This window comes from Crocodylus siamensis, chromosome 6, assembly GCF_052110815.1.
Source record: "Crocodylus siamensis isolate JL-2025a chromosome 6, ASM5211081v1, whole genome shotgun sequence".
Classification (NCBI taxonomy): Eukaryota; Metazoa; Chordata; order Crocodylia; family Crocodylidae; genus Crocodylus; species Crocodylus siamensis.
Window position 1 is genome coordinate 42,625,845 of NC_143400.1, and position 70,139 is coordinate 42,695,983.

The window sequence follows — 70,139 nt, forward strand, 5'->3', positions numbered from 1 at the left end:
TCTTTACACATTCAGGGCTCTGCTTCCATGTGAGCTCTTTTGTCCCTCCTAGGCACTGAATCCCCTGCCAAAGACAAATCCCACTTGGCCCCAGAACACGCGACGTCCATCTCCTCATCCCAGCCCATGGGAGTCAGGACATAACTGAAGTGTCTCTGCTCAGCATGCTCCCTAGGCATGCTGTATCCAGACCACTCGGAGCCACCGTGAGACAAGGCACATGGGGAGAGGTGCAGTCCCCCAGTTCATGGCAGACCCGAGCCTAGCAACAGGTCCCCTGGGAGATCAGCCCTGCCTGGAGAGACGGGATCTCCAGGATCCCCTGCCTTCCTCCTGCGCCTGACTCTCCTTCTGCAGCAGAGAAGTGCCAGAATTCTGGAGATGCTGAGTGAGCGCAGCATCTGCCTGCCTGTCTCATGAAGGGGACGCTGGTCCCATAGGGGATACCACACTCCCAGCTTGGCCCTTCTTGTACCCTCCTGGACACCCGCATGCAAATGTCCCCTCCCAGGCTGCCTACTTAAAGACACACAGGAGTCCCAGAGCCTCAGTCCAGCCCAACCCTCACCCTGCCCCCTCTTTCCTTCTAGGGGATTCATTTCTTAGGAAGCCCAGGATGGAGACTCCCCTGCTGCTCCTTGTCCTCTTCTCAACTCTCACCTGTGAGTGTTGCTGGGGCAGGTGGCAAGAAACACAGCAGGGAAATGGATGTGTTCAGTAGCTAACTCACTCCCTGTCTTTTTTTTTCCCCCAGGTGCCATCTCTGCAGTGACACTGGTGGAGTCTGGCCCAGGGGTGGTGAAGCCTGGACAGACCCTGGCCCTGACCTGTGCTGTCTCTGGTGTCTCCATTTCTGATGGAAACTATGATTGGGACTGGATCCGGCAGCCTCCTGGGAAAGGGCCGGAGTGGGTAGGAGGAATCTATCCTTATTCTGGCGGCACAGCATTCAACCCATCTCTCCAGAGCCGAACCACCATCTCTGCAGACAAATCCAAGAACCAGTTCTCCCTGCAGCTGCGCTCCCTGACAGCCACAGACACCGCCATGTATTACTGTGCCAGGGACACAGTGACACAGAGCAGAGCAGGGGCTGCACAAAAAGGGGAAGCTTTTCTCACACACATGCCCCAGGCCTTTTGAGAGCAGACTTGCCATTAGATCCTGAGAGAAATACTGTCTGTAAAGGAGGCAGAGTTTTGTTTTCTGTACAGAAACAAGGTTTTGGATCAGCCAGGACAGTCTAGTGGGCACCGTGGCTGTGTCCCCCGCGCTCCTCCCCTGAACACGTATGAAACATGGCAAAGTGCCCCACACGTGTACCTCTGAAATAAGGGCCATGCCCAATAGCTCCCTAGTTTTACCTACGTGGTCCTGGGACCTCATGTTGTGGGAGGAAGACGTTCACTGCACGCATCTGTGTGACACGCCGTGTGACTGAAGCCCAGCCCCTTCGACCACAGAGCCCAACAAGGCACGTTCTCTGCACACTCAGGGCCCTGCCCCTACCTTAGAGCTGTTTCTGTCTCTTCGTCCCCAACCAGTCGCTCCCTTCCTGAGCCTGCAGCTCTTCCCAGGCCATCTATTCCCTGTCAGTATAACAGCAGGGTGCTGTGGGCCTTAGTCACGGCTATGGAAACTACTGTGGGATGGCCACAATTTCTCTCTTCTCCCCAGAGCCCTGGAGGTTCTCAAGCTGATAAGCCTTCTCTATACATGCTCAGGTCTCTGTCTTCCATGTGAGCTATGTTGTCCCTCCGGGCCCTGCATCTTCTGCCAAAGATGAGCCCTACATGGCCCCTGAACCCACAGTTCCTGCCTACTCAGACCGGAACATGGGAGTCAGGACACAACTGAATAGTGTTACTGCTCAACAGGTTCCCCGGGCACTGTCTGTAGAGGAGGCAGAGTTCTACATTGGAGTCAGGAGTGGACTGGCCAAGTCCACTGATCACACCAAACTTTGGGGCAAAGCATCCATACCAGAAGATAGGCAGGTGATCCAGGCTGACCTGGACAAGCTCAGCAAATGGGTGGATGAGAACCTGATGGTGTTTAACACCGAAAAATGCAAGGTTCTCTACCTTGGGAGGAAAAACCTGCAGCATCCTTATAGGCTTGGCAGTGCTACTTTGGATAGCACTACAGAAGAAAGAGACTTGGGGGGTCATCATTGACCACAAGATGAACATGAGCCTGCAATGCGATGCTGCGGCTAATAAAGCGACCAAAATGCTGGCTTGCATCCATAGATGCTTCTCGAGCAAATCCCGGGACGTCGTTCTCCCCTTGTACTCGGCCTTGGTGAGGCCGCAGCTGGAGTACTGCGTCCAGTTTTGGGCTCCACAAGTCAAAACGGATGTGGAGAAGCTTGAGAGAGTCCAGAGGAGAGCCACGCGTATGATCAGAGGTCAGGAAAACAGATCTTACGATGATAGGCTGAGAGACATGGGACTCTTTAGCCTGGAAAAGCGTAGGCTCAGGGGTGATCTGACGGCCACCTATAAGTTTATCAGGGGTGACCACCAGGATCTGGGGGAACGTTTGTTCACCAGAGCGCCCCAAGGGATGACTAGGTCGAACGGTCACAAACTCCTGCAAGACCGTTTCAGGCTGGACATAAGGAAGAATATCTTTACTGTCCAAGCCCCCAAGGTCTGGAAGAGTCTGCCATCGGAGGTGGTTCAAGCACCTACATTGAACACCTTCAAGAGTAAATTGGATGCTTATCTTGCTGGGATCCTATGACCCCAGCTGACTTCCTGCCCTTTGGGCAGGGGGCTGGACTCGATGATCTCCCGAGGTCCCTTCCAGCCCTGATGTCTATGAAATCTATGAAATCTCAGGGGAATCAGGAATGATAAATACATTATGTGGCAGGAAGCCACATTTGTTTCTCCCCAAAATCTCTGCTCTGTGAACATTTAATTAGGATGGGCCCAGCAGAGGAGACACAGCTTTACCCTATTTCTTTAGGTAACCTGAGCTGCCTATATTCCTGAGGGAGAGGGAAGACCTGCTCCCTCTGCCTACGGGACTGATACCGGATACCTAGGTGAGGGGCATCTACCTGGGGGGCTAGAGTCTGCCCAGCAACTAGTGATGTATTTCAAATTGGTTGCCCAACAGCCAACAGGTGCTGGCCTCCATTGGACCAGGAGAATGAGGTCACAGGGGCTATATAAGTTAAGACTGCCCAGGAGGAGGGGGCAGTAGCCATGTGGGGGACTCAGAGAGGAACTTTACCATCTGAAACTGGCTCTCTCCTCCATAGCTCATAAGTGAGGAATGGCCTGCCTCCAAAGGGGATTTCCAGCAGCCTCTGGAATATGCTTGTGAGTAAGCTACTCGAGATCTGATTAGGTATCTAGCTGGCAGATATGCAGGGTAACTCAGATGCGTGATCAAAAGGCTACCTCAGCCAGACTGTTTTGCAAAATGGGAATTCTATGATATTGCTCTATCTTGTACCCTATTTGCACCCTACCCCTGTAATCAATAAAGTTCTCCTTTGTGACCGGTGTGGGAGACTTATTGAGGAGCAGGTCTAAATTATGCCTAAGAGGCCCCTTAGGTCTGCGGACTAAGGGAGACTTTCCTTTTTGGCCCCCAACTTGGGGAAGTGCCCCAAGTGCCTGTACTGGATCTAGTACCCATAGGACTATTAGGCCTGTGTTTTCTGAAGGACACAAGGCCAAAACAGTCCCTTCTTTGGGTGGTGGCAGCTTACGTTACCCCCAGGCTAGCAAGTGTGCTCCAGGAAGGGGGTCAGTCAGACGCAACGTGCCCTAGGGAAGAACTCAGAGCCTGGGAGGTGGTCAAGCACAGGGAGGTGGGTGGCTCAACGCAGGAGCACCCCCTACTGGCCCGCCACAGGGGACAATGTTAGCAACCAGCAAAGGCAATGGTTCATTAATCAACTCTCTCCCTTCTCCGTCCCTTTTTTGCAGGTGTCCTCTCTGCAGTGACACTGAGTCTGGCCCAGAGGTGATGAAACCCTCTCCCTGATCCAAGCTGTCTCTGGTTACTCCATCAGCAGTGGCTACAGCTGGCATTGGATCTGGCTGCCTCCTGGGAAAGGACTGGAGTGGATGGGATTTTTTCATGCAGACAACAGTAACATGGACTCAATCACAGCTGTGAAAAGCCAACTCACCATCTCTGCAGATGCTTCCAAGAACCATTTCCCCTCCAGCTGCATTCCCTAGTAGCTGCAGACACCGCCACATATTACTGTGGTAGGGAAGACGCACAGTGACACAGAGCACAGCAGAGATTGCACACAAAGGAGAAGCAGATTGTCCCTGAGAGAGCTGTGCACATCCCAGTCTCCTACCCTGCACTGATGCCCTGCTCAGCAGCAGCGAAGTGAGGGGGCTGAGCCCAGATCATGCCCCAGCCCACAAAGCTCTGACTGCCCCATCAGCACTGCCCAGTTCCCACTCCAAAGTGAACTCCCTAGATGGAAGCTGCTGCCCCTTAGCTCTCTGCAGCTGCCCCTGGCAATGATATGCCCCTTACACTGACACATCAGAGCACATCAGATTTACCCTGTCTCGGGGCAGCCACAAGCCCGGCTCCATCCCCCCAGCAATACCTTAATTGTGCTCCACACACAACAGCAGCCCACCAGGAAGCCATGCAGAAGCCTAGGGAGACTCCTCTCACACCATTGCCCCTCACATGCTGGTGCTGTTGGCCTGCTGAACTGTGTGGCTGGATCTCCACCCCTGATGTGACCCAGGAAAAGCCTGCAGGCATGGGGAGGACTGTGAACTATCCAGCACAGGGCAGGAAACAGGTGGGGTCAGCCCATACTACCCACAGCCCAGGCAGATTCCACTGAGCAGTGCTCAGCAGGGGCAGAGCTGGGTCTGTCAGGTCCGGTGAGCAGGCCTATCTGGGTGGGGGTTAGGGTGGTCACAGGAGCTGGGAAGGTTGAGGCTCCAAATCACAGGGAAACTGGGCTCCCAGAGACTTTGGCCTCCACAGCAATCCCAGCATCAGGACTGTAAGGCAGAGGAAGCCAGGAGCAGAACCCAGTTGACAGCCCAAACTGTGCAGCTTTCACCCAGTAGCCCCTGGTATCTTATCATTTCCTAGACAATATCAGCTGCAGCAATGCTCCTGCCCTGCTGCATGACAACCAAAAGCAGACACCAAAGACAGTGTCAGGGACAGAAGAAGTGCAAGATCTCACACCACTATCATCTTGAGGAACTCATCCAAGTTTGCAGGCAGATAAACAGTGATTATGGAACATTAAACATTTCCCAGGTGACCAAGTTAAGAGTCAGAACAGATCTTTCCTTTCCTTGCCACCCCCCGTCCTCCCCTGCATGGAAGCTCCGAGCCAGCCAAACAGCATTTTCCTCTATGCACCCCTCGTCTCCCAGCCACAGACTGAGACTCTCTGAAGCAGTCCCAGCTTCCTGCTCCAGCCCCAGGATGTCTGGGCTGAGCTTGCTGGAGCAGCTGGAGCTGATGGTCCGTTTAACCTGAGCTGGGGAGGAAACGGCCTCCCATTAACCCTTCCCACCCTACTGTCCTGTGGGGAAAACTGTCTGGGCCTCAGCTCAGTCAGTGGCTGTCACCTTCAGACCCCTCTGGGGAGGATCTAGACCCTGGGTGCAGAGGAGGGTCCAGAGGAGGGGAAAGAGGAACCCAGGGCAGAGATCAGCTGTGCTGGGCCTGCAGCCAGGACCTGGGTGCTGGTTTGGGGCCATTTATGACAGAAGCCAAATTAGTATCAAGGACACCTTCAGGGAAACAAAAGCTGTTACAGCTCACACCATGTACGTCACCTGGGAGACTTGCCCAGGTTGTGACAGACAAAAAGACAAGCTGAGCTTCCCTCCTGGGCTCTTGGCTTCCCTCCTACTTTCTGTTCCCCATGCGAATGCCTAATGAGGCTGTGGGAGGTGGCACTGACAGGGGTAGATATTAGGGTTTGTGGCAGAAACCACCTCGATTTCTCCCCAAAATCTCTGCCCTGTCACAACGTGATTAGATGGGCCAGCACAGAGGATTCACACCTCAGCCTGTCTCTTTAGGTAACCTGAGCTGGCTGCATTCCTGAGGGAGGGGGGAACCTGCTCCCTCTGCCTACGGGACTGGCATCAGTTACCTGGGTGAGGGGCATCTACCTGGGGAGCTGGAATCTGCCCGGTAACAGGTGATGTATTACAAATTGGTTGGCTGACAGCCAACTGGGGCTGACCTCCACTGGACGAGGTGAATGAGGTCACAGGGGCTATATCAGTTAAGGGGGGAAGAAGGGTCTCTCTCTTCAGCCATGAGGTGAAGCAGCAGCCATGCGGGGGACACAGAGGAGCTTTACCATCTAAAGGTGGCTCTCTCCCCCAAACTCATGAGCTAGAAACCGCCCGCTTACAGAGGGGAATTTCACCAGTCTCTGGAAGATGCTTGTGAGTAAGCTACTTGAGATCTGCTTAGATATTTAGCTGGCAGTAACAAAGATGTGTAATCAAAAGGCTACCTCAGCCAGACTGTTTGCTCTTTAGGATTTCTAAGATATTGCTCAATCCTGTACCCTAGTTTACCCTACCCCTGTAATCAATAAAGTTCTCCTTTGTGACCGGTGTGGGAGACTTATTGAGGGGTGGGTCTAAATCATGCCTAAGAGATCCCTTAGGTCTGTGGACTAAGGGAGACTTTGATTTTTGCCCCCTGACTTGGGGAAGTGCCCCAACTGCCTGTACCGGGTCGAGTACCCGTCGGACTCTTAGGCCTGCATTTCCCCGAGGACACAGGGCTGAGACAGCCCCTTCTCGGGGTGGTGGCGGCTATGTTACCCCCAGGCTAGCGAGTGTGCTCTGGGAGAGGGGTCGGCCAAGCATAAGGCACCCCAAGGGAGGCATTCGGAGCCTGGAAGGTGGTCGGGTGCAGGGAGGTGGGTGGCACAACGCAGGAGCGCCCCCTACTGGCCTGCCACAGGGTTGATCCTGACTGATTCTCATTTTTCTAGGCGTCCAGCCCCAGGACTCTGTCCCGGGAGTGGTGAATCCTGTGGAGACCCTCAGCTTAACCTGCACCATCACTCATGACTCCTTCACCAGCAGCTACTGGTGGAACTGGATCCACCACGCCCCTGGCAAAGGGCTGGAGTGGATGGGAAGGCGGGATGGCAGCACAAACTACAATCCAGCTTTCCAGAGCAGAATCACCATCTCTGGGGACTTCTCCAGCAAGACACACCACCGGCGGCTCAGCTCCCTGGCAGCCGCAGACACTGCCACATATTACTGTGCAAGGGGCAGAGGGGCTCTGGTCTACCCTAAAACAGCATCTCTGTGGCTCTTAGGTGAGATCATTGTCACCTTTGTAGCCCTTACACCTGTCACAGATCCTGCATCCTCCCCACTGCTGAGCTACCGCCCAGCCCAGTCCTCCCAAAGACCAGAGCTGGGATCATCTGTTTGCCATGTTCTTCTTCTTTCCCTCAAAGCTGTTTTCTCATATTTTTGGCACATCCAGCCCCTAGTCAGGCAGACACAAAGGGAGCTGCCCCTGCCCAAACCCAGACCCTTGCTTGCAGAGACAAGTGCAGGCCCTAGCGTCTCCCTAGCACCAAGAGACAGGTCCTGGAGGACTGCTGGGTGCTAGCTGTCCTGCTTAATGAGAAGGATATGCAGACTGGCTGCATCCAAGCTCCAACCTTACCCTGCTCCTTCCCGGGGCACTAGCCCCACCCCCCTGCTCCCATCCTATGCCAGGCACTGGCTCATTCTGGACATGAAGGGACAAATCTCCAGAAAGCTGAATGTATCAGTCTCTTGCTCCTTGGATGACACTTACCATGAACATGTGCCTGGTGCCCCAGATGCCATTCCCCCAGGAAGCTCTCCCTATGTGGGCACACTAAGCAGATCCATCCACGTCCCAGGGAGGTTAGCAGCACAATCCAAGGGGACTCCCCCTGAGCAGAGAATGTCACAGCCCCTCACATGGGCTTGGGCCAATTCCATGTCCAGCACTAGCATAACATCCTCACTGTGTCCCAGGACCAGGAGGAACCCAGGTACTGACTACATCAAGCAGCTGCATTAGTATGAGATTAAGCCTGAGTTACTGAGAGTGCAGGGAGGACCCTCATCCCCTTGGGCCTGCTGGTGCCCCTTACCCCCAACCTGCAGCCCCCGGCCCTGCCGGTGCCTCTCACTTCTGGGCCGGGTGGGGCAGCTCACCACCAAACTGCAGCCCCTGGCCCTGCTGGTGCCCCTCACTCCTGACCCACACTTCCACATCCCTGCTAGTGTCCTCACCCCTAGGCCTGCCAGAGCCCCTCATGTCCAACCTGTCCCACAGCCCCCTAGCCACACTGGTGCCCCTCACTTATGACCTACAGGCCCCTGCTCCCTCCAGCCCTGATGAAGTGGGCTGCCAGCTGCCCCATACCACCTGTGCCAGGGCATGGCAACTGTAGTAGCTCTGACTCATGTGGGGGGCAGGAGAGAGAGTCTGGCCCAGTGTGGGCTGAAGGGAGGAGGAGGTGAATCCTTTAGTGCTCCTGGCCTAAGGTCCTGTACTTTGCCAGGCCAGTACAGGACTGAAGAAGAAAATCCATATTTTTCTCCTTTAACTCAGAAAAATCTGTGGGGTTTTTTGTAGCAAAACCCAGATATCTGCCATGAGTAAATACAGCCCTGAAAGCCCAGAGCCCCAGTCTGTGCCCAGCCCCATCCTGCCTGCTGAGAGTTCTCCCTTGTGATAGGACAACAGCAATGAGCTCCTTTTTCCTGCTCCTGTTTAGTCTCACTTCTTCCACATGTAAGTTGGGGGAAGGTTTGTGGAAATCCAGGGCTTAGGGGCTTCCTCCCCAGACCTTATTCTTTACCCACTTTCTCCTGCCTTTAGGTGTCTTCTCTGCTAGTTGAGCCCAGTTTAGGGGTGGTGAAGACTGGAGAGACCCTCACCCTAACCTGTGCTTTCCCAGGTGACTCCATCAGTGGTTTTAATTGCAGCTGGCTCTGGCAGCCTCTACCACAATCACCACAGACATGTACAGAGGCCAAGTACACATGCGAGTCACCAGCCTGCAGCCCAGAGACATGGCCCTGTATCACTGTGCCAGACATGCATTGATTGATCAAGGATACATCCTGGGCCCAAAACAAACACTTCCCTTGATGGCAGGTTGGTTTGGGCAAGAGGTGCAGTGGGCAGCAATTATTTGCAATGGGCACCCCCGTTCCAGGCCACTTACATTTCCTATGGGTTAAATCCTGACTGAGGTTAGTAAGCAAGCAGGGGAGCAGATTCCCCAGGCCGGGGACTCGAAACCAGGAGTCCTGGCTCAGCATCTATTCTTCCCTACTAGTGTTTCTGTCTGGGGGAGTCCAAAGGGAACAAGGACAGGCCCTGCAAGGCCCAGACTGCCTGAGTAGGCAGAGAGGGCAGCAGCTGCAAGGAGTCTGCAGGGTTCAGCCAGGCTCCGCTCCATGCTACAGTCACCGGTTACTGAACCCCTGACCCCACAATAATCACTCTTCTAAAAAGAGAACTCAAGGATATTCTCTATAAGCAACAGTGTGTATTTCCCAGGAATCCAAACCAGGGCTCAGAGGGGCTTGGCCACAAGCAGAAGGGTAGTGAGGAAGTCCCCCGGTGGACACCATCCTCCTCAGGCCACAAGGACCTGCCCCAGAGCCCACTGGAGCCCAGGGCCAAATTTCCAGGCAAAGCCTCTGGCTGGGATCTAGTCTGTTATCTCTCTGAGATCGCAGACAGGGAAGATGAGCTGCAGCAGCTCCGCCACTTCCTGCCAATGTGGGATCTCAGAGGGAAGGGCCCAGCAGGAGATGGATGGTGGTACATCACAGACCAGAGATACATACTCACACATGTGCATGCACATGCACATACACATGCACACGGAACTGCTTTTTTTTACCACTTCCCCCAAGCCAGGCCCTTGTCTCAAGCCATTTACACAAATCCCCCCTGTAACTTCCTCTTCAAGTAACCACTCTGGGGGGCTTGAGACCACTGCACCCAGGAGCTGAGCTTTCCTGCAGCTTCTCTGGCTGATAGCTCTGGGATCTGAAGGGAAAGGCTGGAATTCCTCATTGCACCAGGGCCTGTCCCAGCCTCTGTCAGCGGGAGTCATAAAGAAGCCTGGAGAGTCTCACATGCTGCCGTGTGCCACCAGTGGGTTTGTGCTTAGAAACTATGGGATGAACTGGATCAGGCAGGCACCTGGGAAGGGGCTGGAGTGGCTGGTTTATTATTACATCACCAGCAGCAACCATTATGCCTCTTCCATCAAGGGACGATTCACAGACTCCAAGGGCAGCTCCACCTTCTATCTACAAATGCGCAACATAAAAGCTGAGGACACGGCCATGTATTTCTGTGCAAGGACACAGCAAGGGGAAGTAAGAGGCAGCTCAGACAAAAGCCCCTGGCTGCAGTTCAGACAAAAACAGCCCTGTTGTCCTGAGGGAGCTCCACAGTCACAGACTTCAGGGGACATAGGGCTGGGAGCAGTACAGACAGGAGCAGAAGACAGACCCTTGACACTTTCAAAACCGCCAGCCTGGTCAGAGGGAGATGCATTCACACTTCCTTCAGTGCTGGGGCCTCAGAATCTGGCACAGGAACTTATTCTCATCCCACTGAAATGCTGACACTAAGGTAACCCCTGGAGAGGTTGGTGTGAGTTTCTTTACACAGGGGCACAACACTCCTGGTTCCATATATTTAAAGAACAAAGATGACCCATATAAGAAAGTCCAGCTAGCTGCACTAAGGGTGTGCACAGGGAAACACACATGAAACTGGCTGGAACAAACATGGAGGCAAAACTAAATCAGCTCCCCTGCCAGTCCACTGCAAGTACCCCTCATTCCTGACCTGCAGCCTGTGGCAGAAAGCCACTTTGGTTTCTCCCCAAATTCTCTGCCCTGTGACAATGAGATCAAGATGGGCCCATCACGGAGGATTCACACCTCAGCCTCTCTCTTTAGGTAACTTGAGCTGGCTGCATTCCTGAGGGAGGGGGAAACCTGCTCCCTCTGCCTGTGTGACTGGCATCAGTTACCTGGATGAGGGGTTTCTACCTGGTTGGCTGGAATCTGCCCCGTAACGGGTGATGTATTTCAAATTGGTTGGCGGAGAGCCAACTGGAGCTGACCTCCACTGGACCAGGTGAAAGAGGTCACAGGGGCTATATAAGTTAGGACTGCCCGGGAGGAGGGTGCAGCAGCCATGCGGGGGACACAGAGGAGCATGACCATCTGAAACTGGCTCTCTCTCCTCCAAAACTCATGAGCAAGGAACTGCCTACCTCCAGAGGGGAAACTTCACCAGCCTCTGGAAGATGCTTGTGAATAAGCTACTCAAGATCTGATTAGATATCTAGCTGGCAGTAACTCACAGGCGTGATCAAAAGGCTACCTCAGCCAGACTGTTTGCTCTTTAGGATTTCTAGGATATTGCTCAATCTTGTACCCTATTTTTACCCTACCCCGGTAATCAATAAAGCCTTCCTTTGTGACCAGTGTGGGAGACTTATTGAGGGGTGGGTCTAAATTATGCCTAAGAGACCCCTTAGGTCTGCGGACTAAGGGAGACTTTACTTTTTGCCTCCTGACTTGAGGAAGTGCCCCAAGTGCCTGTACTGGGTCAAGTGCCCGTAGGACATTAGACCTGTGTTTCCCCAAGGAAACACTTGGGGTGGTGGCAGCTACGTTACCCCCAGGCTAGCGAGTGTGCTCCAGGAAGGAGGTCGGCTGGACATAAGGCACCCCTACCGAGGCATTCGGAGCCTGGAAGGTGGTCGGGCGCAGGGAGGTGGGCGGCTCAATGCAGGAGCGCCCCCTACTGGCCCGCCACACAGCGCCTTTAAAAAACCCTATTGGAGCTCCACATGCCACACAAAGCTGTTTGAGGCCCCCTGATGGTGCCAAGCTCCTCACTCCTGACCTGCAGCCCCTTCCTGGCCTCTCACTTTTGACCTGTAGTCCCTGTCCCACACCTCATTCCTAACCTACAACCCCCCTACATCTTTCAACAGTGCTGTTCCCTTCCAGCCACCATTTTGTGGGCTGCAGACACCTGAAACCCAGTTGTCCAGCTCATTGCAGCACCCGCCTCTCTGCTTTTATCACTCGCATTGGCTATGGATGCAAATGTCAGAGAAAGAATCCCCCTTAACCACTTCCTCCCGAGGTCCCCAGCAGACTCTACAGCAGTTGCACCAGTTGATGCTGGGGAAAGGCTCCCATTCAAAGTCCCACCCAGCCACCAGGAATCCTGGCATCCAAGCGGGTGTCTCCCCTGACCAGAGGAGACACTGGGCCTTGTGCCTCCCCATTCATTGGTCCCCTCAGGCTGTGCATTAGGCCTGTGCGAATAGCCAGCTATTCAATTTGACTTCAGATGCCAACAGTCCAATCTGGAGCTCTAAATCGGTTTCTGGCTTCGATTCAGCTGAAGTGGCTCCGAAGCTTTGGAGCCACTTCAGAGATCTAGCCATGGGGTATAATGGGGACTCAATGAAATATCTATAACTTTGTTGGTTTTTGTATGATTTGGATGCAACTTACCAGGATGGTAGCTTCTGCTGAGAGCATGAAGCCTGCAAAGTTTCAACAAGATTGGTGCAGGGGATCAGGGGAAACTACACCCCCAATTCTTGAAAGCAAAACTCATGTCACATGTATGTGTTAAACCACAGGAGGGTGAAAACTGCAGGGTTGGTGGCCCCAGCTGAGGACGAAGCCTGCCAAGTTTCAAGGTGATAGGTGCAGGAGGATTCTGGCTTCTGGGTCCCTGAATCTCTGGCTACTAATAGGCAAAACCTGTGACATGGGTGACACTGTGTGTGTTAAGGAGCAGAGGGTGAAAACTGCAGGCCTGCTATCCCCAGCTGAAGTCACGAAGCCTGCCAGCTATGGAGAAGATTGGTGTAGGGGGGTTCTGGAGCCATGCACCCCGACCTGCTGACAGACAAAATTTGTGACATGGGTGCTTGTACAACTGACTGTCTCTGTCTTGGGGCAGTTGATTGTCTGTATTGATTCTTTCCTCTCCTTAGCCTGTAGTTTTGTAGGTGTTAATCATTGCTAATTAACTTGTTACATTAGCTAGAAACTGTGTACTGAACTGGTACCCTAGTGAATCATGATTGATTGGTAACTGGTAACACAGCAGCTTAACAGCCAGGCCTGCAGTAGTCCCCCTCGCCCCTTCCCTTGATGGCAGGTTGGTTTGGGCAAGAGGTGCAGTGGGCAGCAATCATTTGCAATGGGCACCCCCGTTCCAGGCCACTTACATTTCCTATGGGTTAAATCCTGACTGAGGTTAGTAAGCAAGCAGGGGAGCAGATTCCCCAGGCCGGGGACTCGAAACCAGGAGTCCTGGCTCAGCATCTATTCTTCCCTACTAGTGTTTCTGTCTGGGGGAGTCCAAAGGGAACAAGGACAGGCCCTGCAAGGCCCAGACTGCCTGAGTAGGCAGAGAGGGCAGCAGCTGCAAGGAGTCTGCAGGGTCCAGCCAGGCTCCGCTCCATGCTACAGTCACCGGTTACTGAACCCCTGACCCCACAATAATCACTCTCCTAAAAAGAGAACTCAAGGATATTGTCTATAAGCAACAGTGAGTATTTCCCAGGAATCCAAACCAGGGCTCAGAGGGACTTGGCCACAAGCAGAAGGGTAGTAAGGAAGTTTCCCAGCGGAAACCATCTTCCTCAGGCCACAAGGACCTGCCCCAGAGCCCACTGGAGCCCAGGGCCAAATTTCCAGGCAAAGCCTCTGGCTGAAATCTAGTCTGTATCTCTCTGAGATCAGAGACAGGGAGGGCTGAGCTGCAGCAGCTCTGCCACTTCCTTCCAGTCTGGCAGCCAACTGTGCTCTGGACCAGCAATCAACCACCATGCCCTGGCACTGGACTGTGGCCCAGGGATTGGAAACCGTGGTCCTAGACTATAATTCCTGCTAGACACCTTCCTCTCCACCCTGCAGGGCAGAAACCTGCCCAAAGCAGGAAACACTCTCCAGCTGCAGGACCCCAGGCCTCTTCTAGCAGCTATTTGAGATTATGCTCCCTCTCAAGCCCCACCGCAGAGTACGGGGGTAACGTGTGCCTCCACCACCCTGAGAAGGGACTCTTTCAGCCTTGTGTCCCCAGGGAAACACAGGCCTAATAGTCCTATGGGTACTCAACCCAGTACAGGCACTTGGGGCACTTCCACAAGTTGGGGGCCAAAAAGGAAAATCTCCCTTAGTCCGCAGATCTAACGGGCCTCTTAGGCATAATTTAGACCCACCCCTCAATAAGTCTCCTGCACTGGTCACAAAGGAGGACTTTATTGGTTACAGGGGTAGGGTGCATATAGGGTACAAGATTGAGCAATCTCAGAGAAATCCCATCGAGCAGAACAGTCTGGCTGAGGTAGCCTTTTGATCACGCCTGTGAGTTACTGCCAGCTAGATATCTAACCAGATCTCGAGTAGCTTATTCAAAAGCATCATCCCGAGGCTGTTAGAGAGTCCCTCTGGAGGCAGGCTGTTCCTAGCTCATGAGCTATGGGGGAAAGAGCCAGTTTCACATGGTGAAGCTCCTCTCTAAGTCTGAGTCCCGGGCATAGCTGCTGTCCCCTCCTCCTGGGCGGTCTTAACTTGTATAGCCCCTGTGACCTCATTCACCTGGTCCAGTGGAGGCCAGCACCTGTTGGCTGTCAGCCAACCAATTTGAAATACATCACTAGTTGCCGGGTAGACTCTAGCCCCACAGGTAGAAGCCCCTCACCCAGGTAGGTGATACCAGTCCCTTAGGCAGAGGGAACAGGTTTCCCCCCTCCCTCAGTGATGTAGCCAGCTCAGGTTACCTAACGAGATAGGGTGAGGGTGTTAGAAATGCACAGTAAATGGAGTATTGTTAGAATATGATTAGAAATGGAGTGTTGTTAGAACTGCATAGTTTGCATCTCGTACCTGATAAGCAAAAAGAACACTGCCAAGGACCTTTTTTTTCCCCCTTGGCCAGTTTGCTAGCTTTTCTTATGATAAATCACTCTCTACCCCCACACTCCTACTAGTCTTTCACATGCAGATTACAGAAGCTGGAATTCAACTGACTGTGTCCTTGAAAGGTGGGGGGATTTCAACTCTTGGTGACCTAGAGAGCTTTCTGAGTGTGCGCAATTAGCTGATGCATATTTGCCTATCTGCCCCGCATACTTAAGTAGTTAATTATAATATACATGCGATGGATGAAGTGACGTGATCACATATATGTTTGTATGAACCGGAAATGAGTTGTAAGAGTTCCTGTTTCTGCACACATGCCCAGAAGGGAAGGGATATAATGCCAGCTGCGGATTTCCTCAGGGGGCGGAGTAATTTGATGTCCTCTGACTCTGCTCCGACCCTATTTGCAAATACACCTTTTGTGCTGCTAATAGTGTGTGCCTGAGATTTGTTTGCGAGCCTCCAAAGAAACGAACCACTTTTTGCATCAAGGGTGTGTCTCCTCTGCTGGGCCCATCCTAATCAAATGGTCACAGCACAGAGATTTTGGGGAGAAACAAAGTTGGCTTCCTGCCACAACCTCTATGCCATCTTCCAGGTCATTTATGAAGACATTGAACAAAGCCAGCCCTAGGACCAACCTCTGAGGCACTCCACTTGATACTGGCTGCCAACTAAACATCGAGCCATTGAGTATTACCCATTGGTTCCTTAACTTGTCTGGGAGAATGCTGTGGGAGACCATATCAAAAGTCTTCCTAAAATAAAGGTATATCACATCCACCAGGCTCACCTCATCCACAGAACCAGTCCCCTCATCACAGAAGGTAATCAGGCTGGTCAGGCCTGACTTGGCCTAGGTGAATTCATGCTGACTTTTCCTAAGCACCTTCTTCTCCTCCAGGTGCTTAGAAAGGGTCCTGGAGGATCTCCTCCATGATTTTTCCAGGGATTGAGGTGAGGCTGACAGGACTGTAGTTCCCTGGATACTACTTTTTCCCTTCCTTCAATATGAGCACTATTACATTTACCCTTTTCAATGCTTCAGGGCCTCTCCTGATCTCCATGAGTTTTCAAAGATGACGGACAGTGGCTCTGCAATAACATCAGCCAACTCCCTCAGCACCCTCAGGTGCATCCCGTTAGGCCCCATGCATTCGTACACATCCATCTTTCCAAAATAGTCCCTAGCCTGTTCTTTCACCACTGTGGGCTGCTCACCTTCCCAAACTGCACTGCCGGGTGCAGGTGTCTGGGAGCTGACCTTGCCTGTGAAGACTGGGGCAAAAAGGGAATTGGAACCTCAGCTTTATCTGCATCCTCTGTCACAACATTGCCTCCCCAGTTCAGTAAAGGACCCACGCTTTCCCTGATCCTCCTCTTTGCTACTGATGTACTTGTACAAACCCTTCTCATTACCCTTCATGTCCCTTGCTAGCTGCAACTCCAACTGTGCTTTGGCCTTCCTGACTTCATCCCTGCATGCCTGAGCAATGCTCTTATACTTCCCCCTATTTTTTGTCCAAGTTTCTACTTCCTCTAAGCTGCCTTTGTGATTCAGCTTACTGAAGAGTTCTCTGCTAAGCCAAGCTGCTCCTCTGCCATACTCGCTAGTCTTCCTGCGCATCAGGATGGTTTGTCCCCGTACTCTCCGCAACCCTTTCCTCAAGTACAGCCAGCTCTCCTGGAGCCCTCTCCCCCTACACTGGCTTCCTAGGGGATCCTGACAATGAATTCCCCAAGTGAGTCAAAGTCTGCTTTTCTGAAGTCCAGGGTCCTTACTCTGCTGCTCTCCATCCTTCCCTTCTTCAGGGTCCCTAACTAAATCATCTCGTGGACATTGCTTCCCAAGTTGCCATTCACTACCACATTCCCTGACAATGTTTCCCTGTTTGCTATCAGGAATTCAAAAAGAGCATGGCCCCCAGTTGGCTATTCCAGCACTTGCACCAGGAAGCTCTCCTCAATACCCTCCAAAACCTTCCTGGATTGCCTGCACACTGCTGTATTGCCCTCCTAGCAGATGTCAGGGTGACTGAATTCCCCCATGAGAACCAAGGCCTGTGAGCAGGAAACTTCCTCTACCTGTCTGAAGAAAGCCCCATCCACCACTTCCTCCTGGTCTGGTGGGCTATAGCAGACCCCCAACATGACATCACCCTTGTTGCTCTCCCCTCTGACCCTAACCCAGGAACTGTCAACAGGCCAATCCCCAGCTTCATACCGGGTCTCTGACCAATCATATGGCTCTGTTACATGACGTCTAACACCTCCTCCTCTCTCCCTTCCCTTTCCTGAACAGTTTGTATGAGCAGACCCAAAACCCAAGGGCCCATGGTAACTACAGCTGACAAAAAGCCTCAAGGGAGTTTTGTAAGGGGCAGACCCAGGCCCCACCTCACTACCCAGGGAGACCCCTTGGGTCCAGGAAAACAGGGCAGAGGATGGAGAGTCTCTGGGATCTAAGCTCCTGCCTGCACACAGCCACTGCTGGGACAGCAGAGCAGCCCCAGGGTCATCACATCTGAAACACATGCACACAGGAACATGCCCGGCCATGGACCTGGCACCTGCCAGAGCAGATGCAGCCAGAGTTTCTCTCTCTTTTTTTTAAAATTTAGTTTGTGCTCCACCTTCAAGATCTGGTGAAGCTGTGAAGCTTAATCACCCATAAATCAGTTCCTAATCCTGCAGAGTGAGCAAAGCACAATCATGCAAGTCCATGTGGTGCTACCACCAGCATGTCTCCTCCATGCCAGACTCTTCATCCTGGGGCTTCAGATCCTCCTGCATCCTTGGCAGGCATCTACATGTAGGACCTAAGCCTGCAGGCCTTGGAGTTCAGATGTCCCCTAGTCTCGCTACCCTTAGCCAACAGGCCAAAGGAGGAACCTGGGGAGAAATCCCATTTCCATACAATAGGCATGTAGTCAAGATCCTTCTGTTAGGAGCTTATAAACTGCCTGCAGCACACTGGGCAGTTCGCCGCCCTCTGCTACACAAGGCCATTCAAGATGACCTTGGCCCAGGGAACAGACCACTTCAAACCAAAAGGGTATTAGGCTTGATCTAAGCCCAGCAGTGCATTGGGCAGGAGAGCAGCAGAGCAGGCTCCTTTCCTGGAAACATGGCAACTTCCCTGCTGGCAGCCCACGGCAATGATTTAGCTTAGTCTCGTGAACTAAGTTAAAACTAGCCAGGGCAGGGTAAAGGCAGGGCAGATATGTAGACCCATGGCCTCACCCCATATAAAACTCCTGACACAGAGGGGAGCACAGGCATCTGGCTCTGCCCATCAACCTCTGTGTACCTCCAGAGAGATGACATATTGGGGGAAGCCTGTGTTTCTCCTGGCAGCTCTGTCAGGTAATTCCCCAGCTCCAGCCATGCCCTGGGGTCTTCATAGACCCTAGGGAAGCTCTTCTGCCTGATGCAGAGCAGGCTGTGTTGAGCAGGATGCTTCCCCATGGCTCCTGGGGCTGTGGGACAGGCCTTGCAGGGATGTGATGCTTTCAGAGCTTTTCTCCCCAGGTGTCTGGCCCCAGGAACGGCTGGTGGAGTCCAGAGGGGGAATTCAGAAACCTGGAGGGTCTCTGCATCTGTCCTGCAAAGCCTCGGGATTCATCTTCAGTGCCTAACCCCCCTCAGTCTCTGCAGAGCGAAGGAGCCTGGACACGCTCACCATCAACCCCAGCAGCTCACGAGCACATAGCAGGGTCAGTCTATCCCATAGGGAAAGCCCCAGCCCCTTCCTCTCACAGTGTGACCCAGGCATTCCCAACTCCCCCATATCCCCACTTCACTCCCATCCCTCCACCATGCCCTGGCCCCTGAGACAGTGCTGGTGGACATGAAATGCCACAGCCCCATGCCCAGACAACGCTGCCCAAACAGGCTTTCTGGGAACTCAGCCCCATGGGAAGACTCATACTAAGACCAGAGCTCAGGGAGTTTCTGGGCCCATGCCATCAATAAGGCCCCTAAACCTCTGTGTTGCTGAAGCCAGCAGACCCCCACCATGGGGTGCAGGATGCTGGTCAGCTGTGCCAGTGCTGGTCAAGGGACATCCCTGAGCTCTCCGCACTACCAGTCTGGAGCCTTCATACCCATCTGGCCACCAGCCTCTTTGGCCCTGCTCCTAGTTCAACCGTAGCCCGTGAGTGCCAGAGCATCCAGCCCTATGTGCTCACTGCCCCGTGGGCTCAGGGAACACTGTGGGCAGTGACTGGGGCTGGGAACACAGAGTAGTTTCCTGGAGACAGAGCTCAGCACAGCCCAAACCATGGGAATGAGAAGCTGGAGCAGAGCACAGCATGGACCTGCCTCCAACCTGGCCTCAGCTAGCTGGGGCTGCTGGGACTGGTCCTGCTGCAGCATTTAAACCATGCAGGTGTTGGCTTTCACTCTTCTGGTGCTGCACACAACAGGGATGGGGATGGGGACACACACACAGTACTGCAAAGTCCTCCAGACAGTAAGCAAATGCCCTGCATTAACCCTCTCCACCCCGCGACTCTCTTTCCCTGCACAAACAGCTCTAGCACAAATCCATTCAACTTCTGTATCCCATCCTCAGCTCCTGTGAAACAAGCTATCACTTCTAATCCAGAGCAGGATTCTTCCCAATAAAACCAGGCACCCCCAACAGTGTGGGGCTCAGAGAAAGGCAATCACAAGTCTACACCAGGGAAGGGGCTATTTGCTCGCAGGGAAGAAAAGGCCCAGAGGTTGAAAAGATTCACTTTGACAACCCCCGACCCACAAACAAGTCCAAACCCACTCTAGGGCTTCATCTGTCCCCAGGGTCCTGTTAATCAATAGACAAATACGTTGTTCTGTCCAGCAAGACCTGCAAAGGACCCTTATAAAACAAACACAGGAAAATGGTGGACCCCATTTCCTGCTTGATGCCTGGAAGCTTCCTCCTTAAACAGCACCCTGGCCCTCAGAGCCTCAGCATCTCCCCACACCTGCTTCCTCCTGCCTGCCAGGGATGCCAGACATCAATCACAATGACCATGACACCGGTGCTGGTTTTGTCGTCCCGCCTGGCAGCCCCTCTGGCTGAGCATTTCCTGCACTGGGGGCCAGGGGGATGCAGGGGCAGGGTTCACTAGCTGAAGCCATGTTCATTTCTCCATTAGGAAGTCAGCATCCTCTGGACTGAAGCCCAGCCCTCATCTGCTGACATCTCTGGCGATTCATTAGCTGCCACCTTCCATCACACTAGCACTCGTACAGTCAGAGCCACTTCCCAGAAACCACAATTTGCACCCGGGAAGGCCACAGTTTCTCTCTTCTCCCCAAGACCCAGGTGATGCCAAGATGATAAGCCTCCTCTCTACACATTCAGGACTCTGCTTCCATGTGAGCTCTTTTGTCCCTTCTAGGCAATGAATCCCCTGCCAAAGACAAATCCCACTTGGCCCCAGAACACGCGACATCCATCTCCTCATCCCAGCCCACGGGAGTCAGGACATAACTGAAGTGTCTCTGCTCAGCATGCTCCCTGGGCAAGCTGTATCCAGACAACTTGGAGCCAGTGTGAGACAAGGCACATGGGGAGAGGGCCAGTCCCCCAGTTCATGGCAGACCCCAGCCTAGCAACAGGTCCCCTGGGAGATCAGCCCTGCCTGGAGAGACGGGATCTCCTGCCTCCCTCCCGCACCCAACTCTCCTTCTGCAGCAGAGAAGCGCCACGATTCTGGAGATGCTGAGTGAGCGCAGCATCCGCCTGCCTGTCTCATGAAGAGGACGCTGATCCCACAGGGGATACCACACTCCCAGCTTGGCCCGTCTTGTAGCCTCCTGGAGATGCACATGCAAATCTCTCCTCCCAGGTTGCCTACTTAAAGACACACAGGAGTCCCGGAGCCTCAGTCCAACCCAACCCTCACCCTGCCCCCTCCTTCCTTCTAGGAGATTCATTTCTTAGGAAGCCCAGGATGGAGATTCCCCTGCTGCTCCTTGTCCTCTTCTCATCTCTCACCTGTGAGTGTTGCTGGGACAGGCAGCAAGAAACACAGCAGGGAAATGGATGTGTTCAGTAGCTAACTCACTCCCTGCCTTTTTTTTCCCCCCCAGGTCCCATCTCTGCAGTGACAGTGGTGCAGTCTGGCCCAGGGGTGATGAAGCCTGGACAGACCCTGACCCTGACCTGTACTGTCTCTGGTGCCTCCATTTATGATAAAAGCTATGCTTATAACTGGATCTGGCAGGCTCCTGGGAAAGGCCTGGCATGGGTAGCAAGAATCTATCCTTATTCTGGGGGTACAGCAGTCAATCCATCCCTCCAGAGCCGAACCACCATCTCTTTAGACAAATCCAAGCACCTGTTCTCCCTGCAGCTGCGCTCCCTGACAGTGGCAGACACTGGCATGTATTACTGTACGAGACACACAGTGACACAGAGCAGAGCAGGGGCTGCACAGAAAGGAGAAGCTTTTCTCACACATGCCCCAGACCTTTTGAGAGCAGACTTGCCATTGATCCTGAGAGAAATACTGTCTGTAGAGGAAGCAGAGTTTTGTTTTCTCTATAGAAATGAGGCTTTGGATCAGCCAGGACAGTCTAGGGGGCACCATGGTTGTGTTCCCCATGTCCCTCCCCTGCACATGTATGAAACATGGCAAAATGCCCCACATGTGTACCTCTGAAATAAGAGCCAAACCTGACAGCTCCCTAGTTGTACCGACATGGTCCTTGGACCCCATGTTGTGGGAGGAGGACGTCCACTCCTGGGCCCTGCATCTTCTTCCAAAGATGAGCCCGACATGGCCCCTGAACCCACAGTTCCTGCCTACTCAGACCGGACCATGGGAGTCAGGACACAACTGAATAGTGTTATTGCTCAGCAGGTTCCCCGGGCGCTTTGTAATCAGAGGACTTAGAGCCAGCATGTGAAGCAGCCCCTGGGGCTTGGCACAGTATAATGGGAGAGCTGTGGTCTCTCCATTCATGGTAGACCCCAGCCTAGAGACAGGTCCCCTGGGAGATCAGCACTGCCTGAAAACAGGGGATATCTGGGATCCCCTGCATCCCTCCTGGTCACGACTCTCCTTCTCTAGCAGAGAAGTGCCATAATTGTGGGGGTGCTCAGAGAGTGCAACATCTGCCTGCCGTTCACATGAAGTGGACGCTGGTCCCACAGGGGATACCACACTCCCAGCCTGGCCCTTTTGTACCCTCCAGGGGACCCACATGCAAATCTCTCCTCCCAGACTGCCTGCTGAAATACAGGTCTGAGTCCCAGAGTCCGAGTCTCAGCCCAGCACCCACCCTGCCCACTCCTGCCTGCTTGGAGATTAATTTCTTCTGAGAAACAGGAGGGAGACTCCCCTGCTGCTTCTTGCCCTGTTCTGCTGTTTCACCTGTGGCAGGGGGCAAGAAACACAGCAGGGAAACGGATGTGTTCAGTAGCTAACTCACTCCCTGCCTTATTCTTCAAGATGCAGGTCAGGAGCCAGCCCAAAGCAGGAAAAAAGCCTCCCTCCTACAACCCAGAGAAAAATACTGTCTGTAGAGGAGGCAGAGTTATCTCAGGGGAATCAGGAGTGATAAATACCGTATGTGGCAGGAAGCCACATTTGCTTCTCCCCAAAATCTCTGCCCTGTGACAATGTGATTAGGATGGTCCCAGCAGAGGAGACACACCCTTACCCTGTCTCCTTAGGTAACCTGAGCTGGCTACGTTGCTGAGGGAGGGGGAAACCTGCTCCCTCTGCCTACTGACTAGTATCAGCTACCTGGGTGAGGGGTATCTTTGTGGGGGGCTAGAGTCTACCCGGCAACTAGTGATGTATTTCAAAATGGTTGGCCGACAGCTAACAGGTGCTGGCCTCCATTGGACCATGTGAATGAGGTCACAGGGGATATACATGTTAAGACTGCTCAGGAGGAGGGGGCAGCAGCCATGTGGGGGACTCAAACTTAGAGAGGAGCTTTACCATCTGAAACTGGCTCTCTGCCCCATAGCTCATAAGCAAGGAATGGCCTGCCTCCAAAGGGGATCTTCAACAGCCTCGGGAAGATGCTTGTTCAACTTCTTCATCAGTGACTTGCATGAGGGGGTAAAGAGCACCCTGTTCAACTTTGCTGATGACACTAAGATGTGAAGGGATGTGGGCACACTAGAGGGGAGGAAAAGGCTGCAATCAGACCTAGATCAGTTACAGGGGTGGGCGAATGAGAATAGGATGGGATTTAACACCAACAAGTGCAAGGTGATGCACCTGGGGATGAACAACCAGCAGCATTCCTACAGGCTGGGGAAGTCCCTTCTCGTCAATACAGAGGCAGAAGAGGATTTTAGAGTCATTACTGATGCCAAAATGAACGTGGGATAACAGTCTGAGGACAAGGTCAGGAAGACCAACTGTATCCTGTCAGGCATCCACACATGCATCTCGAGCAGGTCCAAGGAGGTCATCCTCCCCCTCTATGCGGCACTGGTCAGGCTGCAGCTGGAGTACTGCGTCCAGTTCTGGGCGCCGCACTTCAAGAGGGATATGAACAACATGGAGAGGGTCCAGAGGAGGCCACTCGCGTGATCAGGGGCCCCAGAACACGCGACGTCCATCTCCTCCACCCAGCCCATGGGAGTCAGGACATAACTGAAGTGTCTCTGCTCAGCATGCTCCCTGGGCACGCTGTATCTAGACGATTCGGAGACAGTGTGAGACAAGGCACATGGGAAACCCCAGCCTAGAGACAGGTCCCCTGGGAGATCAGCCCTGCCTGGAGAGATGGAATCTCTGGGATCTCCTGCCTCCCTCCCGCACCCAACTCTCCTTCTGCAGCAGAGAGGTGCCACGATTCTGGAGATGCTGAGTGAGCGCAGCATCTGCCTGCCTGTCTCATGAAGAGGAAGCTGGTCCCATAGGGGATACCACACTCCCAGCTTGGCCCCTCTTGTACCCTCCTGGAAACCCGCATGCAAATGTCTGCTCCCAGGTTGCCTACTTAAAGACACACAGGAGTCCCAGAGCCTCAGTCCCAGCCCAACCCTCACCCTGCCCCCTCCTTCCTTCTAGGAGATTCATTTTTTAGGAGGCCCAGGATGGAGACTCCCCTGCTGCTCCTTGTCCTCTTCTCATCTCTCACCTGTGAGTGTTGCTGGGGCAGGCAGCAAGAAACACAGCAGGGAAATGGATGTATTCAGTAGCTAATTCACTCCCTGCCTTTTTTTTTTTTCCAGGTGCCATCTCTGCAGTGACACTGGTGGAGTCCGGCCCAGGGGTGGTGAAGCCTGGACAGACCCTGGTCCTGACCTGTACTGTCTCTGGTGTCTCCATTTCTGATGCAAGCTGTGTTTGGAACTGGATCCAGCAGCCTCCTGGGAAAGAGCTGGAGTTGGTGGGATATATATATGCATATGGTGGGAACACAGGCTATAAGCCATCTCTCCAGAGTCGAACCACCATCTCTGCAGACAAATCCAAGAACCAGTTCTCCCTGCAGCTGCGCTCCCTGACAGCCGCAGACACCGCCACGTATTTCTGTGCCAGCAAGACACAGTGACACAGAGCAGAGCAGGGGCTGCACAAAAAGGGGAAGCTTTTCTCACACACATGCCCCAGGCCTTGAGAGCAGACTTGCCATTAGATCCTGAGAGAAATACTGTCTGTAAAGGAGGCAGAGTTTTGTTTTCTGTACAGAAATGTGGTTTTGGATCAGCCAGGACAGTCTAGGGGGCACCATGGCTGTGTCCCCCATTCCCCTTCCCTAAACATGTATGAAACATGGTAAAATGCCCCACATGTGTACCTCTGAAACAACAGCCATGCCTGATAGCTCCCTGCTTTTACCTACATAGTCCTGGGACCTCATGTTGTGGGAGGAGGATGTTCACTCCTGGGCCCTGCATCTTCTGCCAAAGTTGAACCGGACATGGCCCCTGAACCCACAGTTCCTGCCTACTCAGACCGGACCATGGGAGTCAGGACACAACTGAATAGTGTTACTGCTCAGCAGGTTCCCCGAGCACGTGGTAATCAGAGGACTCAGAGCCAGCATGTGAAGCAGCCCCTGGGGCATAGCACAGCACAGGGGGTGAGGTGTGGTTCCTGCTGTTCATGGTAGACCCCAGCCTAGAGACAGGTCCCCTGGGAGATCAGTCCTGCCTGGAGAAACGATATCTCTGGGATCCTCTGCATCCCTCTGGCTCGTGACTCTCTTTCTCCAGCAGGGAAGTGCCATGATTGTGGGGGTGCTCAGCGAGTGCAGCATCTGCCTGCTGTTCACATGAAGTGGACACTGGTCCCACAGGGGATACCACACTCCCAGCCTGGCCCCTCTTGTACCCTCCAGGAGACCCACATGCAAATTTGTCCTCCCACCCTGCCCACTCCTGCCTGCTTGGAGAATAATTTGTTCTGAGACACAGGATGGAGACTCCCATGCTACTTCTTGTCCTGTTCTAGTGTTTCACCTGTGGCAGGAGGCAAGAAAAACAGCAAAGAAATGGATGTGTTCAGTCGCTAACTCACTTCCTGCCTTATTCTTCAAGATGCAGGTCAGGAGCCATTCCAAAGCAGGAAGAAACCTCCCTGCTGCAACCCAGAGAGAAATACTGTCTGTAGAGGAGGCAGAGTTATCTCAGGGGAATCAGGAGTGATAAATACCGTATGTGGCAGGAAGCCACATTTGTTTCTCCCCAAAATCTCTGTTCTGTGACAATGTGATTAGGATGGTCCCAGCAGAGGAGACACACCCTTACCCTGTCTCCTTAGGTAACCTGAGCTGGCTACATTGCTGAGGGAGGGGGAAACCTGCTCCCTCTGCCTACGGGACTGGTATCAGCTACCTGGGTGAGGGGCATCTACCTGGTGGGCTAGAGTCTGCCCAGCAACTAGTGATGAATTTCATATCATTTGGCCGACAGTGAAAAGATTCTGGTCTCCATTGGACTAGGCTAATGAGGTCACAGGAGCTATATAAGTTAAGACTGCCCAGGAGGAGGGGGCAGCAGCCATGCACGGGACTCAGACCTAGAGAGGAGTTTACCATGTGAAACTGGCTATCTCCCCCATAGCTCATAAGCGAGGAATGGCCTGCCTCCAGAGGGGATCTCCAACAGCCTGTGGATGACACTTGTGAGTAAGCTACTCAAGATCTAGTTAGATATCTAGCTGGCAGTAACTCAGATGCATGATCAAAAGGCTATCTCAGCCTGACTGTTTTGCTCTATGGGATTTCTCTGAGATTGCTCAATCTTGTACCCTATTTGCACCCTACCTCTGTAATCAATAAAGTTCTCCTTTGTGACCAGTGTAGGAGACTTATTGAGGGGTAGGTCTAAATTATGCCTAAGAGGCCCCTTACGTCTGTGGACTAAGGGAGACTTTCCTTTTTGGCTCCCGACTTGGGGAAGTGCCCCAAGCGCCTGTACTGGGTCGAGTACCCATAGGACTATAAGGCTGTGTTGCCCCGAGGGCACAGGGCTGAGACAGTCCCTTCTCGGGGTGGTGGCAGCTTACTTTACCCCCAGGCTAGCGAGTGTGCTTCAGGAAGTGGGACAGCCGGACGCAAGGCACCCACAGGGAGGCACTCGGAGCCTGGAAGGTGGTCGGGCGCAGGGAGGTAGGTAGCTCAACGCAGGAGTGCCCCCTACTTGCCCCCCACACCTTATACACCCAGGTCTTTGGTCTTATTCCAGGGGATATAAAAAGACAGGAGTGGAGACGGCCATGAAAGAAGTTTCAAAAAGCTTCTTCACAGCTCAGCTGCCTAAAACCCATGGATTTCACAATTTCTTTGCTTCCATTTTCCTGAACAGGGACCAGATCAGCCCCCCACTGGGACCCCTGAGGCCCCAGGAGAAGTACACCCAGGCCAAGGGTTAGTAAGGAACTAGGCAGGGAACTTCTGGAGAGACTGGACGTATTTAAATCAGCTGGTCTGGACGATCTCCACCCCAGAGTCCTGAGGGAATTAGCTCAGGTCATTGCAGGACCCCTGGCACAGCTTTATGAGCACTCCTGGTGCTCTGGAGTAGTGCCAGAGGACTGGAGAGGGGCAACATGGTTCCCATCTTCAAAAAAGGGAGGAAATCCTTAGATGCAGGGGTAGCAGTGGACATAGGCCTTCCGAAATTCCAGAAAGACTTAGACACTGTCTCTCACCCAGTTCTCATTAAGAAACTGGGAGACTGTGGTGTTGTCACCTACACATTCAAATGGGTCCCCAACTGGCTGGAGGGCCACACCCAGAGAGTGGTGGTGGATGGGTCATTTGCGACCTGGAGGGAAAATAATACCGTGATCGTAATTGTCTCTGATATATTGAGCAGATTCTTTTTGGTATTGGGTGGTGGAACCGGAGCGTGCTCCATCCACTCCATGCATTGACCTGGTATTGCAGTGCTTCCAGGACCGGTGCAAAAAAACAGAAAAAAAAAAAAAAAAAAAAAAGGGGGTCCTCCAGGGCTTGGTCCTCAGGCCCACACTCTTCAACATCTTCCTCAGTGAGTTGGACAAGGGAGGAAAAAGCACCCTGTTCAAATTTGCTGATGACACTAAGATGTGGGGGGATGCGGGCACGCTAGAAGGAAGGAATAGGCTGCAATCAAACCTAGACAGGTTACAGGGTGGGCAGATAAGAACAAGATGGGATTCAGCACTGACAAGTGCAAAGTGATGCACCTGGGGAGGAAGAACCAGCACCATACCTGCAGCCTGGGGAACTCTCTTCTTGTCAGTGCAGACGCAGAAAAGGATCTGGACTCATTACTGATGCCAAAATGAACATGGGCTAACAGTTTGGGGACAAGGTCAGGAAGGCCAACTGTACCTTGTCATGTATCCACACATGCATCTCGAGCAGGTCCAAGGAGGTCATCCTCCCCCTCTGTGCAGCACTGGTCAGGCCACAGCTGGAGTACTGCGTCCAGTTCTGGGCGCTGCACTTCAAGAGGGATGTGGACAACATGGAGAGGGTCCAGAGGCGGGCCACTTGCATGATCGGGGGCAGCAGGGCAGGCCCTTCGAGTAAAGGCTACGGGACCTGAACCTGTTCAGCCTCCACAAGAGAGAGGGCATCCTGAGGGGGGATCTAGTCGCCCGTTACAAACTAGTGAGAGGGGACCAGCAGGCATTGGGGGAGTCCCTGTTCCCCTGACCAATACCAGGAGTGACTAGAAATAACAGTCACAAGCTGGCAGATGGTAGATTCAGACTAGACAACAGGAAGCGCTTCTTCACAGTCAGGGCAGCTAGGATCTGTAACCAACTTCCAAGAGAAGTGGTGCTGGCTCCTACCCTGGGGGTCTTTAATACGAGGCTTGAAAATCACCTTGCTGGGGTCGTTTGACCCCAGTACTCTTTCCTGCCATGGCAGGGGGTCAGACTCAATGATCTGCTCAGGTCCCTTCTGAACCTACCAACTATGAAACTATCAAATTGAAGCAGCTGCCTCTGATCCTTGCCAGTGCCATTTAAATCCTAGGTACTAGCCAGATGTGTTGAGATCCTCCATGCATAGAGGAGATGGGAGCCCTGGAACCTCCCTGCTGCCCCAGCACTCCCCTGTGCCCTCTCACTGATCACTGCTGCCTGAAACAGCCCCTGACAATATGGTAAGATGTGTCACAAATTAAAGCAACTTCTCCTTAGGAAACTCTCCCACACGCAGGACAAACCACTTCTGACGCCCTACCCAGCAGAAAGACACTCACCAGATCCACCAGGCCCCATCTCTACAGCTACCTCAAAACACTGTTTCTCCCTGAAGGGGAAGAAACAGATGTGAGCTAGTGTGCCAAGGACAGATAGGCATGGATGCATAGGGACACACTGGAAAACAGGGTATTGTGCAGCATGGGCAGTGGATTCTGTACAGAAACATGGTTTTGGATCAGACAGGACAGTCTAGTGGGCACCATGGCTGTGTCCCCTGTGCCCCTCCCCTCAACATGTATGAAACATTTTTTTTTTCCAGGTGCTACCTCTGCAGTGACACTGGTGGAGTCTGGCCCAGGGGTGGTGAAGCTTGGACAGACCCTCACCCTGACCTGTGCTGTCTCTGGTTTCTCCATTAGTGACAGCAGCTATACTTGGCACTGGATTCAGCAGCTTCCTGGGAAAGGGCTCGAGTGGATGGGAAGAATATATCCTTATGATGGGGGCATGTGGTTCAACCCATCTCTCCAGAGCCGAACCAGCATCTCTGCAGACAAATCCAAGAACCAGTTCTCCTTGCAGCTGCGCTCCGACAGCTGCAGACACTGCCACGTATTTCTGTGCCAAGAAGACACAGTGACACAGAGCAGAGCAGGGGCCACACAAAAAGGAGGAGCTTTTCTCACACAAATGTTCCAGGCCTTTTCAGGGCAGATTTCCTGTTAGATCCTGGGAGCAATACCATCTGTAGAGGAGGCAGAGTTATCTCAGGGGAATCAAGAGGGATAAATCCCTTGTATACCCAGCTCTTCACAGACGCAGGTAGGAAAAAGGGTAGTAATTACTACCATCTATGACCCAGAGGGTAGTAATTAATGGAAGTCAATCATCCTGGTGCCCTGTGACCAGTGGGGTCCCTCAAGGCTTTGTCCTTGGACTCATATTTTTCAACATCTTCATTAATGATGTGGACATTGGAGTCAGGAGTGGACTGGCCAAGTTCACCGATGACATGAAACTTTGGGGTAAAGCATCCACACCAGAAGAAATGCGGGTGATCCAGGCTGACCCGGACAGGCTCAGCAAATGGGCGGATGAGAACCTGATGGCGTTTAACACAGAGAAATGCAAAGTTCTCCACCTTGGGAAGAAAAACCTGCAGCACCCTTATAGGCTCGGCAGTGCTACGTTGGTTACCATGATGGACGAAAGGGACTTCGGAGTCAACACTGGCCATAAGATGACCATGAGCCCACAATGCAATGCTGCGGCTAGTAAAGCGAGCAAAAAACTGGCTTGTATCCATAGATGCTTGTCAAGCAAATCCCAGGACATCATTCTCCCCTTATACTCGGCCTTGGTGAGGCCGCAGCTGGAGTACTGCATCCAGTTTTGGGCTCCACAATTCAAAAAAGATGTGGAGAAGCTTGAGAGAGTCCAGAGGAGAGCCATGCGCATGATCAGAGGTCAGGAAAATAGACCTTATGACGACAGGCTGAGAGCCATGGGGCTCTTTAGCCTGGAAAAGCGCAGGCTCAGGGGTGATCTGATGGCCACTTATAAGTTTATCAGAGGTGACCACCAGAATCTGGGGGAATGTTTGTTCACCAGAGCACCCAAAGGGATGACGAGGTCAAACAGTTGTAAAATCCTGCAAGACCATTTCAGGCTGGATATACGGAAGAATTTCTTTACTGTCTGAGCCCCCAAGGTCTGGAACAGCCTGCCATTGGAGGTGGTTCAAGCACCTACATTGAACACCTTCAAGGGCAAATTGGATGCTTATCTTGCTGGGATCCTATGATCCCAGCTGACTTCCTGCCCTTTGGGTGGGGGGCTGGACTCAATGATCTTCTGAGGTCCCTTCCAGCCTTAAATGTTTTTTTGGTTTTTTTGGTTTTTTAAAGAAAAGGTGGGAGATTAGAGGAGCACAAGTTGATTTTCAGAACGCATCTTTGCAGCTCAGCTGCCTAAAATCCATGGAAATCAAAGAAGCTGGCACTGATCCTGGCAGCTCCACTTAAAGCCCAGCTACCAGTCACACATCAACGCTCCTCCAGGCACCAGCCTTCCCATGAAACCAAAGGGGACCGGGGTTGAGGCAGCTCTCACTTGCCACACACTACTGCACTGCCATCCACAGCACCAGCTTCCAGCCCAGACACCCCAAGGCAGCTGTCAGCTCTAGGCAGGCCCTCACCCCCTCCACCCTGGGTTTGTTTCCTTGCCTCCCACTGCTGTAAACACATCCTGCATCCCACAGGGCAGGCAGCTGAACCTCCCAGAACTGGCACTGCCCATGTGGAAGTGCTGCCACCCAGCAGTCTTGTATCTCGCACCAAGCATGGGGATGGAGGGAGGGAGGGAGAGCGGGAGAGAGGAGGAGTTCCTACGCCCAAGAAAAAGGTCTGGGTCAGGGCTGGCAGCTGCCAGGGGAGACTTCCTGGGACCCTAGGGGCGGAAGCAACAATACCTGAGGGGTTGTCGGGGGTCCTGCCCCATGCCCACACAACCCTGCCCCATGCGCAGACTCATGGGGACCCCATAGGGAGAGTCCCCATGGGGAGACTCATCACAACAGCCAAGCTCAGTGACTTTCTGGGACCAGGTCAACAAGGCCCCTAAACCTTAGTGTTGCTTCAGCCAGCAGCCCCCTGCCATCAGGCTGCATTTACCCCTCACGCCAGGGGGGATTCTCTCCTCTGCACAACCAGCCCCATCACAAAGCCTGTCGACTTCTGTATTCCCTCCCTCAGCTCCTGGGAAACCAGCCAGCACTTCTACTCCAGAGCAGGAGCCTTTGGAAGAAAACCAGGCACCCCAGGGCACTGGGGCTCAGGCCAGACAACCACAAGACCGCACCAGGGAAGGGGCTCCTCCAAACCAACTCCAGGGATTCATCTACTTCCCCACATTTCTGTTCTCAATACAAAGATTGATGTTGTGTCCAGTGAGACCTGCAAAAGCACCCTTTAAAATAAGCACATTGTGGGGACACGGGGCATCAACCACAATGACCGTGACACTGGTGCTGGTTTTGCTTTCCCTGATGGCGGCCCCCCAGTCCTCCCCTCGGGTGAGTGTGTACTGCACTGGAGGGCAGGGGGTTGTAGGGGCAGGCTCTATTAGCTAAAGCCATGTTCATTTCTCCATTAGGATGTCAGCATCCTCTGCCCTGAACCCCTGCACTCACCTACTGACTTCCAGCACAGATTCATCAGATGCCACCTTCCACCACAGTCTCTCTACAACACTGCTACAGTCACACCCACTTTCTGCAGCAGTTCATAGCAGTTAAACTTCTACAGCAGACTCAGCCTCCAGAGACAGGCTGATACAAGATCGTAAATAATAGTGTAGCAGGCTCTGTGCTTCAAGGACAGGCTGATAAGACACAGGCCTCGTCGCCTTAAAGTCTGAAGCACAGATACAGACCCCCCCATTAGTTAACACACAGCAGAAAAAAAAACCCGAACAAACCAGTTTTGAAACAATTAAGAGTGTTCCCACACTGACCTGATATTCACAGTGGAAAACTCCCACCTGCGCGCGCATCTTGTCTGTAGACTATAAATTACCTCTAACAGTTTTATTCATGGCCTCTGAGTTTGCTCAGGGTGCCCAGCATGCTGAATACATTTTGAGACTGACAGCGACTCTGTGTCTTTGGGAACGGCTCCGCAAGGGGTCACGAACTCCTCAACATCTCCACAGCCCACAACCTGCAGTCGGGACAGCCCTTGCACACAAATCCCAGGGCACTGCACTGACAGCCACAGCACCAGACATGAGCCAGACACCAAGGCAGCTGCCAGCTTCCTCCAGGGGAACAAAACCCCCAGGGTCAAGACAAGGGCACAAGAAGGAAACCTGCAGCCTCAGGCCTGGGGGTGTCAAGCTCCCAGGGGAGATTTCACTCCAATTTGTCAGTTCCAGGACCGCAATCTGGAGCCCAGGGTGATGCTTAAAAGCAGTTCGTTTCTCTGGAGGCCACTAAAATCACAGACACACACTCATTAGATGGCACAAAAGGTGTATTTGCAAATAGGGTCAGAGCAGAGTCAAAAACTCAGATTACTCTGAACCCACCAAGGAATTTTGCAGGCTGTATTTATCTTTTTCCTCCTGGGCACGTGTGCAGAAACAGGAATTCTTACAGCTCACTTCCGTTTCATACAAGCATACATGTGGTTACATCACTACATACATCGCATGTATATTATAATTAACTACTTAAGTATGCAGGGCGGAGAGGTAAATATGCATCAGCTAATTAAGCATGCTCAGAGGCTACTATAGGTCACCAAGAGTTTAACCCCCCTGCTTTCAAGGACACAGTCAGTTGAATTCCAGCTTCTGTAATCTGCATGAGAAAGGCTAGGGAGAAGCTGGGGGAGAGTCTGCGATTTAGTATAAGAAAAGCTGTGGCAAGGCTGGCCAAGGAAAAAAGTCCTTGGCAGTGTTTCTTTCTTATCAGGTGCAAGATGCAAGCTGTGCATTTCTAACAATACTCCATTTCTAACAAGGGCATGGAGAAGACCTACCTCTCACTACCCAGCTGGGCACCTTCCTCTCCAAAACTGCTCCTCCCACAGCTCCTTCAAGATGCAGGTCAGAAGCCAGCCCAAAGCAGGAAAAAGCCTCCCTGCTGCAACCCAGGGGCTGCCTGGCATGAATGATGGAGCACCTGGAGCTGATGGGAAAGTAATGAATGCAAGTGAGAGGTAATTAGGGCCCTCAGTAACCCTTTCCAGCCTGCTCCTCTCCCAGCAGTTTGGTCTCCATCAGAGCATGAACAAGGTGTTTGTTTCTGCAGAGAGGGGTGGAAGTTGTCCCCTTTGTTTCTGTAGGACCCCCATCTGGAGATGCTTCCAGGGGCTAGGTCCTTGCAGCTGAGTTCTTCAGCACCTGGAGACACCCTCCCCTCCGCATCCCAACTGCCTTACTGCTCTGCAGTGAAGTGGCATCCTCCAGCTCAGCACAGCCTGTGCAGAGAGGCAGGAATGTCCAGAGAGACTCAGTGCCCTGTCAGCTCCCGCCTTCCTGCTGCACCTGGCACAAGGGAATGCTTGCTACATGCATCCTAAAGGTTGTTATGGAACTAGGGTGTCCATATCCATTTAGCGTCTTGGAAGCTTATCTTTTTACAGAGATGAATTGACTGCCAGGTATAAACCGTTGCAGGGACCATTCCCATGGGGGAGCCTGGAGGAAGACATCCACCTACACAGCAGAGATAGCTCCATGCCCACACAGAGCCCCTCCCACCCCACCTTCGGACCCAGGCAGCAATGGGGGAAGAGCCCACAACTGTCCCCAGGAAGAAAAACAGGAGCAGGAGGCAGTAGGAGGTTGTCAGGGCCTGGAACCTGCTCAGTGCTCAGCACCAGCCAGGCCTGGCACCTGAGCGCAGGCCCAGGCCGCCCCTGCCATGGGCAGGGCCCAGCTGCAGCAGGAGGGGCTCTCGCATCTCTAGCACATTCATCTCTCCATGGACAGGACCCTTCCGGAAACCCCCCACAACTCAGCTCTCCAAGCAGCCTGGTGGCATTAGGCACAGCTGACATTGCCTGGAGCTGGGCCCCTCAGGCCTTCATCCTCTGGGCAAATCCTAAGTACACAGTCTTTTTTTTTTATGATGATTTCTATAAGTACATGGTCTCCATCTGGATCTCAGCACCCCTGTGACTGACTGCACCCAGCAAGCCCAGTGCTGACTTTCTGCAGCCCACAGCAGGGACTGGGCAGTCTTCCCCTGGCCACAGATATCTCCGCACCAGGAGGCCCCAGTCGGCCAGGGGTGGGGATAGCAAAAGGAAAATCAGGGCCCCAGGGCGTGAAAAGGGAGTTGAACAGTGGTGGGCTAGGAAGTGCTCAGCACAGATGATCCCCATCACAGGAGAAACGAGCAGGCAATGCGGTAAGGCATGCAAGATGTGAATCCCAGGGGAGAGCAGCCCAGGATGGATTGGGGATTGGGGGAGCTCTGAGCACGCTGCACTGGGGGAAATGGCTGGACATGACCTACAGCATTGGGAAGGGACTAATGGAATCCCTGGGAATCGTCCCATGTCCCTCTGTGACAAAAGCAGAGCGAGAGCCCAGGCACAATCCTGTCTCTGTTAACCACACCTGCAAGTCGCTGGTCAGGCCTTTTCTAGTTGGCAGAGACATGGGACCTTCCCCCACTTCCTGAAGTCTGATATCAAATCTAGTACCAGAAAAACAGACAGACCCTGCCCTGGGGATGCACCACATGTCTCCTACAGCGGGGTGCAAATAGGACTGTCGTAAGCCTGTTAATACCAGTCTCAATCAGCACCAGGCTGTACCCGCAAGGGCCCTCAGCAGGACCAGCCAGTCATAGTTTCATAGTTTCTAGGGTCAGAAGGGACCTGAATAGATCATCTAGTCCGACCCGCCCACCATGAGAGGAAACAATACTGGGGTCAAACGACCCCAGCAAGATGTTCATCAAACCTCCTCTTAAAAACTCCCAGGGTAGGAGCCAGGGCCACCTCTCTTGGAAGTTGGTTTCAGATCCTAGCTGCCCTGACCGTGAAGTAGTGCTTCCTAATATCTAGCCTAAACCTTCCCTCTGCCAGCTTGTGACCGTTATTCCTGGTCATTCCTGACAGTGCACGGGGGAACAGTGACTCCCGCAATGCCTGCTGATCCCCCCTGACTAGTTTATAACAGGCCACTAGATCCCCCTCAGCCTTCTCTTCTGGAGGCTGAACAGGTTCAGGTCCTGTAGCCTCTCCTCATAGGGCCTGCCCTGTTGTCCCCTGATCATGCGAGTGGCCCTCCTCTGGACCCTCTCCATGCTGTCAACATCCCTCTTGAAGTGCGGCGCCCAGAACTGGACGCAATACTCCAGCTGCGGCCTGCCCAGTGCCGCATAGAGGGGGAGGATCACCTCCCTGGACCTGCTTGAGATACATCTGTGGATGCATGCCAAGGTGTGGTTGGCCTTCCTAACTGCATCCCCACACTGCCGGCCCATGTTTGTCTTGGAGTCAATGATGAACCCCAGATCCCTTTCCGCCTCCACGCTGACAAGAGGGGAGTTCCCTAACCTGTAGATATGGTGTCGGTTGTTCCTCCCGAGGTGCATCACCTTGCACTTGTCTGTGCCGGTCATGGCTGAGGAAGCCAAAGCCCACCTCGCAGCACCATTCCTGTAGCCGCCAGTTGGTCTCCGCGATGCACATTTCATACCGTCTGCCTCGTCCACTCACTGGCAGGATAGAAGAGAAAACCACCTGTGCACCCATTTCTCTCAGCACACGCCCCAGAGCGTGGTAGTCCTCCATCAGGCAATCAGGGGTGCTGCTGGCCGCATCGTTAGTGCCACATGGACTAGGACCAGGGGGTAATAATCGGTGGGCCAGATTGCGGTCTGGAGCATCTTTTTCATGTCCTGAATCCTTGCTCCGGGTAGGCAGTAGACCTCATGTGCCGAGGGATCCCGGCAACAGATGGGGCCCTCCGTACCTCTCAGGATGGAGTCACTGACAATCACGCGACGCTTCCTCCTCCTGGCCTGCTTGTCTCCTTCAGCTCGCTTGGGATGTGGTGAGTGTGGAGTTGCCTCTGCCCTGGTTCCGTCCTCTCCTTCCTCCTCCTCCAGGGCTGCCAGGGCTTTGTACCTGTTCTCCAGCCGGACTGGAGGAACTGGTGCTGCCGTGGTACGAGCAGCCCTGGCACGGGAGGTGACCGTCTGCCACTTAGCAGTGGAGGGCTCATCTTGAGGTGCATCCTCCTTGGTCGTACAACCCTGCAGGGAAAGAAAATACCTGTCAATTTCCTCCTCTGCCTCTCGGATCCCCCTCAGCCTGCTAACCTCCTCCTGGAGCTCCCTCACCCGCGCCTCCAGGGCCCTAAGGCGGGCGCCTGCAGGCCAGGTGTGAGGGTCCCCAGTCCCTGCCCCCACCAGGCCCTGCTGGGCAGCTCCCACAGGCCAGGGGGGTGAGGGGCGCCAGCCCCCCCATGGGCTCTGTCTGGGTGGAGGCCTCAGACCAGCCCCGGGAAAGCTGCACCGCCCGGGCAGGGGCCCTGGCAGCACTCCATGTCAAGACCATCGTAGGAGTTGCTGCCTGTTACTAGCTGGATGTGGTGCATCTGCCCGCGCTTGCAGGAGTCAGCCTCCGGGCCCCTCCTGCTCACCCTCTGACACGAACACCGATGCAAATGCCGGCACGCTCTTACAGAACGTGCCTGTTTGCGCACTCTGTTCGCGTGCCTCCCTATCGGCTCAGCTAAGAGGGATCCGGGGGGCTTCCCCTCCAGATCCGGCTCAGCTGCGTCGGTCCCTCCACCCCACTTACCTTAGGAGGATCAGCTGCTGCTGCCCTCGCTTCTGCTCCGCTCACCTCTGCTGCTCGCCTTGGCTCCGGGTCCAGTAAGGGGGCACACGTATGTGTAAGACACATGTGTGCCTGTGTCCTTCCTCTCCCTGCTGCTCCTGGCTCCCAAGTTCTTGGAGATCTCTCTGCCAAACCCACAGGGACATGATGCTGTGGCTCCAGTTGCTTCTCACTGAAGCAGCGCTGGAAAGTATTTCCTCCCCTAGCCTGGATTTGTGATGTGGAGTCCAGTGTTGCTAAACAGTCCTTTGTCCTTGGCCTAATGCAGGGCCCCAGGCCAGGCTTACCATGTCACTAGGGTCCATATTGCTAAACAAGTTTTATTTGCCCCGCCACTTGGGTTATGGTTTGGGCTTGTGCATTAATGACCCACTATTCTTCCCTCCAAGGTGCCCTCTCCCAGGTGCTTCTGAGCCAATAAAGGGAAACTGTGAAGAAGCAATGTGTGGGTTCACACACAGTAGATATTGGCTGAACTGGGTCAGGCAGGCACCTGGAAAGGGGCTGGAGTGGCTGATCTGTTATTACAGCACCAGCTACAATTTCTATGCCTCCTCCATCAAGGGGCTATTCACAGCCTACAATGACCTTCCACCTACAAATGAGCAGCCTGGAAGCCAATGACACAGCTGTGTATTACTGTGCCCTGTATACAGCTCCGGGAAGTGAAAGGGAGCTCAGACAAAAGCCCCTTGCGGCAATAGAAGGAGATGGCCTGCCATGCTGAGGGCACTCCAGAGCCACAGGCTGCAGGGGACAGAGTGCAGGGAGAAGCACACAGACAGCAGGAACAGAAGACAGACCCTTGGCATTTTATATCTCCTCAGGCTGGTCACAGGGAGATGCATTCACACCTCCTGCAATACTGAGGTCATCAGACACTGGCAGGGGGAGACTTACTGTTATGCCACTGAAAGGGTGAACATCAAGATGGCAAGTGCAAAGGCTGGCATGAGCTTTTTTACACATGGGAACAACAGTCCTGGGTGCATATAGTTCAAAAACAAAGATGACCCCATATAGCAATGTCCAGGTGGCTGCAACAAGTGTGTGCACAGGGAAATGCACATGCAGGTCTGGTTGGAAGAAGCAGGGAGATTATATGAAAGACACACACACACCCCTCTCTCCCATCCCCTGCTATCTGAAGTCTTCTGAGATTTTCCTCCATGGTCAAACACTGCTCTCAGTGACATGGGGGTGCATAGCCAGGTGCCCACCATACACACAGGGACCCTTGAACACACACACACACACATGCACACATGTGCACTTTTTTTTTTCAATTTTGTGTTTTCCAAGCCAAATCAGCTGAATCAATTCCAAATTCATAGTTTCATAGTTGGCAGCATCGGAAGGGACCTGAGCAGATCATCTAGTCCGACCCCCTGCCATGGCAGGAAAGAATACTGGGGTCAAATGACCCCAGCAAGATGTTCACCTAACCAGCAAGATGTTCATCTAACCGTGTCAGTGTCAGTCCAGTACCATAAAGGGCCCTACTGCTAGCAAACATCCTCCACTCCAATCTGGGGCTTCAAATGTTTCCAAATCCTTTGCTGGGCATCCTATGTGGAGGCCCAAGCCTGGAGGCTTGTGGTTTGGATGCCCTAGAGTTTCACTTTCCCTCAGCCAGACAGTTGCAGGACCAAGCTAGGGAGAAGTCTCCCATTTCCATCAAGTGGGCATAAGGCCAAGATCTCTCACCTCCAGCAGCTAATTGAGAGATTACTTATACATTACCTTTCTGGGTACTACCCCCACACCAGGAGAGCAGTCATCCCCAGGTATGACTAGGAAAACTGCCTCTATGGTCACGGTGTGCTCCATCCTGCCTGAGCCAGCAGAGGGCAGAAACATTTCCCTCGGTCTCCCTGCAAAGACCCTGCCCCTCACTGCTCCTTCCCATCCCATGCTCTAGCCCAGCCTGTCCTGTCCCCAGGACCCCGTCATTGAGTTAGCCCCAGGTTTCCCATGCTCCCTCCCAGTCATGTGCTCATTCCTGGACTCTGGGAAAGGACAGAGGGTGTCCCTGACCCCAGGTTGTGGCCCCTGCTCTGGGAAGTGCCTCCCTGTGGGGCAATTCTAGACCCACCTGACTCTGGTCCATCCCCGTCTCCACCCCTGACTGCCCAGTCCCTCCGGCCCCGGCTGGATCTCCCCATTTCCTGTCCTGGAGCTGCAGCTCCATCCCCAGTGCACAGTCCCAAGACTCACCAGGTCCCTCTGTCTTGCTTTGTGGCCCAGGGGGAAAGGAGGAGCCTGCAGCCCCAGGGCAGCAAGGGCTGTATCAGGAGCTTCCCACAGGGCAGTGTCTGAAGGCCAGGGGCAGCTCAGTAGCCCACACCTGGGTTGATCCCAGCACAGGGGCACCAGGCTGGGGAAGCCCCTGAACATGGGGGATGTTCAGCGCAACAGGGAACCACCCTTCTGGGGAAGCTCCCTGAAGCAGATACTTGGGAAAGACCAACCCACCATGGTCAGGCCCTGGGTACCCCACATGGGGGAATGAGGTCACTCCTTTGCCCAAAGCAGGGGGAGGTCACAAGGGATGGATGGGGAGGAGGGACCATGACTCAGCATGAGAGAACGGGCCACAGGTGTGAGGCCCCAGTAGCCAGATGTCACATCCACTAGCCCCCGGAGGCACCAGCAGGATGGACTAGAGCCCTGGGTCCAGAGCAGGGCTCAGCATGGACTTGCCAGTAACAGGGCTGAAGGTTTAGCTTTGTCGCATCCTGCAGGCAGCAGGTAGATGCACCAGGAGGGGAAAGGTGGAGGAGGGCAGGTAACCATATGTACATGCATGTGTTCTCTCTCTTTCTCCCTGCCCTTCCCTCTCTGTCCCAGGTCAGGCCCTAGCACACCCCCTCTATGCAAATCCCAGCCCTACTCAAGTGGCTGGCCCGGGGCACTTAGGCCCACTGCCACCAGGAGCTGAGCTTCCCTCCCAGCCCTGGGCTCCTCTCCTGCAGCACCATGACCGCCCTACTCTGCCCACTGCTCCTCCTGGCACTGGCCCCAGGTGAGTGCCAGGGGAGGCTCCAGGATGTGGCAGAAACTGGGGAGTAACTGACTGTAACTGATCCCTGTCTTTTCCAGGTGTCCAGTCCCAGTATCAGCTCCACAAGTCTGGCCCTGGGGTGTTGAAGCCTGGGGAAACACTCAGCCTGACCTGCACCATCACCAGTGGCACCGTTACTAACAGTTCCTGGTGGAACTGGGTCCGGCAGACTCCTGGCAAAGGGCTGGAGTGGATGGGGTGGTGGAGTGGTAGCACCCACTACAACACACATTTTCAGAACAGAATCACCATCTCCATGGACTCCTCCAGGACCAAGTACTACCTGTGGCTCAGCTCCCTGACACCTGCAGACACCGCTACATATTACTGTGCCCAAAAACACAGAGATGCAGAGCAGGGCAGGGGCTGCACAAAAACGGGAACTGGATTCTGAACAGGCAGCCCTGGCAATCTCTCTTCTGACACAGAGACATGAATGAAATACAAGAACAAGAGCAAGCCCAGCTTGGGACTCCTTGGGAGCTCAGCCCAGAGGGGGCAAACTCACAACCTAACCAAGGATTGGTGGGGGGTGCTGTTTAACCCCTGGCCAGATCCACTGCAACTCCTCCAATGCTGAGAAGGGGACTGAGCCCTTCCATCCTGGCACCCCTAACACACACATGGGCGCAGAGCTTTGTCCAACCATGCAGCAATGTGTCTATGGGAATCACACTAGAAACCCGGTCTGATGTGGCTCTGCAGAGGGGAGGTGCAGTGCATGGTGCTGCTGGCTGTGTATTTACACCCCGTCTACTCCAGCTGTTTTAGGGGACCCAACTGTCTGCTGGCCTCACATTCTGCCATCATGCAGTGTGGCACGTTGGCACCCAGTAGTGGCCTGAGTTGGGACTAAAGGACACAGGCGGAGCAAGGACTAGTCATCAGTCAAGCCCTAAGGATAGGGCTAGACACAAGCACAGGCTGGAGTGGACACAGAGAGGGCTCTTCCCTTCACACCAGCCTGACATGGGGATCCCCAGCAGTGCTGAGCAGGGCAGTGCATTTCCTGCCTGAGTTGCACATCCCTGAGTGCCTCCTCGCCATCCACACTGAGCATACCTGGGTGAGAAGCAGTGACGGAGGAGCCAGCCCCTAAGGCTGCGCCAACCCCCCTTGTCCCCGCAGTACAATGAGCCGAGCTGCTCTGACCCAGAGCCTCATGGCAGGTCTTGTGGTGCCTAGGCTCAGCCCTATGCAAATCTCTGAGCTGAGTGCACAACATAAATACAGACCCTCCCGGGTGTTTCATCACCGGCACCTGGACCCGAGTTCCTGAGCTAAGCTTCTGGGCCACAGCCACAATGTCCCTGCTCCTTGTTGTCTTCTCCCTCTTCACCCTGCCCTCAGGTCAGTGCTCACCCCTCTCCATTACCCCAGGTGGCCCCATCAGGTGCCCCTTGCCCCACAGTGGGCAGCACTGGGAGGGACATCTCATGGACCAGCAATCTCAGAGGCTCACCTGCTCTGTTCATCTCTTGCAGGGGGTGTCTCTGAAGTGCGGCTGGATCAGTGGGGAACACAGCTGGTGAAGCCAACAGAGTCTGCCTCACTCACGTGTGCTGTCTATGGTGCAGCCCTTCGGGATCACGCTTGGAGCTGGGTCCGGCAGCGTCCTGGGAAAGGGCTGGAGTGGCTGGGGCTTATCCAGGGGGATGGAAACCTGCACTACAATCCCACCTTCAGGAACCAAATCACCATCACCAAGGACAACTCTAAGAACCAGGTGTATTTGCAATTGAACAACATGGAAGCAGCTGACACGGCCACCTATTATTGTGCCAGGGTAGCAGGGACCACAGTAACACAGAGCTATGAGATGTCAATACAAAAACACTTGTGCCCTGAGTGAGAACACATGCTGGCACATTCATTTACAGGAAAATGTGCATGAAAGGAACTCCCATTTCCGACAGACCCACCCCTTCTCCACAGCTGATCCGTGCTGCAAGATCCGTCCACACAGACCCACCATGTCTCTGCTTCTGCCCCTCCTGATCACACTGGCTGTCCTGTCTGGTGAGTGTCCCCGGGGCTGGTTCGCTGCTGGGGGAACCCAGGGCTGAAGCATCCCAAGGAGACTAAGCCAACACAGAGCCTGGATCCCACTTGAGTGGGAGCTGATGTCTGAGCTCAGGGTGTGGAAGTTCCCCATGTTCAGTCCCCGAGAGCCTGGTTCACACACTCCTGTTCCCTTCCATGTGTCCTCTCCCATGTGCAGCTTCAGCAGTCAGGTCCTGGGGTGGTGAAGCCACAGGAAACCCTCACACCCACCTGCACCATCTCTGGAGACTCCATTTCCAAAACCAGCATCACCTGGAAATAGGTCCTGCAGCCCCCAAAAGCAAGGGTGGGAGTGGAGGGGGCACATTTACTGCACCTCCACATGGCACACAGCCTATGCCAGCTCCTAGCAAAGTAGACTGACCCCATCGGCAGACCCCACCATGAACCAACTTTTCCTGCACCTGTGCTCCATGACAGCTGACACTGGTACCTGGTACTGTGCCTGGGAAGGCCAGTGCCACCGAGCAGGGCAGGGGCTGCACAAAAAAGGGAAGCAGTTTCTAAGCAGGATGTTGTCCTGAATGCTATGAAGCCAGGGCCCTGCAGAGTTTCCTGGACTCGTTCTCACTGCCCTTGGGGCATCTCCCTGCCTTGTGAAGACAGCTCAAATGCCAGTCACCCCTTTCTTCACTCCCTGCATGACCCATATCCAGGGCAGGAACTGGATGTAAAACCTGTGGGGGCCAATCATGAGCACAGAAGCAGGGCACAGAGGGCACAAGGCAAACCTACTTCATGACCCTATTGTGTAATAGGTCAGGAAAGACAGGGGAATGTCCCACTGTCCCATGAACAGGAGCTCTGACCAGGTTGCTATCAGGTGCAAACCTTTAGAGGGAGCATTCCCTGCTCCAGGATGGGATTCAAGCGCAGTCTCTCCTGCACACACTCTGGGAACAAAGATGCATATAGGGCCTATTCTTTTATGTATGAAATAAAACACAAGCCCTGTTTTTCCCAGTGTTTAGCTCAGGCTTCACTGGCTCCTTCCATGGATCTGTAGAGCTCTAGGTGTCAAAACCTGCCAAATGTGTTTCCCATCTGCATGGCTGGGCTGACATAAGAAGTCACCATATAATCCTTACTTCTGGTAGTGCTGAGTTACAATAAGAGAAGTGGCCCAGACAAAACCTTAAAAAACCAAACCAGGACATGAATTCAGCCCCTGCTATCCTTCTGGGAAAGGAGAACATACATCCAGGGGGGAAAGATGAGAGGGAGCCTAGCTCTTTGGTAAAGATGGGGTTGGGGGGTAGGTTATGGGTGGAATGTGGGGAAGGAGAAGTACAGGGAGGAGAAGGGAAAGATGAGACCCCAGAGACTGGTACAGCTCAGCTGAGCTCCCACCCTGCTGAGCGGTGTCTGCACTGTCCATGACAGCTCAGATGGACCCCAAGGAGTGAGGACTGGATCCACACACCAAGCTCTGAGCATTGCCTCCCTGCCATGTGATGCAGTTGGATCTTGTGGGAAGTCCCTTCAATAGGCTGACTCCTCCCTGCCAGCAGCACTCACCTCTTGTCCCTCCCGGAGGCACCCCATGCAAATCTGGCCCTGGGATCCCTGGTCAAATGCAACTCTCAGCCTGGCCAGCACCCAGGCCCTGGGCCTGAGTTGTAGGCTACCACTGACCCCTGTCCCACATCCCATGAAACCGCTGCTGATCTGCAGCCTCTTGTTCTCCACCATGCCTGGTAAGGAGCTTTGAGGATTGTAACAGACACCAGGTCCTGTCTTCAGCTGGAACCCAGTGCAGGAGCCTGCAGGGACAGCAGCCAAGCTCACAACCATGTTCTTTGTCCCCAGGTGCCTTGTGCCAGATGTAACTGGTGCCATCAGGCCCAGGGCTGGTAAACTGGGGGACACCGTCAGCCTAACCAGTTCCCTCACTGGCAGTTCTGCCCAAATCATCTCCAGCGGCTGCTGTATGTGGAGCTGCATCGATCCAGCAGGACTATATCATTAGAAGCAGAAGCACGACCTATGCTTTGCTCCTGAAAACCAGGATCAGCACCACCGTGAATGCACAGACAAGGAGGCACCCACAGCCATGGACCAGGATGGGGACTCTTCCACCCTCACATAGTGCTCACTGTGGGGATCGAATGGCATAGATTTAGTTACAGGGGATGATGAAAGTCCTGCCTTAGAGCAAGGCTGGGATGGGGCAGAAGGGATGGGGGTCCTTGCACACCCACCTGGGTCAGTGGGACTGTGACTTGAAGATTCCCAGCAGCCAGGCCCATGCTGAGGTGGGGAACGTTGCTGGAGCAGGGGCCCATGCCAGCTGGGGGATCCTGTTCATGTGTTCAGACCCATATGGGAACACAGACACAATATCACAAAAATAAAACAAAAATAGCCATAGGGTGGAGGAAAACAGAGGGAAAATGTTTCTATGCGTCTTACATCCAAACCTGGGAACCAGCCCAAGACTGTTCCAAGGGAAGGGCTGGAAACCTCTAAGCAGGTCACGGGCAAATGTAATGCCCTTAAACAAATCTTCCTGCTCCCTTCCAAGGCAGGTAGCAGGACCCTGGCCTTGCACTCTCTCACTCACCCAGCAGCCCCAGCACCTCGCATACACATAGAGCAAGGTCTTTCTGTCCTACAGGGAAAGCCCTGGATCCCCATCCCCTGCTCCCAGTAGGGCCCAGGCAATTCCCAGCCCGCCAACCTCTGCCTGCCCTGCCCTGCCCTGCCCAGGCCCCGGCAGCACTGGGGATGGGAAGTTCCTGCCCTGGGGACAGAGGCCTTGGCAGGGGCGGCAGGAGCCAGGGAAGGTTCCTAGGGATTCCAGGGGCCAGGACAACAATCCTTCTCGGAAACTTCTTGCCACGGGAGACTCATGTCCACACTTGATAATGGAAGTCTCTGGGCCCAGGCCATAGTCCAGGCCCCTGACCCTCTGCCTTGCCTGACCTAGCAGCCTCCCACCATGGTGCTGTGCAGCCCAGGCAGCTGTGCCTGTGGTGGGCAGGATATTCCCCCCTTCTGGGAGTGCTCCCAGCCTGAAGTGCGAAAACCCACCTGGGCACCAGCAGGCACAGCCCTGGACCAGAGGCACCTGGTTGAACAACAGTTCCTGGCTCAGGACCTCTCTGATCTCTGCCCTGTGGGGCAGGGAACACCAGAGGTAGGGACTGGGGTTGGGAACATAGAGCCGTTCCCTGACAGCTCAGCTGGACTCTAGCCCCTTTCCCTGAAGGGAGGAATGATGGGATCCTGGGAAAGACAGGCTGAGGCAGGGCTCATGACCTCCCCCATCCAACGATGCTGCGTCTGCTCCTGCTGCAACCCAGTGAATTTAGTGTGGCTGTCTGCTCCCCCCCCCCCCACAACTGATGCTGCACACGTGCAAATACACATACACACTTCAGTGACACAGATGCACACAGAAACAAACACACACCCCTATCCATCTGTAAATCCAGGCCACAAAAGCCTCATACCTGCTGGCATCCCCTGGGCCCGCAGAGCTGGGATGAGCAGGGAGTGACCAGGGATCTCTGCCGCACCCTCAAACACCCCTGTAGCTCAGCATGGCAGTGTCCTGGGGAAGCTCCTCTGTCTCCTCACTGCCCTGCCAGGTGAGTTCAGGTCCCACTACCCCAAAATGCCTCAAAACCCTTGAGAGCCCACAGACCTCAGCAGCTCTTGAGCCTGATGAGAGCACCAGGGAATCCTCAGCGAATTCTCTACATCTTCCCATGTGCCCAGGCAGGGGCTGGTGTGATTCTTCTTACCCTTTTCTCTTTCCTGGTGCCCGGTCTCCGATCCATCTGAACGAGTCTGAAGAGGGAGTTGAGATGCCTGGTGTGGGGTGGGAGCACGTCTCTGTGCCTCTCTGCACAGCCTCCGGATTCCCCTTCAGTAGTAACTCAATGAACTGACTCCATTAGTCTCCTGGGAAGGGGCAGTGGGGTGGGACAGGAATACAGCACACTGGTCACAACCTCACAACATGCTACATCGAGGAGGTGAAAGGGCCCAGGCCCTGTGCAAAACTCCTCCCCACTGTAGGTCTGCAGAGAAGCTGTCACGGGCAAGAAGAAGCCACTGATATGCCAGCTAAACAGGCTCCAAAGTCCCAAAGGCACCGGCCAGTGACATCCTCTGCCCCCTCTGCCAAGAACTCACTACTCTCTGGTCTAACATGACCAAGGCCGTGAGCCATATCTCTGGGAGAGGCAGCAATGAGGCCAGTCCTAGGCACAGGGCCCTCCCCACATGTCTGCACTGAAGACACCAGCTCTCAAGGGTGGCTTTGGCAGTGCTCATTCCCTTTAGATGGAGGGAAAGGGGCCTGGGACACCTGAACCACTGCAGGAGGCCTTCAGACACCCAGGGGTTGGGGCTCCATGCACTTGTGCAGGAGAGGACTCCAAAGCATTAACAACTGTGGGCCATTAGGGATTTCCACAAAAGACAGACAGATTTAGGCTCCCAAGGGTTAGCTTCAGTTCCCACAATTCAGGGTCTGTATATAAGTTTGGGATACTGCCATGACTGCAGACAGCACTCATCCCCTGCAGCCTTCATTGCTGCAGGAAGAAGAGTCACAGCCTGGAATGCAGTGAGCACAGCTTGATTGGGGCATCCCTCACACAGCTCTGGCCCTTCTCCTATCCTGGACACCAGACAAGTGCGTGGATCCATGTGCTGTGATACAGACGGGTGCACCAGATCCACACATGCAACACTCTGCAGTACGTACAGGCACCATGGAGCAGAGACATTCAGCAGACCTGCATGGGCAGAGACAAGCATAGAGCAGGCGGGGCCAGTGGAGGCATTGCATTTGGCCTGCTTGGATCCCCATGGGCCAGGAAATTTGGTAGCAGAAGTGTGGTGGCCATTAATACACCCACTTCCTCCTGCCATTTTCCCAAACCCCAAAACCCACATGGGACGGTTGGAGTCTCATCACACCCTACCCTGCTGTGGCTGGATTGGAGCTAGGCCATGCCCTGCACCCCACACCCTTGGCAAGTGGTCAGGGCCTGGCCATGCCCCCTCGGTCTGGCAGCTAGATCAGGCCAGGCCAGGCCCCCTCCCATCGCTGTGACTGAGTCTAGATGGAGGCCAACCACACTCCCTACCTACCCCCTGCAGGTGCAGGCTGGGGCTGGGCCACAGCCCCTTCCCCTTTGTGGCCAGATTGGAGCCAGGTGGCCCATTGCCCCACTTGGAAAGGCTGGATGGGTCCTCCTGAGCCTGCCCTGGGCAAAAGATCAGGTCCACCACACTGCCCCTCCAGCTTGCAGGCTGAAGAGTTTGAAAACCATGGGTGCAGAATGACCATAAAGGACAAACTGCGAATGTGAGGAAAGGAACCTTTTATACTCCCTTTTCACCCATTTCCCTTGTTTGTCCAATTAAAAGCCAAATGTTTATTACCTTGAAAGCCAGTTTCCCAGAATGTGCTGCACTTAACTCTCTGTTCTGGGTTTTTCACCGCCCCGCTCAAAAAAACCCGAACAAACAAACAAACAAAAAAAAACCAGCTAGAGCACGGACTGATCAGACTTTGTCTTCTAGGGGTATCGCTCCCTCTGCTCTTATGACACAAGCTGTCACTTCTACCCCAGAACAGGGAGCTTCTGAAGAATACAAGGCGCCCCAAGGCTGCTGGGGGTCAGTGCAGTGATTTTACCATGAGACAGGGATCCATGCCTCATTCTGAGACCATCACAAGACATCACCAGGGAACGGGCTGTTCCCTGGAAGGGAAGGGAAGGCCCGTAGCTTTGAAGAGATTTCCTCTGACAACACCTGGCCACAGACACATTCCAAAAATCATGTAGGTCCTAAACACCTTGGCTCTTGCCAACCTTTCTGATAAATCTCTGGGCTCTACTGAAGCTCCCAAGTCACTGTCACCCCAGAGACACCCAAAATACACTGACTTCTCCTCTCATCCTGTACCTGACCCATCACCTCTACTTACTTCCTCACCAGGCACTTCCCCCAGCACAGCTCACTCAACCCCCTGCTCCCAGCTCCCAGCCCTCCACAGTTCTCTGCTCCCCAGTGCTGGTCGGACAGAGGCAGAATCAGCTGTTCTGGGTCAAGGTGATGACTAGTTTTCATTGTAAACACAAGGGCCAGAGGAGTTGAGGACGGCGAGAGAGCTGGGGAGGGATGGTGGGATGAACAGGACAGACAGACAGGGGCTCCCCTCAGGGTGAAAGTCAGTATCTCCCATGTAGAGCTCAAATAAGGAGAAGGCTTCCCTAGATAAATCACTCCATCCTGCTGCCAAAGAAGTACCTGCACAGCCCCTTGTGCCTGGGTCTTGATCAGCTACCACCCAAGAGTTTTCTCCAGCACCAGGAAAGATGGGACTTGGGCTCTACCTCCTTGTCCTGGCAGCAGCTCTGCAAGTTATCCCCTGCTCCCACAGGGCAGGGAGAGGGAGGGGAACACTGCTTTGATTTTTTTTATACTAGTTTGTCTTGGATCCTATTTTGGCTTTCAGGTATTCAATCCCAGGTGCAGCTGGTGGAGTCTGGAGGGGATGTGAGGAAGCCTGGAGACTCTCTGTACCTCTCCTTGAAAGCCTCTGAGTTTGAATTCATCACTTACTACATGCACTGGGTCAGGCAGGCTTCTGGGAAGGGGCTGCAGTGGTTGACTAAAATTAATGACAATGGAAGAAGCACTTCTTACTCCAATGCAGTGCAAGAGCGATTCACCATCACCAGGGATAACCCCCGGGGCCTGCTGCACCTGCCGATGAACAGCCTAAGCCCTGAGGCCACAGCCCGGTATTACTGCATGAAAGAACCACAGTGAGAGAAACCTGCTCAGAGCTCAGACAGAAACCTCCAGCCATGTTGGGAGGGGATGTCTAGGTGGGGAGGACAGTGACAGCCTCAGCTCCACTCTCAGGAGGGAGCAGAGATGATCACTGCCGCTATAACCATAGATCCCCACGTCACAGGCCGAAAGTTGGGCCAGGCCTGGGACCCACAGTCACAAATGGCTTCACAGTCTGACAGGGCTATAGAAGTTCAGTGCAATTAAAAAGGGGCAAAAACAGCCCCTGAAATTCCCACCCTGCTGGGAAGGGAGAATAGTGATATCCAGAGAGACCCAGAGCCTGGCACAGGGTGGGACCCGTACCTCGTGCCCTGGACACTGGCCGCACCCTGTCACTGGGCACAGACTCACATGCAAAGGATTTTGGCACATGATTCAATCTTTGTCTCCCACGAAGGCCCAGCATCCAAGAAAGCAATGACTGCTCAGCCTTTGATTGAATCTCTCCACACCCTCCTGCATCCACAGCCCCCCATGCCCACCCAGAGCCCAGGCCCTGCTGCTTCTACCCCAGACACATGGTCTTACATGCCCACACTCAGGTCTCTCTAGAATGGGACAATCCCCACTTCCAGCACTGACTGCAGCCCCCAAACACAGGCCTGAGCTCACCTCCAGGACTCACACCCTCCCAGGGGACTCAGCTCCTTCACATCACTGCTGTGCCCAAGGAGTCTCTTTCCCTCCAGCCCTGACTCCCAGGGGCTTCAAACACACACTTAGTCCAGGTTGAAGCAGAGACCCCTCCCATGTGTGACTCACCTGACCTCCAGAACTCACTTCTGGGGCTAGGTCAGCCCAACAAGCCCTGTCTATACCTGCCCTGCACCCTGTCACAGGAGAGGGCAGCCCAGATTGGAAAGGGGGAGCTCTCCCCCATCTGCACAGGTGCTTATGGCAGGACACAGCCTGCAGCATTCACACAGGAAACACAGGGCCATTGCCAGAGCCCAAGCACAACCCTACTTCTGTAGTACCATGGTCTGGAGGTCACCAGTTAGGCCAGTTTTAGCTGACAAAGCTGCAGAACCTTTCCCCTGGACACATGCAGCAGTGGGACAGGGCAGCAGATTTTCTCCCCATAGAGACAGGTAGAGGAGACACTGAGCACCTCCTGCCACTGGCAGAAGCTGCTATGTGGATCTGCTGCATGCCCAGCTCAATATGCCGGGTGCTGAGGACACAGCTGGAGACACTGAGTCCTTCTCTTGAAACCCGTGAAGAAAACCCTGCAGGAGGCAAGCTCCTATGACGGTCACAGGAGCTCAGCAAGCAGAGCGCCACAGCCTAAGGGTGTCCTGAGCAACTGGATCCTGACTGCCCCTAGTCCCTAGCAGCCCACAGCTTCCCGCAGCCTGGTGAGGGGTATAGCAAGAAAGTAGCGGGCACTATTACATTGAGCCACCTGCCTAACTGTGCCCCACCATAACCTCAGTTCGGGTGCCTCCCCTGGGGCACCTACATCTGGCCGACCCCCTTCCTGGAGCACACCCACAAGCCTGGACTCTAGTTGTTGCTCAGGCCCTGTGGCCCCCGGGGTACACAGGCCTTGTAGACCTTGAGGGCGCTTGACCCATTGCAAGATCATGGGGTGCTTTCCTTTAATCTGAAGCACAGACAGTTGCCTCCCTTTGTCAGCCAAGCCAAAGAAATAAAAGGTGTGCCCATTTCCTCTCAAGTACACACCCCACAGCTGGTTATTGCAGGTAGAGAGGGTAATACGCTTCTCAATTACTGGAAGCTCCCTTTCTAGTTAAGTTTCTGGTAACTGACTCACTTCAGCATCCTGGAAGAAAGTGAGAGTTGCAGAGGTTCCTGTTGCGGTCTGAAGCTCCCAACACGGCTCTCCCTCTTCCTGAAGAGCCTCTCTCAACTAGGTCTCCTGACCTCACCTTCTAGACCCAAGCAGGGGCAAATATTGTTTGAGACTGACCAACCAATCTGAAAAGCATCTGTAGAAATTAATTAACAAGACCATAGATAATAAGGTAAAACTTAACTACAAAGCAGACTCAGCACTTCAAGGACACAGGCTAATAAGACTCCAGAATGACCAAATCCTAGTCGCCTTGAAGTCTGAAGCAATCAAGAATGTAGCCCCCTCCCTATCAGTTAGCATTTCAAAAACAAGCATGTAGCCAAAAACCAGTTTGAACCAATTAGGGATTTCTCACACTGACCTGATATTTTGTTTTCTTTCACAGTAGAAAATTCCCACCTGGGCGCGCATCTTGTCTATATAAACTATATATCACCTCTAACAGTTTTATTCAGGGCCTCTGAGCTTGCTCAGGGTGCCAAGCATGCTGAATAAAATTTGAGATTGACAGCGACATCTGTGTCTTTGGGAATAGCTCCGCAAGGGGTTACAGACTCCTCAACAATTTGGCGACCCAGATGGGACCTCTTGTGTCCCATTCTTGTGTGCTGACCTGGCTGCTCGTCATTCGGACCAACCTTCCCAGCCAGCATAGGTGAGTTTGTCACCATTTGGAGGGCTTGGTCCAGGCGTTGGGTAAGTGGAGTCCGCCGTGAGGGATAGCCTTTCCCAGGCATTTATAGACCAGAGTGCTTAAGTCTCGGGAGGATGGGACAATCGGCTTCAAACGTCCCACCAAGATCTCCTTTAGGGAGGCTTCTCCAGGTTTGGGGAGAAGAGAATCTGCCGGTACAGTCTGGCATGGGCAGGAAGCGCGCTTGTATTTTGTGTACACAGGAGTGGCCTGCTTTAACTCAACAAGGTGCTCTGGATAAATGGTGGCTGAAATTTGACTCATTTGATCAGTCTCATTTGGCATTCCTTTGAATGGAATTAGTAGCTTTAAAACCTCAACAGATGGATTATTGATACCCGTGGGCTGAATTGGCTGAGAAAGCCCCAAAACCGGTTCTATACTCTACCACTCTGCCCCCTTATGATCCTCCAATTTCAGTCTCTGTGGAGTCTGAAGACAGACCTGAGCCTCTCTACCCTGCTCTCCCTGTCCCCAGTCAACCCCTGCCCCCTGACAAGAGTGCCACGGCTCCCCTGGTGTCAGCGCCGGCTCTGAGCTCCGGGCTCCCTGCCTCCAGAAGCTTTTCTTCAGTCTGGACCTGGAGCCAAGGTCCTGTGGGGGAGGCATTTCCACCCAGCCAGGGGAAGGAGTACCTGAATGCGGTGGTTCAGGCTCCTTTGCGAACCTATCTGGTCCCGTTTGTGGATGGCGGGGGCAGCGTCCAGGTTCCCCCTACTCTAATTCATGTGCCCTTCACCCAAGGGGACCTCCTCATTTTGCAACAACAGACCTCTTCTTTTTGGGAAAAGCCTGATGAATTAGGACAGACTATTTGGTATATAGTCCATACTTATGACCCTTCTTAGTCAGACATGCAAGAACTCATGGATACCCTGCTGACCCCAGACGAGCGGGCTAAAGTTTTAGACTGCACCAAGGCTGTTGTCTCAGCAGCAAACAGAGATCCTTGGCCTTCTAATGAACCTAACTGAGATTGCAACACCCCTGGGGGAAGAACACCCCTGAGGGAAGCTCGGAATGACTTACTAGCAGGCTTTGATGAAGCGAGTAAAAAGCCCGTGAATTGGAGAAAATTCCATGCATGCAAACAGGGACCTGAGGAGCATCCCAATGCCTTCTTTACCCATTTGTGTGAGGCAGCCAAGACATACGTTCGTCTTGATGTAGATAAACCTGAGCGTGTGCTGTCTCTCGTATCAGCCTTTGTAAACCAGAGCGCTCCCGATATCAAGGAGCATTTCTGCAGATATACTCCAGGGTGGGAGGAAAAGAGTGTGTTAAAGTTAAAAAATACAGCAAACTATGTGTTTGATGAGAGAAAGGAGAAGGAAAGAAAGAAGGAGAGAAAAGAAGATTTTAAGCTAGTAGCTGCAATGGTTGAGGGTTCTGCAATGGTTGCTGTGCAATGGTTGTGCACAGCATGTCAGGAAGAGGACGGAACAGAGGAAGGGGCCAGGGAGGGTTTCAACGAAGAGGATTAGGTCAGAAAAACCAGGGTGAAGAGTAGTCCACAGTTCAAAGGGCCATTGAAGTATGTTACAACCTAGACACTTCAAACGAGAGTGTCCCCAGAGGAAGGGGATGAACATCGGAGCCATCTCAGAACGGGGGCCCCCTCCGGACCAGTGACGCCAGGAGCTGGTGTCAAAAACTACTCACAAGAAAGAAGGACTTAATAGCCTGACCAATCACCCTCATCCTGCAATAACTATAAATTACAGTAAGAGCGATCCTGTTGCCTCAAGTCAGGTAAAAGAGCAATGATATGATTGTTTAATTGACGCCGGCGCTACTATGTCTATGTTATCTACAACTCCTGAGCGTGCAGGTCTAATTGAGGAAGGAACTGAGAATGTGATTGGAGGGGGGGGAATTGTTCAAAACTAGCAGGAGTGCCCCTACTCGAGTCCAAGTGGGACCCTTGTTGTGTGAACATTCATTTTTGTTGTCTGCCCGTGCTCCTGTGAATTTGTTAGGACGGGACTTATTATGTAAGCTAAGGGCCACTCTAGACTGTAGTCCAGAGAGAATAACTTTAAAATTACCAATTGACAAACTGCTTTATTTCACCAGGGCATTAGCCTCAGGGGAGAAAAAGGGAAATTTACCAGTCAAACTACAATGATTGCCAGCTACATTGTGGGGCTAAGAGTCCACCAATGTAGGACTGCTGAAGTCTGCCACTCTGGTTGTTATTCAAACCAAGGGACGAGTCCCGCCTTATGTGCCTCAGTACCCACTGAATAAAGAGGCGGAAGAAGGAACCCCTGATATATGATATATTAAGGACAATAAGAAGTCCTTTTTTAAATACGTAGGGGGTAAAAAGAAAGTCCCGGGTAATGTGGGGCCCTTCCAGGATGCCATGGGAAACTTGGTCGTCACACCAGATGGCAAAGCTAACATGTTTAATGATTTCTTTGCCTCCGTCTTCCTAAGTAGGGACCAGAACAGCCACCTCCCTCCTGGGCCCCCCTCAGGCCCCAGGGGAGGCACACCTGGGCCACGGGTAAGTGAGGATTTAGTGAGGATTTAGGGAGCTTCTAGAGGGGTTGGACATATTCAAGTCAGCCGGTCCGGATGATCTCCACCCTAGAGTTCTAAAGGAACTGGCCGAGGTCATTGCAAGTCCCCTGGCACAGCTTTACGAGCACTTGTGGTGCTCTGGTGAGGTACCGGAGGACTGGAAGAGGGCCAGCGTGGTCCCCATCTTCAAAAAAGGCAGGAAGAAGGACCCAGGAAACTATAGGCCAGTTAGTCTTACCTCGATCCCAGGCAAGCTGTTCGAGAAAATTATGCTGGCACTCATCCAGGAGGGGCCAGCAGGGGACAGCATGCTTAGGGGCAACCAACACGGGTTCATCAGTGGCAGGTCCTGTCAGACCAACCTGGTGGCCTTTTATGATCAGATCACCAGATCATTAGATGCAGGGGTAGCAGCGGACATAGTCTTCCTGGACTTCCGGAAGGTTTTTGACACTGTCTCTCACCCCGTTCTCGTTAAGAAACTGGGGGACTGTGGTGTAGACACCCACACAGTCAAATGGGTTGCCAACTGGCTGGAGGGCCGCACCCAGAGGGTGGTACTGGATGTGTCCTTCTGAACCTGGAAGGACGTGGGCAGTGGGGATCCACAGGGCTCAGTCCTCGGGCCCGCACTGTTCAACATCTTCATCAGTGATTTGGATGAAGGGGTAAAAAGCACCCTGTTCAAATTTGCTGATGACACTAAGATGTGGGGGGACATGGGCAAACGTAAAGGATGCAACAGGCTACAATCAGACCTAGACAGGTTACAAGGGTGTGTGGACGAGAATAGGATGGGTTTCAACACAGACAAGTGTAAGGTGATGCACCTCAGGAGGAACAACCGGCACCATACCTACAGGTTGGGGAATTCCCCTCTTGTCAGCACGGAGGTGGAAAGGGATCTGGGGGTCATCACTGACTCCAAGATGAACATGGGCCGGCAGTGTGGGGAGGCAGTCAGGAAGGCCAACCGCACCTTGGCATGCATCCACAGATGCATCTCGAGCAGGTCCAAAGAGGTGATCCTCCCCCCCATGCAGCACTGGTCAGGCCGCAGCTGGAGTACTGCGTCCAGTTCTGGGCGCCGCACTTCAAGAGGGATGTGGAGAGTATGGAGAGGGTCCAGAGGAGGGCCACTTGTATGATCAGGGACAGCAGGGCAGGCCCTATGAGGACAGGCTGTGGGACCTGAACCTGTTCAGCCTCCACAAGAGAAGGCTGAGGGGGATCTAGTGGCCTGTTATAAACTAGTCAGGGGGGATCAGCAGGCACTGGGGGAGTCACTGTTTCCCCGAGCACCGCCAGGAGTGACGAGGAATAATGGTCACAAGCTGGCAGAGGGCAGGTTTAGGTTAGATATCAGGAGGCGCTACTTCACAGTCAGGGCGGCTAGGGTCTGGAACCAGCTTCCAAGAGAAGTGGTGCAGGCTCCTACCCTGGGGGTGTTTAAGAGGATGTTAGATGAACATCTTGCTGGGGTCATTTGACCCCAGTACTCTCTCGTGCCATGGCAGGGGGTCGGACTAGATGATCTGCTCAGGTCCCTTCTGACCCTAGAAACTATGAAACTATGAATACATCAAGAAAGGGATCTTAGTGGAGCGTCAGTCTCCTTGCAATACCCCCGTGTTACCAGTCAGAAAACCTAAACTAGGAAAGGATGGCAAGCCTGTTTATCATTTTGTGCAAGACTTATGTGCTATAAATGATTATGTGATTCCCAGAGCTGCCGTAGTTCCTAACCCTGCCACTATTGTTACCTCCATCCCGTGGTGGGCTACCCAGTTCCACTGTGGTGGGTCACAGTAATTAATTTGTGTACTGCCTTCTTTTCAATCCCAGTTGCAGCCCACTCTCAATACCTTTTTGCTTTCACTTAGAAGAAAAAACAACATTTAACCTGGACGCAACTTCCCCAAAGATACACTGAGAGTCCTACTATCTTCAGCCAAATCCTGACAAAAGATTTACAAAGTATCATACTTACCTCAGATATGGTGCTCATACAGTATGTAGATGACCTACTACTAGCATCATGAACTCAGAAACAGCTTACTACTTTACAGTGTTGTGCTGCCATTCAGCAACCCATACCCTTTGACTGCGAAATACACCCCTTCAGTCCCAGCGACTACGTGTGGGTCCGTGTTCCGCAATGGAAAAGTTACCTAGAGCCAACGTGGAAAGGACCATACCAAGTCCTACTAACCTCCAACTCCACAATCAAAATCGCCAAAAGGAATTCGTGGATCCATCACACACACGGGAAACCTGCAGCATTTACCCCAACGGAACCTCATCGTGTGCCTCCCCTTCGGCTGCGGAGATCCAACAGTCAATGGACAATATGTGCCTTGCAAGTACTGTCCTAAGTGTATTTCTGTTAGTAGTCTGTCTGCCCACATTAATTGGGTGCCCCTGCAGTCTCACCCAATTCACAGGATTCTGTCCTGGCACCCAACTAGAGTATACTAACACCAAACAAGTTCGAGACAAAGTTAGTCAAGTCCCGCCTGAAGGGGCTTCCACTGTCATATACAAGTCCAATACCCCCCAAGTCACTGTAAATTGTATGAGTATTACACTAATAGCCATGAAATTTAGTGTGCAGACCCCACCACAGAGGCAAGTCAAGCTTACATCCAAAGTACAACTACTAACCCTGGGGAACAATCATTCTATTTCAAAAGCAGAATTGAGACCTCAGTTTGGTGAATGTCATCCCCTAAAATACTAACTATCAATCCTCACCAAAATGTAGAATGGCCTCATAACGCTCTTGTGAAAATGACCAGTTCCTAAGCGAGTAATGTAAACTGAGCTCATACAAAAAAACCCCGTGCAGGGATTGAGAATGGTATTTTGCAGGGGCTGTGCTCATGCTGTCCTGCCATGACCCAGGCACACACACCGCCCATCCCAAGCCCTCACTCCCTGGCAGGAAGGTGGCAGCATGGGGGCAGAGAGGACTAGAGTCTTCCTGGGTGCTTTGGGGGAGCAAGTGTTTCCCACTCACTCTTTGGGTATCCCAGACAACAGCTCTGTCCCTCTCTCATGAAGCTCAGAAGTGAAACTGAGCCCAAGGCAAGAACCATGGGAGCTCCAGCCCCACGTGTGGGCCTTGGCCTGGTAGAAGGCATCATATTGCAGCAGGGACGTTCCCCTCTGCCCAGAGATTGCCACCTGGGGGTAAAATTAACCCTGAGCAGAGGGCCCAGCACAGGGGCTAAGGACCTACAATCTGACTGCAAATTCCATGCAGAGGATGCTGAACTCACTCAAGCTGGTATACAAATGTCTGTATGCTGGCCTCACACCCCACTGCATCATGTGCTGGAAAACAGAGGAGCCAGGGGCTTATGTGCATGGGAATCGTGCACGTGAGAGTACAGTGAGAGACTGGCCATGCCCACAGGAAGGGAGTCAGACCTCCACTTTACTGCAAAGGCCAGACTCACTGTCCCAGAGGCCTCCATTTGCACAAAGAGGGAGATGCAAAGGGGGAGTGGGTTTCCTCTGCTCCTGACAACTACGGTAATGGTACCTCTTGCATGGATGTAGTCAAAAGGCACTTCAGCATGTCCAGGAAAAGCTCCAGAGACCTGTTGAATTAGTACCATGAAGGTGAAGCTAAGTGCAGTTGTGTCACTCTGGGCTACCCAGGGGAAAAGATACCATGCCCCTGCTTGCAGCAGAGGCTGAGCAGAGCTGGCTCAAGGGTTTCACCTCAGAACCCAGTGCAGCAACATTCACGCTGCAGATGAGGTGGTGTTGTTAGCAGGGCCACTTCCACCATCCCTTCCCTGTGTGCCTCCTGCAGGGGACGGCTTCATACTTGCAATGGGTTTTTGTCCTACACACTGGCAACTGGAAAGGCAGGCAAGGGCACAGAGAAGAGGAGGACCCTGGGCAGGACCGGATGGACTGCACTGATGGTCCTATGCGGTGGATTGATCTATTGAAAGGTCAGGAAGCAAAACTAATGCCAGGAGGGGAGCTTCTATATTAGGGCAGGGTGGTCACATCTCTGCACCCTTACATTGAACAGTAAGAGAGATCATTTGCCCCATCCCCCAGCAGAAAGTTATACCAATGTCACCCTTCAGCCCAAGCAAATAAACGCTTTGGGGCCCTGTTTCTAGAGCAGCTGCAGGCTTGTCCCCAGTTCCAAGCTAACTGAATGCAGCTTCCTGCCTCCCCTTGAGGCTGTCCTGGCAGCATGGCCATGAGTGCCAGCATCATCCTCCCCCTCCTGCTGCTGCTCCCAGTGGGTAAGGGCAGGCTCTGGGCTCCTTGCATGCAGCTGGTAGCAGACACTCTTTGGTACTGCCCTCTGTCAATCACCTCACAGTCTCCCTTCTCTCCCCCTTCCTGCAGGTGTGTATCCTCAGGGCAGCCTGGAAGAGGAAACCAGAGCCCTGGAGAGACCCTCAGGCTAACATTCATCATGCCTGGAGTCTGTCTTACTAGTATTAGTGTGCAGTGGTTTCACCAGTCAAAGGTAAAAGGGTTGGACCGCATGGTGGTAATCTGGAGTGCTGGAAACACTCACTATAACATGCTCTCAAAAGCCGCCTCAGCATCACCTGATACCCCTTCAGTGGCAAAGTGCATGTTGCAGCTGAGCAGCCTGGAACCCAGACATGGCCTGGTTTTAGTGTGCCCGAGCACCTTGCACAAGCACCCATGACATTAGTTTTGACTGTCAGCAGCTAGAGCTGCAGGGCCCGAGAACCCAGAAGCCCCTGCACCTGTCTTCTTGAAAGCAATCAGGCTTCATGGCTGCAGCAGGGACTACCATCCCTGCAGCTTTCACCTTCTGCTACTTAACACACACAGTGTCACCCGTGTCACAAGTTTTGCCTGTCAGCAGCTTGAGGTACAGTTTCCCCCATACCCCTGCACCTATCCCCTTGAAACTTGGGGTATGTCATGCCCTCAGGAAGGGCTACCATTTCTGAAATTTCATCTGCATCAAGTGAGAAATGACAAAGTTAGAGGCTGTTTCTCCTTTCCCCATTATATCCTATGGGCAAAAGGTCAAAATAGTCTTGCCGTTTTGACCCTGTTTTGATGGAATGAAATGGACCAGCTGTTTCAAATCAAAGCAAAATTCGAAATGAAATGCTGTTCCATTGAAACGTCAAAGCACTGATTGTTCCGCACAGCCCTACCACCTATCCTTATACACCATCACTTGCGCCTTTAGCTCTACCTGGGCAGCAGGATCAGTCCCAGCCTCCCTCCAAGACTGCAGGGCACAGCATATTGTCCTCAACCATGGCAAATTTGCTTTCCTCAACCACCTCTAAACTATAGACACAGCTGTCAGCACTAAGATGTGTCCAATATCCCAACCTCTGCATGAGCTGGCTGGGAGAGGGACTGGAAGGAAATTACACCCTCAGCCCTGCACAGTACTTGCATCACAAAGAGGATGTCAGCATCATCTGGACTGAACCCGTGCACTTACCTGCTGACTTCCAGCACAAGCTCACCAGCCACTGCCTTCTAGCACAGTCCTTCGACAATGCTCCTACAGTAACTGACTCACTAAACACCATGAACCACAAATCAGATGGTCCCTACACATGTCCCCTAGAATTGCACTGATGGAGACAGCACCAGCCACTTGCCCACATGCACCAAGGCAGATGACCACCCCAGCTAGGAGAACAAACCCCAACAGGCCAGGAAGGGACACGCAGAGAGAACCCCCGTCCTCAGGCCCTGGGGTGTCTGACTCCAGGGGAAGTTTCACTTCTGGGTTTCAGCTTTGATGCCCCAACCTGAAGGGACTGGAAGTATCTCACCTCCCAGCAGGGCACCTTTGCACACAGTCTCTCCCACAGCTTCTCCCAGATGCAGAGCAGGAGGCTGCCCAGAGTAGCTAATAACAACCTGCTGCAACACCCAGCCAGAGCCTATTGGAGCAGCTGTAGCCATTGGCCATATGTAGGGGGTGCACGTGGGTGCACCTGCACCCCCTGCAATTGGCAGTGCACCCCCTGTGATTGTCAGCAGTGCCTGTGGGCAATCGTAGCTTGCCACCCCTCCCCACTGCTGAAAACACCACTGCGGCAGCCTGTGGGAGCTCCCCGCTTGCCATCACCACAGCCTGCCACTGCCACCACTGCTGCCTGTGATAGGGAGGGATGGGGTAGGTGGGGAGATGGAAAGATGCTGCCCCCAGGAACCAGCAAGTGTCTTCTAGAGGGGGATGCAAATGGGAGATGCAAATCAGGCTGCCACCTCCCTCTTAATAATCATCTCCCTCAGCACCAGGCTGCACCCCAGGGCCCTGGGCAAGACCAGCCAGTCCTCAGAGATCTCCCTCTGCCAACCCCACAGGGAAACATGATGCTGTGGCTCCAACTACTTCTCATTGCAGCAGCACTGGAAGGTATTTCCTGCCCCACACCTCTCCCATCCTCTAGCCTGGAGTCTTGATGTGGACTCTCATGTTGCTAAATAGCCCTTGCTCCTTGGGCTAACACAGGGCCCTGGACAAGGCTTGCAGTGTCTCTAGGACCCAGGTTACACCCTTGCCAATTCTCATTTGCTCCTTCAAGTGGTTTATGGTTTGGGCTTGTGCGTTAATCAACCTCTACCTTTTCTCCCTCCAGGTGCCCTCTGCCAGGTGACTCTGACCCAGTCAGGGGAAGCCGTGAAGAAGCCCGGAGAGTCCCACACCCTGCAGTGTGTCACCAGTGGGTTTACCTTCAGCAGCTATAATATGTACTGGATCAGGCAGGCACCTGGAAAGGCACTGGAGTGGATAGTCTATTTTTACAGCACCAGTGACAATAATTACGCCTCCTCTGTTAAGGGGCGATTCACAGCCTCCAAGGACAGTTCCACCTTCTACCTACGAATGAGCAACCTGAAAGCTGAGGACACAGCCATGTATTACTGTGCAAGAGACACAGTAAGGGGAAGTGAAAGGGAGCTCAAACAAAAACCCCTTGTTGCAATGGCAGGAGATGGCCTGCTGTGCGGGGGGAGCTCCAGAGCCACAGGCTGCAGGGGACACAGCCAGGGGAGCAGCACACAGACAGAAGCAGGAGAAGACAGACCCTTGGCATCTTAAACATCCTCAGGCCTATCACAGGTGACAAGAAAATGAATTCATATGTCCTGCTGAGAGCCTCAGATAGTGCCAAGGGAAGACTTATTCTCATCCCACCTAAAGGCTGAATACCATTCTCCCTTCTCTTACCACCTGCTTCACATCTATTACCTCCAATCCCTCTGATCCTCACTGACATGGATTTGCATTTTCACAGACCTGCATTTTGCATATTGGCTTCTATTCTACCCTTGGGAGCACACAGTTCACCAGCAGACTTTCTCTATGCCTGAAAAGGGGTGTTTATGTCTGAAAGCTTGCAAAGATCTGTTTCCCCAACAATTTAGTTAGTTGAATAAGTCAGAAAAGATATCACATCTGCCCAAATAACCTTGAACCGAACCCAAGGGCACGTGTAGAGGCTGGTGTGAGCTTGCTAACCCCTGGGCACAACATTCCTGGGTCCATTTATACAGGCATACCTCATTTTATTGCACTTCGCTTTATTGCGCTTTGCAGATATTGCGTTTTTTTACAAATTGAGGTTTGTGGCAACCCTGCATCGAGCAAGTCTATCAGCGCCATTTTTCCAACATCATTTGCCCACTTTGTGTCTCTGCATCACATTTTGGTAATTCTTGCAATATTTCAAACTTTTTCATTATTATTATATTTGTTATGGTGGTCTGTGATCGATGTTACTATTGTAATTGTTTTGGGGCGCCACGAACTGTGCCCATATAAGACGGCGAACTTAATCGATAAATGTTGCGTGTGTTCTGACTACTCCACCGACCGGCCGTTCCCACATCTCTCTCCCTCTCCTTGGGCCTCCCTATTCCCTGAGACACAACAATATTGAAATTAGGCCAATTAATAACCCTATAATGGCCTCTAAGTGTTCAAGTGAAAGGAAGAGTCGCGCATCTCTCATTTTAAATCAAAAGCTAGAAATAATTAAGCATAGTGAGGAAGGCATGTCGAAAGCCGAGAGAGGCCAAAAGCTAGGCCTTTTGTGCCAAACAGTTAGCCAAGTTGTGAATGCAAAGGAAAAGTTCTTGAAGGAAATTAAAAGTGCTACTCCAGTGAACACATGAATGATAAGAAAGTGAAACAGCCTTATTGCTGATATGGAGAAAGTTTTAGTGGTCTGGATAGAAGATCAAACCAGCCACAACATTCCCTTAAGCCAAAGCCTAATCCAGAGCAAGGCCCTAACTCTCTTCAATTCTATGAAGGCTGAGAGAGGTGAGGAAGCTGCAGAAGAAAAGTTTGAAGCTAGCAGAGGTTGGTTCATGAGGTTTAAGGAAAGAAGCCGTCTCCATAACATAAAAGTGCAAGGTGAAGCAGCAAGTGCTGATGTAGAAGCTGCAGCAAGTTATCCAGAAGATATAGCTAAGATAATTGATGAAGGTGGCTGCACTAAACAACAGATTTTCAATGTAGATGAAACAGCCTTATATTGGAAGAAGATGCTATCTAGGACTTCCATAGCTAGAGAGGACAAGTCAATGCCTGGCTTCAAAGCTTCAAAGGACAGGCTGACTCTCTTGTTAGGGGCTAATGCAGCTGGTGACTTTAAGTTGAAGCCAATGCTCATTTACCATTCTGAAAATCCTAGGGGCCTTAAGAATTATGCTAAATCTACTCTGCCTGTGCTCTATAAATGGAACAACAAAGCCTGGATGACAGCACATCTCTTTACAACATGGTTTAATGAATATTTTAAGCCCACTGTTGAGACCTACTGCTCAGAAAAAAAGATTCCTTTCAAAATATCACTGCTCATTGACAATGCACCTGGTCACCCAAGAGCTCTGATGGAGATGTACAATGAGATTAATGTTGTTTTCATGCCTGCTAACACAATATTCATTCTGCAGCCCATGGATCAAGGAGTAATTTCAACTTTCAAGTCTTATTATTTAAGAAAATATTTTGTAAGGTTATAGCTGCCATAGATTTCATAGATTTCATAGACATCAGGGCTGGAAGGGACCTCGGGAGATCATCGAGTCCAGCCCCCTGCCCAAAGGGCAGGAAGTCAGCTGGGGTCATAGGATCCCAGCAAGATAAGCATCCAATTTACTCTTGAAGGTGTTCAATGTAGGTGCTTGAACCACCTCCAATGGCAGACTGTTCCAGACCTTGGGGGCTCGGACAGTAAAGAAATTCTTCCTTATGTCCAGCCTGAAATGGTCTTGCAGGAGTTTGTGACCGTTCGACCTCATCATCCCTTGGGGCGCTCTGGTGAACAAATGTTCCCCCAGATTCTGGTGGTCACCCCTGATAAACTTATAGGTGGCCATCAGATCACCCCTGAGCCTACGCTTTTCCAGGCTAAAGAGTCCCATGTCTCTCAGCCTATCATCATAAGATCTGTTTTACTGACCTCTGATCACGCGCGTGGCTCTCCTCTGGACTCTCTCAAGCTTCTCCACATCCTTTTTGAATTGTGGAGCCCAAAACTGGAAGCAGTACTCCAGCTGTGGCCTCACCAAGGCCGAGTAAAAGGGGAGAATGACGTCCCGGGATTTGCTCGAGAAGCATCTATGGATGCAAGCCAGCGTTTTAGTTGCTTTACTAGCCACAGCATCACATTGCAGGCTCGTGTTCATCTTGTGGTCAATGATGACCCCCAAGTCTCTTTCTTCTGTAGTGCTATCAAACGTAGTACTGCCGAGCCTATAAGGATGCTGCAGGTTTTTCCTCCCAAGGTGGAGAACCTTGCATTTTTCGGTGTTAAACACCATGAGGTTCTCATCTGCCCATTTGCTGAGCTTGTCCAGGTCAGCCTAGATCACCCGCCTGTCCTCTGGTGTGGATGCTTTGCCCCAAAGTTTGGTGTGATCAGCGAACTTGGCCAGTCCACTCCTGACTCCAATGTCCACATCATTAATGAAGATGTTGAACAGTATGGGTCCCAGGACAGAGCCTTGAGGGACCCCACTGGTCACAGGGCACCATGATGAGTGACTGCCATCAATCACAACCCTCTGGGTCCGACCACGGAGCCAATTTCCCAGCCAGCGGATCATGGTGGAGCCAAGGCCACAACTGGCCAGTTTGGCCAAGAGGTGATCATGGGATACCAGATCAAAAGCTTTTTTGAAGTCAAGATATATGACATCAATCTCTTCTCCCTCATCCAGGTGATAGGTCACCTGGTCATAGAAGGAAATGAGATTGGTCAAACAAGACCTACCCGCAACAAACCCGTGTTGGCTATCCTTTAGAATGTTAGCCTGGGCCAGTCCCTCAAGGATGGCCTCCTTAATAAACTTTTCTAAGATCTTCCCCAGGATAGAAGCCAGGCTAATGGGCCTGTAGTTAGCCGGATCCACTCTCCTCCCTTTCTTGAAGATCGGCACCACATTGGCCTTCTTCCAGTCTTCGGGCACTACACCAGAGCGCCAGGAGTATTCAAAGATCCATGCCAGGGGCTGGGCTATGACGCTCGCCAGCTCCTTGAGTACCCTGGGGTGCAGATTGTCAGGGCCAGCTGACTTGAAGGTATCCAGCTTCTCAAGGTGTTTCTTCACGAGGTCAGCATTCATGGAGGGTAGGGGATCCCCATCACCTGGATCTCCCTGTCCCATAGCAGGCAGGGGCATCCCGTGTGACTGATGAAAGACTGACACAAAGTACCTATTTAATAGGTTGGCTTTTTCCTGGGCATCAGTTGTCAGTTGTCCCATCTTGGTTTAGCAGGGGTCCAACGTTGCCCTTGTTTTTCCTCCGGCTCCCCACATATCTGAAAAAGGACTTTTTGTTGTCCTTGATGCCTGAAGCTAGTTGGAGTTCAGTTGCAGCCTTGGCTTTCCTGGTTTGCTCCCTGCAGGACCAGACCAGCGCGGAGTAATCCTCCTTGGAGGTGAATCCCATCCTCCATCCTTTGTAGGCTTTCCTTTTTAGCCGTACGAGGTCCGTTAGATCCCTGGAGAGCCAGGAGGGCTGCTGTGCCTTCTTGCTGCCTTTCCTCCATGTTGGAACAGATTTAGCTTGTGCATTGAGGATCGCTTCCTTGAGAAGCAACCACTCTTCTTGAACTCCCATCTCCCTGGGGTCATGGTCCCTAAGGGCCTGACCGACAAGCCTCTTGAGCTTGTCAAAGTCAGCTTTTCTGAAGTCAAGGACTTCTGCGTTGCTGACTGACTTGCCAGCTTTACAGCGGATGGTGAAGGTGATCAGCTCATGGTCGCTGTCACCCAGCTTCCCATCAATCACTAGGTCACCGATTAGGTCATCCCCCGTAGCCAGTACCAGGTCGAGCAGCGCTTTGCCTCTCGTTGGCCCATAGACTTCTTGAGTCAGGTAGAGGTCATCCATGCACGAGACAAAGCTTTGCGACCGCTCGGATTTTGCTGAATGATCTTCCCAGGAGATGTCCGGGTAATTGAAGTCACCCATGACAACCAAGGTCGTGGATTTTTACCCAGAGGGTCTTTAGCTGTCCATGCCGGTCGCCAACATCAGCTTGCAGGGACATGTAGCTTTCCTTCACATAGAAAACTACACCCCCGCCCTTTTTGTCAACACGATCCCTCCTGTACAGGGTATAGCCCTCTATACCTGTGGTCCAGTCATGGGTGGAGTCCCACCAGGTCTCCGTTATCCCAGTGACATCATAATTCTTTGCACTGAGCAGGAGGACGAGCTCCTCCTGCTTGTTACCCAGGCTCCTGGCATTAGTGTACAGGCAGGCAAGTGTGCCTTTAGGGGCTTTTGCCTTGCCCACAGATTGTGCCAGGGCTGGGGCACAATTTTCAAGAGTAAATTGGATGCTTATCTTGCTGGGATCGTATGACCCCAGCTGACTTCCTGCCCTTTGGGCAGGGGGCTGGACTCGATGATCTCCCGAGGTGCCTTCCAGCCCCGGTGTCTATGAAAATCTATGAAAACCACCACCCTCTGTGTCCAACCACGGAGCCAATTCCCCAGCCAGCGGATCATGGTGGACCCGAGGCAAGAGTTGGCCAGTTTTGCCAAGAGGTGATCTTGGCATACCAGATCAAAGGCTTTTTTAAAGTCAAGATATACAACATCAATCACCTCTCCCTTGACCAGGTGATAGGTTATCTGATCATACAAGAAGATAAGATTGGTCAAGCAAGACCTACCTGCAACATACCCATGCTGGCTATCCATCAGGCTGTTGCCATCGGACAGTCCGTTAAGGATGGCCTCTTTGATAATCTTTTGTAAGACCTTCCCCAGAACAGAGGTCAGGTTGATGGGTCTGTAGTTTGCCAGATCCACTTTCTTTCCCTTCTTGAAGAAAGGCACCACTTTGGCCTTCTTCCAATCCTCAGGCACTTCACCAGAGTGCCAGGAGCTCTCGAAGATCCATGCCAGGGGTTGAGCTATGATGGTAGCCAGCTCCTTGAAAACCCTGGGGTGTAAGCTGTCAGAGCTGGCTGACTTGAAGGTGTCCAGCCTCTCTAGGTGTTCCTTCATGAGGTCAGTAGTGATGGAGGGTAAGGAATCATCCTTACCCAGGAGTTCCTGTCCTGTAATGGGCAGGGGCGTTCCCTGGGACTGGTGAAAAACTGATGCAAAGTACTCATTTAGCACACTGGTTTTTTCCTGGGCATTGGTTGTCTGTTGTCCCATCTGGTTTAGCAGGGGTCCGATGTTGCCCTTGCTTTTCCTCCCCGCATATCAAAAAAAGGGCTTTATTGTCCTTGATACTTGTAGCTAGTTGGAATTCAGTCACAGCCTTGGCTTTCCTGGTTTGCTCCCTGCAGGTCTGGACCAGTGCAGAATATTCCTTCTTGGAGGTGGATCCCATCCTCCATTCTTTGTAGAAAGGATGCATCTTTCTTTTTAGATGCAGGAGGTCCACTAGTTCTCTGCAAAGCCAAGGGGGCTACTGTGCCCTTTGGCTGCCTTTCCTCCAAGCTGGAATAGACTTAACTTGAGCATCCAGGAGTCAAACTCCCTTGGACTCCTCCAAAGTTCCAGGCCACTCTCTCTACAACTAGCCTTATTTTTGTCCTGTTGAAACCCTGTGCTGCTCAGCAAACTGCCCAAGGGGTAAGTCCTGCATGTGATAGCTGACAGCTGCAGACATTGATGTATTACTGTCACAGGGATACACACAGTGGTACAGAGAAGGGCGGGGGCTGCACAACAAGGGGAAGCAGATTTGATAAAGACATTGCAGCCACTTCCATGACTCAGCTGTTCCAGTCACTCCAAGTGGCAGGGGAACATCAGACAGGCTCTCACCCCACAAGCCCCATTCATCCCTTCCTGCCCCCTGAGCTCTACTCCCAAGCCATGCAGGGACACCCCAGATGGATAATATCCTGCAGGCCCCAGGCTCAGAGCAGCAGAGCTCTCCGTGTCCCTATGGCCCAAAAGACCAGTCCCAAGACACCATTGAGACAGTGTCTCACACCACAGAGCTGGGCACTCCAGGGAACAACCTGCAGGGGACCAAGGCACTTGGTGAGACACTGGCAGCTGCTGGGTAGAGACTCTGCTGGCACTGACTTCTCATCTAGGCAGCACAATGGAGGCTGGGACCTTCCTGTTGGGTACAGAGTCCTGTTCATATGGGATCATCCCTGAAGGCCCTCTCACACATGCCCAGGCTTCCTCTAATACGGGGTGGTTCCAAAGCCTCCTGGGGCCAATGGGAAAGACCTACCCAATCTAGGCTCATCTTGGATCTCTGACAACAGTTTCTGACATCTCTGAATCAGATTTAAAGCACTGTAACATGTTGGAGTCCCAGGGGTGGCCATGGTGCACTCTGGTGGCTCTGCAACCATGCCCTGCTCAACCCCCAGGAGGCAACCTCTGTCTATCCTGCCACACCTTGATGGAAATAAAATAGGGAGGATGCCCACAGACCTTCACTGGGGTTCAGTCCCACTGGACCCTGGCCTCTCTGGGCCTTTAGTCTTAAACCCTTGCTTAGGCCACTGTAATCAACTGTGCCCAGCCAGGTGTGGCGGGCCAGTAGGGAGTGTTCCTGCATTGAGCTGCCTACCTCCCTGCACCCAACCACCTTCCAGGCTCCGAATGCCTCCCTAGGGGCACCTTATGCTTGGCCGACCCCTCTCCTGGAGCACACTCGCTAGTCTGGGGTAACATCATCGCCACCACCCCAAGAAGGGACTGTCTCAACCCTGTGTCCTCAGGGAAACACAGGCCTAATAGTCCCACGGGTACTCGACCCAGTACAGGCACTTGGGGCACTTCCCCAAGTCAAGGGGGCAAAAAGTAAAGTCTCCCTTAGTCCGCAGACCTAAGGGGTCTCTTAGGCATAATTTAGACCCACCCCTCAATAAGTCTCCCACACCAGTCAAAAAGGAGAACTTTACTGATTACAGGGGGTAGGGGAAACTAGGGTCCAGGATTGAGCAATATCTTAAAAATCCTAAAGAGCAAACAGTGTGGCTGAGGTAGGCTTTTGATTACACATCTGTGTTACTGCCAGCTAGATATCTAACCAGATCTCGAGTAGCTTACTCACAAGCATCTTCCAGAGTTCTCCAGTTTCCCCTCTGGAGTCTGGGGGTGAGAGAGAGAGCTAGGTCCCGATGGTAAGGCTCCTCTGTCTCCCCTGCTTTGCTGCCGCTTCACCTCATGGCTGAAGAGAGCGAGCCTCCTCCCCCCGCAACCTATATAGCCCCTGTGACCTCATTCACCTGGTCCAGTGGAAGTCAGCCCCAGTTGGCTGTCAGCCAACCAATTTGAAATACATCACCTGTTACCAGGCAGATTCCAGCTCCCCAGGTAGATGCCCCCCACCCAGGTGGCTGATGCCAGTCACGTAGGCAGAGGGAGCAGGTTTCCCCCTCCCTCAGGAATGCAGCCAGCTCAGGTTACCTAAAGAGACAGGCTGAGGTGTGAATCCTCTGTGCTGGCCCATCTAATCACATTGTCACAGGGCAGAGATTTTGGGGAAAAAACAAGGTGGCTTTCTGCCACACAGGTACCCAGAGGCTTATGAGCTAAATGTGTGGCTCCAAAACCTACTCTTTACCATGCCCCATGCCTCGCAGGTGTTACTAGTGTATTTTCCCTCAGATGGGGTCTTGGCCTCCTCAGCCTCTGCCCCTTTAAGATAGCTCAGCCTTCTAGCCTAGGCCCAATGAATAGGACCTGGTTTTGAGGCTCTAGCTTCACTTGTCCCTTCAAGTCACCAAGCCCCTGGCTCCTGTATACTGGGCCCTGTGCAGCTGTGCCCCTTTGGCCCCAGGCCCCTGGCCTCTGTGCAGCTGTGCCTCTCTCAGATGCCAATCTGCACTCAATAGACATTCAAGCCCTGAGCCTGCCTCTGGCAAGGCTCAAGACAGGAAAATGCCCCCTGGACACTAATGAGGCTTCCAACTCCCCTATAGCCTCATCCACAAAATACCAGTTAAACAATAACATAAATCATAAGCACCTGGGCTATAATATAAATAGCCATGGAGACCACATTCTGCCCTTTTAAAAAGCAAACTCCACACTAGGACAACAGATCTCCTAGTCCTAGGTACCTTTTAGGTTCTTGGAGCCTTATCATCCTTGTAAGCAACAGTGCAGGCAACCAAACATCTCTAGGCAGCCCTCTAAGACAGATACTCCTTCCCTGTCCAGTGGGTCTTTAGTCCCACTGGACAGCCAGGGGAAGCTAGTGGGCAGACAAGGAAAGAGTGACTCTGCTAGCCCCAGTTATAAGCTTATATCAGGGGTGGGCAAAATGTGGTCCAGGGACCAAATGAGACCCACCAGACCATTCTATCTGGCCCTCAGGGCCACTAAAAATTTTAGAAAATGAGTATTTATCTGCCCTGGGCTGCCTGTCATGCAGCCCTCAAGGGCTTGCCAAAACTCAGTAAGTGGCCCTCTGCCCAAAATAATTGCCCACCCCTGGCTTATATGCTCCCTTGGTCCTGCCTGGGTCCAGTCATCTGACTGCCTACAGCTGCTGGCTAATTATCCCATTACAGCAGCCCCTGCTGCTGCCCCCTGCCTGCCTTCAGAACTCCTTGGCTGAGCTGTTTTTCCTCTTTCTACAAGCACATTAACATGAGGAGCTCAAGAGACTCCTGAACCTGAGCTAATTGGGGATCTGAACTTCCCTTTG

General features: G+C 52.9%; 3 pseudogenes; all 3 read left to right on the plus strand.

The window, feature by feature from the left end:
- The first annotated feature begins 20,941 nt into the window (after positions 1-20,941).
- On the plus strand, positions 20,942-29,252 carry LOC149862390 (uncharacterized; annotated as a pseudogene).
- LOC149862391 (U2 spliceosomal RNA) lies at positions 27,266-27,381 on the plus strand (annotated as a pseudogene).
- A 12,097-nt stretch (positions 29,253-41,349) lies between the features above and the next one.
- LOC149862392 (Ig heavy chain V region PJ14 pseudogene) lies at positions 41,350-42,371 on the plus strand (annotated as a pseudogene).
- The last annotated feature ends 27,768 nt before the right edge of the window (positions 42,372-70,139 follow it).